The following is a 72,089-nucleotide window of genomic DNA, read 5'->3' as shown; positions in this document are numbered from 1 at the left end:
CCTTCTCTCCACAGATGCTGCCAGACCTGTTGAGTTTCACCAGCACTTTCTGCTTTTATGAAGCCATGAATGGCCCTGTTTTGTTGTCAATGATGTTCTCTGATGTATTATTAAAGCCAAAGAGTACCAGAAAAGACATTCTTCGCTTCATTGCTTTGGTTGGAGGGGCATTTTTGGGTTCTTGTGCAATATGGAATCCCTTCAAGTCTCCAACGCATAATGTACATTTTGTTTCAATATACTTTCCTCTCTCTCCTTCTTCGAAGGATTTGGCTGCTGCAGAGCGTTCTCGCCGTCATGCTGAGCAGGAGAAGGAGGAGCTTGCTGAGGAGTTGGCAGGGAATGTCTCCGGAAAGTATGCAACATGAAGATCCTCACTCTTTTTCTTCTTGCTAAAGTGATATTTTCTCATGACCCTGTTAACCAATCTTCCACCTTCAGGGATCTGTGGACAAGCATCCCAGGGTCCCTAAGTTTCTTTGAGCTTCCAAGCGTTCATTGAGTACTCCCTTGACTTGTTACTTCTTGCAAAGTGCATCACGTCACCTTTATCAGGGCTCAATTCCATCCATCACTGATCTGCCTTGTAACAAGGTCAGCCAGGGTGGACCTCATAGAATATGAGCTCCCTGATTGGACCACATTAACAGCCCAATTAGGGAGTTCTGGCTGACAGATAAGAACAGGAGTGTCAGAGGTTTTGCTCACTATGAGAGCTGGCTCTGACGGAGCTGGATCCATGTCATGGACTCTCCACGTGTAAATAAAGGGTCTCTTAGTGAGCCTCTTACCAGCCTCTGCGGGACAAAAACAAAGTTGCTGGAAAAGCTCAGCAGGTCTGACAACATCTGTGAAGGAGAAAACAGAGTTAATGTTTCGGATCTGGTGACCCTTCCTCAGAACCCGGTTCTGAGGAAGGGTCACCGGACCCGAAACATTAACTCTATTTTCTCCTTCACAGATGCTGTCAGACCTGCTGAGCTGTTCCAGCCTCTGTGGAGTTATTTCAATACACATCTGACCAATCCATCTACATCCTCCTGTAAGCTAACATCTACCTCCTGACTGTCAACCACCCAGCCAATCTCTGTGTGATCTGCAAATTAACTTACCATCCTCCGATACGTTTTTCTGATGCATCGCATCAAATCAAAAGCACTTTCTGGAGTGCAATCCTGGACGAGAAGATTGTCAATATCTGAACCTGCAAGTTAATGGCTTTCCCTGTGTGTCCTGAAATATAAAAATTAGTTGCACTGAGCAAGGGTGTAGACCACACTGTGTGCTTTCTGTAGGTGCAGTTTGTGACCCTGTATGATCAGGGAAACACTAATCCGGCTGCATTATTAAAACATTGCAGGTCTGCACTTCTGGATGAGAAACGGCGTCTGGAGACTAGAATATCACAGATGGAGGAAGAGCTGGAAGAGGAGCAGGGCAACATGGAAACACTGAATGATCGTCTCAGGAAAGTTGTACAGCAGGTAAGAAACTCAAACCCACATTCACCTCGCTGAGCCTTACAACTGCTGGCTATGATCCCATAAAGCAGTTACATGTACTGTGCATAATCTGGGTGATGTCAAAGATTTCAAGGATCAGTTACTCGAGCGTAAAATTAATTTACACACTGTAGATAGCTACTCACAAACTAAATAGTGCAAACATCACACAGAAATGTCTGGCAACAAGTTAGATAGAAATGAAATGGCAGTGTCCTTCTCGGAGTGGTAGGACTGGTACATGGTAAGACACACCATTGTGATCGATCTGTGTTCACAAGACAACAGCCCAGTCTGTGCAGAGACAGTAGGAACTGCCAATGCTGGAGTCTGAGACAACACAGTGTGGACTTGGATGAACACAGCAAGTCAGGCAGCATCAGAGGAGCAGGAAAGCTGATGTTTCCGGCCTAGTCCCTTTTCTGAAGGGTCAAGACCCAAAACGTCAGCCGCCTTGCTTTTCTGATGCTGCATGGCCTGTTGTGTTCATCCAGCTCTACACCTTGTTATCTCTGAATACAGAACTACATTTGTTTAAAAACACAGTCTTCCCAGTTTCCTAGCCAGCAATAATACATACCAACAACTAAAGTCACCTTTCTTCCACTGTTTCCTGCAACATGCAGGTAAGAACATAAGAACTAGGAGCAGGAGTAGGCCGTTTGGCCCTTCAAGCCCGCTCTGCCATTCAATAAGATCATGGCTGATCTTTTCGTGGACTCAGATCCACTTACCCACGTTCTCACTGTATCCCTTAATTCCTTTATTGTTCAAAAAAAATCTACCTTAGCTTTAAAAACATTTACTGAAGTAGCGTCAACTACCATAGGTCACCATAGGCCCGGAGGACCATCGGGCTAGTCCCTCATTAGAGAGAGGCGGCTGGTGGTGATTTAATCTGAGGGTTACCATGCCTCAGGCAAGGGGAGAGGTTGAGAAGGAGATTCCCACATGGTAATCTATAACAATCCTATTAATGAGTCACAAGGCAGCAAACTTCCCCTGGATATGAGAGGTTGGAAGTAGGTGAGTAATCTCCTGATGTGACATGAAAATGAAAGACTGTGCGAAGATTGTATCTATTCTCCAATTAGTTCGTTCAAGCACCAATCATTCTAGTAGAAGATTGTATCTATTCTCCAATTAGTTCGTTCAAACACCAATTATTCTAGTAGAAGCCAAAGGAGGTGACAGCCGAGTGGGTGTTTTCAATGGACTCTTCATCCAGAGAACCAGGTTCTGGATTTATTTTCTATTCATTTGTGGGATGTGGGCGTCACTGTCTGGACCAGCATTTCTTGCCCATCTCTAGCTGCCCTTGAGAAGGTGGGGGTGAGCTGCCTTCTTGAACTGGTGCAGTCCACCTGCTGCAGGTTGACCCACAATGCCATTCGGGAGGGAATTCCAGGATTTTGACCCAGCAACAGCGAAGGAACTTTTTTTTAAAATTCATTCAGGGGATGAGGGCATCGCTGACCAGGCAGCATTTATTGCCCATCCCTAACTGCCTAAAGGGCAGTTCACAATCAACCACATTGCTATGGATCTCGAGTCACATGTAGGCCAGACTAGGTAAGGATGGCAGCTTCCTTGCCCAAAGGACACTAGTGAACCAGATGGGTTTTTCCTAATAATCGGCAATGGATTCATGGTCATCACTAGACTCTTAATTCCAGATATTTATTGACTTCAAATTCCACCATCTGCAGTGGTAGGATTCAAATTGGCACCACATCCACAAGCAACCACTCCCTCCACCACCGATGCTCAGTAGCAGCAGTGTGTACCATCTACAATGTGCACTGCAGAAATTCACCAAAGATTCTCAGGCAGCACCTTCCAAACCCACGACCACTTCCATCTAGAAGGGCAAGGGCAGCAAATACATGGGAACAACACCCCCTGCAAGTTCCCCTCCAAACCACTCACCATCCTGACTTGGAAATATATCACCAAATAGGGGAGGCAATGGTCTAGAAGTATAATCACTGGGCTGTTAATCCAGAAACCCACGTAACGATCCTGGCACCTCGGTTTGATAATAAAATCAATAAAAGTCTGGACTAAGAGTCTAATGATGACCAATATTAATTGTTGGGGCAAACACACTAATGTCCTTTAGGGAAGGAAACTGCCATCCTTACCTGGTCTGACCTATATGTGACTCCAGACGCACAACAATGTTGTTGACTCTTAAATGACCTCTGGGCAATTAGGGAAGAGAAATATGAGTTAATGTTTCAGGTCTCGAGACGTTTCCTCAGAACTGATGGTAGCTAGGGAAATATCAGTTTATATGCAGAAGATAGGGTGGGAGGAGGGGCTCAAGTGTAAACAATAGGTAGGGTTGGAGCCCAAAGAAAGAGAAAAACAGTTGGACAGTCCAACCAACATTTTCCCATCTACCATCAGTCCTGAAGAAGAGTTGCCAGACCCAAAGTATTAACTCTGATTTCTCTTTGTGGATGCTGCCAAACCTTCTAAGCTTTTCCAGCAACTTTTGATTGCCTTCCTGAGTTACAGCATCTGCAGTTCTTTCGGTTTTTATTGTGGACAACTACGGATGGGCAATAAATGCTGGTCTAGCTAGTGATCCTCTCACCTTATGAATGAATGTTTCAAAATAGCAAGACAATTACTCACTGTCTAGTGCTGAGACCATACATTTACAGTTGGATTCCCAGAGCTCATGTCTTATGGATTAAATTTTGGATGTAAAACCTCAGCACATTGTCTGCTAAATTCTCCTTTAAAATAAATGCTTGCACCAATTGGGGAAACACCAAAACTCATATTGCAATTCCAGCTGCTGGCTAACATCAGCAAGTTTCTCAGGCAGTTGTGGAGTAAATTTGGGAAAATTCAAAGAACCCCAAGCCAATTGAGACGAGCCTCCGGTTTGCCTGAGGTTTGTAAATTCTGACAACAGTTCTTTCTGGTTGTTAGTCAGAGCAGCTTTCGAACGAGTTGGCTGCTGAGCGCAGTGCAAACCAGAAGAACGAGAGTGCTCGCCAGCAACTTGAGAGGCAGAACAAGGAGCTGAAGGCCAAGCTGCAAGAAATGGAAGGGACCGTCAAGTCCAAGTTCAAATCGACCATAACCACCCTGGAGTCAAAGATTGCCCAGTTGGAAGAACAACTGGAGGCTGAAGTAAAGTAAGAGCAAATCCAGAATAATCATCCCTTCCCTTGCTCAGTTGTCTTTACATACTTGCAGGTGCTGAACTACCTTTTGTGTATTTTGTAGCAATGACCAGAAATGATGAATCCAAAATGATCTAACATGTTGATGCTGTGGCTTTAAGATAGCTCAGATGGCTCTTAGATTGTCACGACAAGCATTAAGGCTTTCATAGCAAAGGACCGTCAGTACAAATATCCATCAGGTCATTAACATATTGGGTTCACTCTCTCTCAATGAGAGTATCCTCTGGGACTAAGACAACTTTGCAGTTTGCGATGATTGTGGTGTAGTGGTAGTTTCCTTGCCTCTGGGGCAAGGAGGTCTGGGTTCAAGTCCCATCTCTGACTAGGTTGATTAGAAACCCACATTGTGTTTATTGGTTACCATTTGGGGAGGTGATAGCCTAGTGGTACTATCGCTGAAATATTAATCTAGAGACCCAGATAATGACCTGGGGACCTGGTTTGAAACCTGCCACAGCAGATGGTGGAATTTGAATGTAATTTTAAAACATGATGACTGTGAATCCATTGACAATTGTTGGAAAAATATCCGTCTTGTTCACTAATGACCTTTAGGGAAGGAAACTGCCATCCTTACCTGGTCTGGCCTACGTGTAACTCCAGACCCACAGCAATGTGGTTGGCCCTTAACTGAGCTCTAGGCAATTAGGGATGGGCAATAAATATTGCCCTGCCAGTAATACCTTCATCCTGTGAGTGAATGAAAGGATATTATGAGACACAGTAACCTGTTCTTCCTCTCACCCATCCCTTCCTCCCACCCCAAGCCGCACCCCCATCTACCTACTAACCTCATCCCACCTCCTTGACCTGTCTGTCTTCCCTGGACTGACCTATCCCCTCCCTACCTCCCCACCTATACTCTCCTCTCCACCTAGCTTCTTTTCTCTCCATCTTCGGTCCGCCTCCCCCTCTCTCCCTATTTATTCCAGAACCCTCACCCCATCCCCCTCTCTGATGAAGGGTCTAGGCCCGAAACATCAGCTTTTGTGCTCCTGAGATGCTGCTTGGCCTGCTGTGTTCATCCAGCCTCACGTTTTATTATCTTGGATTCTCCAGCATGTGCAGTTCCCATTATCTCTGATACTATTTTAAGATCACTTAGGTGTTTCTGGTTCATAAGCACTTATCTGCAAACTACTTGCAAAGAAAGATTACAACTGCAACACAGCATTCTAGGTGGACTATAAATATCAAGTCCAGTAGTTCACTGAGCAGCTCTGATTTGGCAACTGTGTGAATTTTCACAAACTGTTTTGGCTTTGGTTTTATGGTTTGTGTGTTAAAGCCATTATGGGATTAAGTCTGCTTCTCTGTGTATTTTTCCCACAGATCTCTATCTCTACAGATTGCCCACATGAATAGCCTGTTTTAATAAGACTTTAAATTGGTATTAGGACTAAACAGCGGGTTATGTTTTGGAATCCTGATGTAATTAATGTGGATACAGTTCTGTCAAAAACCAGACAGATTGATCCACTGAAACTGGTACAGGACTAATCACTGCAATTTATCACTAGGATGATGTTTAAATGATCAGTTTGATGTGTTACTTTTTAGGGAAAAACAAGCGACCACCAAGGCAACTCGACGTACAGAGAAGAAACTGAAAGAGATCCTGTTGCAGTTGGAAGATGAGAGAAGACATGGAGAGCAGTATAAAGAACAGGTAGACCTTTGAACTCTGTGTGTGTGAGAGAGAGAGAGAGAGAGAGAAGACTTGCACATATACCACCCAGTCCCTGGCCTTTGAATACCCTCTATACAGGCAGAACAGTGTCTTTCTTGTGAAGAGACTGAAGATTGATATCAGAACTGTCGATTAGCAAATTTGCAAATGATCAAACATGTTTCATTTGTATTGAAGTTAGGAACATTTCCAAAGATGGAAGCACTGTTAGAGTGAGCCATTTCATTAACTATATTTCCTGATCTTTCTTGTATAAAACTCAACAATATTAGATATTGCCAGCTATTGAGCCAGTGAAGGTCCATTAGGAAGATCCCTGGTATGGAGGGGTTGTCTTATGAGCAAAGACCAAACAGGTGGGACTGTACTCACTGGGGTTTAGAAGAATGAGAGGTGATCTCATTAAAACATATGGGATTCTTAAGGGACAAAAATAGAAATTGCTGGAAAAGCTCAGCAGGTCTGGCAGCATCTGTGGAGAGAAAATTGAGTTCACGTTTCAGGTCCAGTGACCCTCCTTCAGAACTGATTGTAGCTAGAAAAATGTTGCTTTTATGCAGAAGATAGGATGGGGGGATGGGCAAGGAGAAAATGATGTGTGGAGATACAGCCTACAGACAGAGATGTTGGCCACGGAACACCCAGTCTAAGGGCCCAAATGTAGTGCTTTACCTGCACTTCACTCAGTCTAGTCGACTGCATTTGCTGCTCACAACGTGGTCCCCTCTACATCGGAGAAATCCGCTTCACAAACACCTACATTTTATTTGCAAAAAAGATTGAGCTTCCTGTTGCCTGCCACTTTAACACACCACCCTGTTCCCTGGCCAACTTCTCTATCTCAGGAGCAAAAACAGAAGTTGCTGGAAAAGCTCAGCAGGTCTGGCAGCATCTGTGAAGTAAAAAAATCAGAGTTAACATTTCGGATTCAGTGACCCTTCCTCAGAACTTGCTGCAGTGCTCCAGCGCAGCTCAGTGCAAGCTGGAAGAACACCTCATTTTCAACTTGGACTCAATATCGAGTTCAATAATTTTAGGGCTTGAGGCACCTTCTCCAGTGTCCTTACCCTAACCCCTATACAACACTTTGTTATCACATAGTCTGCTTTCACACAATACACATTGTTAGCAGCTAACAGTCTCCATTAGCAATCATTCATTCTCCCAGACTGGTCGTTATCCAATCCTTTGTCTGTCCAACTATTCTTCTCTCTCTTTGGGCTCTATCCCTGTCGATCATACCTCAGTGAGCATCACAGATATTAAATACATAGAACACATGGAGCTCATAGGGTCATATGGTATAGTACAGGACCTTTCGACTTGATCCTGTCCTGTCAAAGTTGCTGAATTTGTATGATTGATACATATTAAACTAAATCTAGACTTGTCCAATCTACTATAGGTAAATTCTTAATGACGGGACGAGTCTTAATTTCTGCAAAGAGCCCCTCTGAAACTGAAAGTGAACCTATAAAAATGTGGACTATCATTCTTATAGATTTTAGTTATTATTGAATATTTTAAGAAAACAAAAAACTCATAATACTTTTCCTTACTTAATCTTTCTGCCGTTTTTTCCCCTTAATCCCTTAATGTTTCCTTCTCTGTATTTCCCTTTCTGTACCGAGAGAGTCATACAGCTGGAACAAATCCTTCGGTCCAACCAGTCCATGCTGACCATATCCTCAAACTACACCACTCCCACTTACCTGTGTTTGGCCCATATCCCTCTAAACCTTTCCTTTTCATGCCCTTATCCAAACGTCTTTTAAACATTGTAACTATACCTGCATCCACCACTTCCTCTGACCCTTCATTCCACACATGAACCACTCTCTAAAATGGTTGCACCTCGTGTCCTTACTAAAACTTTCTCCTCTCACTTTTAAAAATAAGCCCACTAGTTTTGAACTCCATCACTCAACTTATAATTTTATAAATCTCAATAACGTCACCGCTCAACCCCCTGTGCTCCAGTGAAAAATGTCCCAGCCTATCCAGCCTCTCCTTATAACTCAAACCCTCCATTCCTGGTAATATCCCTCAATTTCACATTAGGTTCAATATTCCAACCAACACTTCCTGGTTCAGGCTCTCCACTGCTCATTAATGATTCTGATTGTTTTAAAGAGGAATGCAGTTGCCTGACCTTGTAGAGATCTCCTGTGGAGGATGAGGTACCATTTTTGGCTTTCCAGTTTACAGCAAATCTGAGTGCAGCACTCCCAAGGACAGTCAGTGGAGAAATTATGCAAGTGTAACAAATGACCGGTAACTGCTCACATGCCTCAGAGTCAAATCTAGCCCATACATATCTCCAATAAAGAGGCCACCCTTCACCTGCTGTAATTTAGCTACCTACATAGACTATAGAACATTACAGCACAGTACAGGCCCTTCAGCCCTCGATGTTGTACCAACCTGTCATACCGAACTCAAGCCCATCTAACCTACACTATTCCATGTACCTGTCCTGAAAGGAATTATCACAACTTTTAAGTGGTATTTAGATAATCACTTGAAGTGCCATAACATACAAGGCTACAGACTAAGTGCTGCAAAATGGGAATAGACAGGTCCTTGATGACCAGCACAAATATGATGGGCCAAAGGGCCTCTTACTATGCTGTAAAACTCTATGACTCTCCTCTAAATAATGTTTTCCCAAGAATATGTGTCACTGCGTGAGTGCAGTGATTGGAACCAGGTGGATCTTATTGATTCTGTGATTCTTGATTGGGACTGTTAAGGAGGGCCAATCAGGGAGTCCTGGCTGACAGATATAAACAGGAGTGTTAGTGAGCCTCCTTATTTCTAGGGACTGATTCCAAGCTAACTAGCCACAGTCAGTGTACTATGCATGTATAAGTAAAGGGTGACTTGGTGATGGGATACCAGCCTCAGTGCAGTTATTTCAGTGAGAAAGATATGTGTTTGCAACGTTGCCACAGTGATGTGTAAAATATACTAATACACAAGTTATTTTTGACACCGAAGGCTGAGAAAAGTAATTCGCGAATGAAGCAACTGAAGAGGCAGCTGGAAGAGGCTGAGGAGGAATCTCAGAGGATCAATGCTGCCCGGCGCAAACTCCAGCGAGAGCTGGAAGAGGCCACGGAGATGAATGAAGCCATGAGCCGTGAATGTAACACACTGAAGAACAAACTCAGGTAAATGCAACAGCCCAGCCAATCTCCCAAAGAGAGAACTGAGTTGTTAGGGTCTTGGCCTACTAGCCTCTCCACAGTACAGGAATTTCCCCATGTTGCTTGCTTGCTGAGACTTTACGTTTGATGGGATGTGGGCGTTACTGGCTGGGACGGGGCTTCTGGCTCATCCCTAACCTCCCTGAAAGTCAATGGCTTGCTGAGGCCAATATCAGGGCACAATTAAGAATTGAACCCATTGCTATGATTTTCTCCACTTGCTTTTGGTGGGAACAGAGAAACAGAAAGCAATTTACCAGTCCCCGTTATCATCCGTGCTGCAAATGCCAGGATTAGGCTAAGGACAGATCAGGAGAAAAAGGACATGTTGTTCTTAGTGTGTCCATAATGCCAGCAAGGCCTCAGTAAATGCCCCATCCTATTTGCCCCTGTATGAGGTAATGGTGAGCCTTACCACTTATCCAATTGAGCAGCCTATCAGGACACTTCAGGGGTCATTAGGATCAACTGACAGTGTAGACCCAAGTTACACATAGACCCAGTAAATGGATAAATCCCATTCCCAGGGACATCGGTGACCTGGTTAACTTTTTATGACAATACATTGGCTTTAATGGCCTGTTTATTGGCTTTTACATTTTTTAATGCAATATTACTTCTCAACCTTAACAGATGTGTTGAACTGGATTTTATAACTAGCTTCTCTGTATTTGAACCCTCTGGATCTTTCATATTAGTTACAGATCCATCACATTTGCAGACATTCAAAAATTGCTGGCCTGAAGAAAACCTCAAAGCCCAGTGTAATACAGGCATAAACTCTACATGATCTCATTACATATAAAAGACATTTGGACTGGGTCATGAATGGGAAAGGTTTGGGGGATATGGGCCAAACACAGGCAATTGGGACTAGTTCAGTTTAGAGGAAACCTGGTCAGCATAAACAAGTTAGACCATACTGTATGACTCCTAACACTTCAGACTGAGTTCATTAAATATCACTTTGTATATTACCAACAGCTGTTCCCAAGAATGTTACCTAACATGGAATAGATTTTCCAATAGTTTTTTCCCCCCTTAGATTGAATGCTATCTGCAAGATTTCACTTCGTAAGAGTCAGAGTGTTCTGTTTGTAGACCTCTGCTCAACATATGCTCGCTCTGATTATTCTTTGTATTGAGAGTCATTTATAATAGGAATGATTTGTAACTGTGAGGGAAATCTTGTCTTTATTACAGAAGTGCACATGAACCTGCTCAGTGACTGCCCAGGTACCAATCCTCAGCTACGCAACTTTTAGTATTGCTCAAACTTACAGCTCTCTTCCTCCTTAAGTACTGACACAAGGTTTCTGAAAACTCTGAAGGCTGAAGACAAATATCAGAATTAAAACAAAACAAACAAGTGATGTAAAGACAGAAGAGCCACAGGATGTGATTTATATGCAACTTAGTAGATAGTGAGGGCTCAGGGAGATATAAATCTTATCTCATGGCTCTTCATCCTACATTCTCTTTATACCACATGTTTAATAAAACAGGAAACCAATTGTAACAATTCATGGACAGACGGTACTGAATTTCAAATTGTTCCTGGTATGTTCACTCCTAACTATATTTTCTCCAACTCTGTGAAATACATTCCATGGAAATAATATTACATGTGGTATAAGTAAATGGAACAGAAGTTCTAATAGATACAGAATAAAGAGCTTAACACTTAATATTGCTGTGCACATGCAGCAGAATGTGCAATTTCTGTATGTACCCAAGGCTGTCACTAACAATTTGTGCTTCATAGGACAAGACCCTGACACTGCCGAATCCGCAAAAAGATTTGTGAATCTTATTGTAGCCTTGATTGTTTTTCCCCTTACCCCTCCCTCCCTCAGACTCACCCACATTTTGCTCACAGCTCACCTGCAGTGGAGAGTTGGGAGCATGCACAGCTGTAGGCAAAGTGAGAATTCTGAAGTGAAGATCACTCAGTGGACCATTTCAACTCCTTTATTTTATCACATGTAGGATTTGGAGAAAGTACCCACAAGTCAAACAATCTCCTCACCATCCTGTAGCACTATAGGCCACAAATCATTGTACAGTTGTAAGATCTCTTACTACATCAGTAGTCACTAAGGCATTTCTAAAAGCAAAACTCTGCGGCAGTTAAGGGGTCGACCCAGTCTGCTTTATTAATTCCAAGCTACAGAGCTGTTTTACTTTCAGAAGCCCTTTGAGGATGGTATGAATAATCAATTTAGCAGTTTCCACCAGATTACTTTTTTTAAAAAAAATATATTTTTCATTCTGCATAAATTCAATAAAAATGAGACATTGATTAAAAAGCTGACAGAGATTGATATTTTACAATTTATTCTTGTCACTTGGTCCTCAAGGGGTTAATGAAACGGACGTACAACATGAAGCATGGCTATGGCATGTTCACAAAATATATTGTTAACTGAGGGTACACAGTGGCTACAAACAAACTTATGGAGTTTGCTTAAACTGAATAACTGAGAATTTTGATATTACCGGTATATGTTATGCCCGTTTTAAGCTTATCAACTGTTCACAATAGATCATCAGAGCCATGAAGTAATTATTGCCCAGTTTATTTTCACACTGAAGCACAATTGAGGCACATTCACTGATGCTGTTTTATCTAACTCCACTTATTTGTAAAATTAAATTGCTTGAATAGACATATAGACGATGCATTTATTAGATTTTAAAAATGCCCAGAAATAACCCTACCTAGCCGTTGGTACCACAGGCATGTGTAGTCTCAAAGCACATCTGTTTGCATGTTTTGAAGCCATGATAGAAATTTGTCATAGGGTAATCACTGCAGTCTTCCCACATTTTGGCTGACAATCAGACTGGTCATGGTTCCCACATTGGCAAAGACTAGAGATGTCAATCACAAGTAGAATGTCTATCTCACCCACAATCTGTGTGTTGGACATGTAACAAAAAAAAGTAGTAGCTAGTTTCATGGAGAGATCACTAAGATTGACATTGTTGCTATCAGGGCCTAACTTCTAAACTACGATCCCTCATTACAAAAACAAAGTTGCTGGAAAAGCTCAGCAGGTCTGGCAGCATCTGTGAAGGAGAAAACAGAGTTACCGTTTCGGGTCCAGTTACCCTTCCTCAGAACTCAAACTCACAACGAAGTTCTGAGGAAGGGTCACCAGAGCCGAAACGTTAACTGTTTTTCCCTTCACAGATGCTGCCAGACCTGCTGAGCTTTTCCAGCAACTTCTGTTTTTGTTCTTGATTTACAGCATCTGCAGTTCTTTTGGTTTTTGTCCTTCAGTACAAGGTTTCTTTAATTATAAAATGCTGCATCATTTAAAGACAATTCGCACAAATGTCACAGTCTATCTACCTAAATTTTACAATCGTCCACAAGCACCTTTTTTAGTTTTGGAAGGTAGTTAATCTGAAATCATTCCTTTCTCACCTTTTCTCGTAGTTGAGAATCTCAAGTAGTTGGGAGACCTACATCCATCTAGCGCAGCATTGGCTGTTGATGAATTGCGCACTCCTTTATATTAAAAGTCGGTAGAGAGTTGTTTGCAGGGGTCATCAAGTTTTGACTGTTGCTGCTTGCTAACATGCTGCGTCCCTTGGTGTAGACGGGGAAACGAGCCGGTGTTGAGTGGAACACGGAGATCTGGTGGCCGACGCGGAGTAATCGATAACACCTCACTGGAAAACTCTGATGAAGATGCTGGAGGAAGAGATGCAGACTTCAATGGTACAAAACCTAACGAGTAACGACAGAATAACTACGGTATAGATAAGGGGGGGGGGAAGTGATTTGAAAAACATTCAAAAAAAAGTCACACTCTTACGTTACTAACAGGGCACTTTTTCCCATTTATAAGGTTACTTGTTCACAATTTTTAAAAAAAATTACTTTCACGTGCATGTGGGCTAAAGCTATTTTATTTTTTACTAAATATTTTACATGTATCAGTTTCAAAAAATATATGCTAGCATTTAAAATATATTGTAAAAATGAAATGTTAAAATATGTAATCCTTATGTGCACTGCCTGGATGGGTTAGGATTTTAAAATGGTATTTTGTTGCAAAACCATAAATGAATTAGCACCAAAAATATAAAAGTTCACTCTTCCCTTCCCGAAAGGATTTGGTCCTATTCAGTAGGACAATGTAATCAGAGATGTGTGGTGCCCTTTGTGTTTTCATAGGAAGAGCCAAGAAGATTACTGTACCATTTACAACACATTCACGATACACCAGATAACTGCAACACCAGTCACATCATTCCATACAATTGCTTTATTCAGCCACATGAACTACTGGATTTGAAAATAAACTATTGTTTGCAGTAACATATACATAACATGCTAAAAACTTAGTCTGCAAAGAGTTTCTGAAATTGTTTATGATCCACTATCACAAATAAAGGAATTTGTATCACAATTTCGAGCCTTATTTTTAATTTTTGCAAATGTACATCTGTATCTCCAAGTTGTCTTCAGATAACTGTCATCTGCACAGAGTAATGAGTCAGAATGGAAGTTCATAGGAACTTGGTATCTCAACTCAAGCAGTTCTTGAGACAGAAGAAAGCACACTGCCTACATGAAGTCCTGGGTTGGATTCAGCCAAGTTCAACCTAATCAAGTGCTTTTCCTTTCTGTCAACTGAGAAGCATCAATCCAGCCAATCTCACTCAGAATGAGAGAGAGCAAAAGACAAAAATATGCTGGCAATCACAGTGGGTCAGTCAGCATCTGGGAGGGGGGGGTAAGCTAATGTTTCGAGTCTAGATGGGATTGCCAGCATTCAGGCCCAGAATCATGGACATTGCCATTGCACCACAAGAGCTCCACAGAAATATTTGTAATCAACTGTAGCCATGTTACAATGTACCTCAGGCGGAGGTGGGATTTGAATTTCTCGACCAGAGCAAAAATACTACCACAAGATCCCATTCCACAGCTACAGAACTGGACAGAATGCCACAAGGCACCACGACTTGCTGCTGCAGGTAATTTCAGACATCCGTACATAGATATGTGAAAAATAAATACAGCAAGGATCGGATAGTTGGCCAGATGGCTTACATTACAGAGTGAAAACAACAGTCTGGGTTCAACTCCTGGTCTAGCTGAGGTTACCACAAAGGACTGTCCTTCTCGACTTCTCCCCTTGTCTCCGGCAAGGTGACTCTCAGATTAAGCCATCACTAATGAGAGAGCAGGCCCATGGTCCGCTAGGACAATGCTAACTTCACATCCTTTTACATGAATATAATTACAGGTTTATTGCAGTTGCAACATTTTGGCTGTTACTTTATGGACCTTATTGCTCCAACAATTGCAAAACAACAGGAGAGACAAATGCTGTTCTCCCAGTCTGAGTATTTAAAAGTGATTGCGTTTTAAAACAGCAGAGGAAGAGGCCATTCAGCCCATCATATCCACATGGCCAGCCAACATCCAACATTCCAGCACTCTTCACGTTGCCTTCAATGCCGTGGCATTTCAAATGTTCATGTGAATAATTCTTAAATGTTTTAAGAGTTTCTGCTTCAACCACACTTTCAAAGAGTGAAGTCCAGATACTTTAAATCTTCTGGGTGAAAATATTCTTCCATAAAGTCACTCTAAAACTCCTGCTCCTCACATTCAAACTGTATCCCCTGGTTAGTTACCCCCTAAATAAGGAGAAACATTTTGCCCTGTCACTCCTTTATTTATTCATGGGATGTCGCTAGCAAGGCAGCATTTATTGCCCAGAGGGCAGTTCAGAGTCAACCACATTGCTGTGGGTCTGGAGTCACATGAAGGCCAGATCAGGTGAGGATGGCAGCTTCCTCCTTCAAAGGGTATTAGTGAACCAGATGGATTTTTCCCCAATAATCAATGATGGATTCATGGTTGTCATTAGGTTCTTAATTCCAGATATTTATTGAATTCAAATTCCACCATCTGCCGTGGCAAGATTCAAACCTGGATCCCCAGAACATTTCCTGGGTCTCTGAATTAACAGTCTAGTGAACATGCCATTAGGCCATCACCTCCCCTCTTTGCCCCTCAGAACTTTGTACATCTCAATCAGGCCTTCATATCAGAGCTGATGAAGTCACCAAGATGCAAAACGTGAGCTTGCTTTCGCTCCACAGATGCTGCCTGACCCGTTGTGATTTCCAGCAGTTTTTTGTTTTCGACATTATTCAAACACAATTTTAAGATTATGGCAGTGTTTATGGATAATAAGGAAAGAACAAGATAGAACAGAAACAGGAGCTTAGATTTGCTTCATTTCCAACTCCATGAATAAATGAGGTGGAGAATAAACTCTCCACTGACTAGTTGGGACATTAAAAAAAATGTCAGAAACCCTGCAATGTGACCAAACAGTGAAAACTTTAGTACAATGTTGTCCTTTAAAGGAATATAGTTACCCAAACTGAAAAATGTGGAGAGAGACAATAAGAACTGCAGACGCTGGAGAATCTGAGATTTTAAAACAAATGTAGAGGTGGATGAACACAGCAGGCCAAAAGTGTGGAGTATATTGTGTAGTCTATGTAAAGAAATACAACCACAAGCATTCTGCAGGAGAAGGATTTACATTGGACTTTGGAACACTGCTAAATGGATACTTTTTATACCTAAAGTAATAAGAAGCAAAGCCGTATCAAAAAGGCACTCCTTCACTCGTTTCAAACCCAAAGCTATCAGGCAATAGCTGACGGGTGGAATGTTGTAGGGGATTTGATTAATACAGGATATGACAGGAAATTTGACAGAGTTTGGTGAGAAATTATGAGGCCCATCACAACTTCAGGAGAAACTCACTGTATCTTATCTTCTTTCCACTGCTACCACTTTGTGTTGGGGGTGTGCCTGCTACCCTGGCAGCTGCCATGACCCTACGCCCTGGGGCACTCCAACGTACCTGGTGTGGGCGAGGGTTGTACCAGGCTGGTTACGGGGAGATGAGGGCTACCCACTGTGCAGGACACCATTGCATCCTATCTGACGTGGGGCACTGATACAGTGCTGCCCAGGATAGGAACAGGGCAGGAGGTGGGGGTGCTGAAAGGTATGGTTCCACTGCTCAGGGTAGAGCGACAGCCTCTCGACAATGGGGTGGGATGGAAGACACCATCCTGGTGAGCTGTGCTCTTCACTATCGTAGTAGGCAACATGAGAGACACTGAGAAACTGGGTGGGGAGTGGGAACGGTCTTCCGGAGAGAGGGCTGAGGGCACGGGGGAAGGGTGTGGGGACACTGAGGGGGCTGGTGAGGACACTAGGGACCAGGAAAGAGCTGAGCATATCAGGCACTACAGACCAGACAGGAGCTGAGTATCAAAAAGCTCTGGAGGAGGAGAGCTGGATGGGACAGATCTCTATGGAGAGTTAAATGGTCATTGGGGACAATGGTGCTCACAGGGAGGGGGTGAAGGTCAGTCTGTGGTCACTGCGTGCTCACTTACTGTGTTGTAGTGAAGAAAAGCTGGTGCTTGGGATGGTCTGATTTTCCTCCCTCTGTGAGATCTCCCCCCTGATGCACAGTGACAGGATTCAGGTCTCCAGCAGGGACCGGGGACAGAGCCGAGCCGAGCCGAGCAAAGCAAAAATGTTCTGAAGAAGAGCCGTATCAGACTCAAAACATTAATTCTGTTTCTCTCTCCATGGAGTTTCTCCAGCAATTTCTGTTTAATTTCAGATTTTCAGCTTTGGTGGTATTTTATTTTAATTCAACATTAAGACAGGATGCAGCTGTGGGCACGTAGACCACAGTTGAACAGTGACCGAAGTGAGAGTATGTCAGTAATGCCAGCTCTGAGCCATGGACAGTGCAGCTTCACAGCTACATGCCAGCAGATTACCACTGGGGGGCAGCGCAGGTTACCAACACTCATGCGGATGCATAGAGGCCTTTGAAAGATGAGGCAAGCAGAAGGGATGCTGGCCTTTTTGTCAAGATTCACAAACACAGTTGTTGGATAGGGCTTGAATCAGGTGAGGAAGGGGGAAACGGTAGGCAGTTACTGAGGCAAGTTTGATTAGGCAAGGTAAGAGATCTTGCTAAGAGAAGCCCTCCATAAAACTTGACAAAACCAATACTCAGCCAACAACAATGTTTCAGGTCATAAGTAGCATTTCGAAGTTGCCAATCTTCTTTATGGAAAGCATCAGACGGTTTGAAGAGGAGGACACTCCTTCTGACCAATACCCTGTTTGCCTCTGTGATATGGGGAGATTTGGGTGAATTGAAGTTCATGGAGGATGGCAGAGTTCCAGAGGGATACGGGGTGACCATGTAGCCTAGCACATCTGAACTGGCTTGCCAAGTACTTTAACAAATGGGAATCATCTGCCTTTCTCCTGCAAACCTACACATTGTTTAAATTTAAACATTCAACTAATGCGTTAAACTCCTGTCTGAGCGAATGCCTCCAAAATTTCACATTTCCACCAAGAGGCCGCTGCATCCTAAATTAACATTTTGATCTCTGTGTGTCCATATGTCTGTGAGTCACCTCTACCCACTTCCAATGTCTGCTCTACTCTGGTTTTAAATTATTCCACAGCTTCAACTGCCAGGATAGGGGATCATAGTCAGAGATTGACAGGCCCTTCAGCCCATCAAGTCTGCACTGGCCATTAAATATAAACCCTCCAAAACTATTCCAACCCTAATTTTGCAGCAGGTGCTATAGGATGGCAGGCCTTGCCATCACAAGTGCACACCTTTTCCATCTCCCTTTCTCTAAAGAGGTTACTGATCAAAGGTAGCTTATGTCACTGCACATCGATCTTGCTTGGTAACACTTCCTGGGCAGTGCGACTCCCCTGATAAACACAGTAGGACATCTTATCCAAACACAGCATGCTGTTGCTGCTTACATCACTGACAACAGCCACTCTTAATGCCAGTCACACGCAGGAAGTAGTGGAGGAGCACGTGTGAAAAGACAAGGCATTAGTCATTAAATGTAAAGTATAACAGCAGATAGCAGAGTATAAACCCAAACTAACAAATGATCTCTGTAACTGATCATAACTCAAATTGTCATAGTGGCTACTGGTAAAACTGGCCAAACTCAGATTTCCCTCTGTACCAAACAGTAACGTAGCAGCTCATCGATCACTCAAACACAACCAGCAGTAAAATGGGTTTAATATCCCAATATTCCACTAGTATAGCATTTGGTCAGTCACCACAGTCAATGATCTCCCAACACCCAAGTCTTTGGTCTCTGCTCATATGAAGCTCAAAACAAAGGTAGGAACCAGGAAGACTGTGGGTCAGGGAGAGAATGAGATAGGGTGGGGTAGGTAGCAGGAAGTGAGGTTGTAGATTTGCTCGCTGAGCTGATGTGTTTGGTTGCAGATATTTCATCACCCTGCTCGGTAACATTGTCAGTGCGCCTCCAGTGAAGCATCAGTGTTCTATCCCACTTGTTATATTGGTATTACAAACCACTGAAAAACAGAACCAGAAGAAGTGAATCCAACCAGCCCAGCAAAATAGAGACATGCAAATAACAAGCAGGACAGAACACCTACACTTCACTGGAAGCACACCGATAATGTTACCTAGCAGGGTGACAAAACATTTGCAATCAAACGCACCAACTTGACAAGCAAGTCTACAACCACATCCACAACATGAGCGACAAATCTTCTCAAAAACTTGAGGGGGCAATGCAATGGGGGTGAGAGAATACCTTGGGGGGGGGGGTAAATCCAGACCTGGAGGAATCAATCAATTTCAAAAAAAAAAGGAGCTTCTCATTGATGATAAAAAAAAGAGGAAAATTTTATTGGAAGCATTGGATCGCTACCCCTGAAAGCATTGGAAACCAGGTCATTTGGAATTAATTCACAAGGGGGAGCTGCACAAGATTTGTAATCTACAAGCAAGTCAGATTTCACAGGGGAAAAAGTAAAGTACAGGGAAATCAGAAACAGCTCAACAACCATAGCATTATATAGAGATGTCCAGCATGGAAACAGACCCTTCAGTTCAACTTGACCATGCCTAGCAGATATCTTAAAATTAATCTTGTCCTCTTCACCAGCATTTGGCCCATATCACTAAAATCTTTCCTATTCACGTACACGTCCATATGCCTTTTAATGTTCTAATTGTACCAGCCTCCACCACTTCCTCTAGTAGCTCATTAAAAAGGAACTGAGAAGTAACTTTTTTCACATAGCGGGTGGTGCGTGTTGGTAAAAAATCTTTCCCCCGTTCACTTTAAACTTAATATCCTCTTGTTTTGGACTCCTTCACCCTCAGAAAAAGACCTTGGCTTTTCATCCTCTTCATGCCCCTCATGATTTTATAAGCCTCTATAAAAAGGTCATCCCTCAGCCTTAGCCACTCCAGGGAAAATAGCCAGAGCCTAGTCAGCCTCTCCCTATAAAGCTCAAAGGCTCCAATCCTGGCAACATCCTTGTAAGTCTTTTCTAAACCCTTTCAAGTTTCACAACATCCATCCTGTAGCAGGGAGACCAGAACCGTACGCATTATTCCAAAAGTGCCCGAACCAATGTCCTCTACAGCCACAGCATGACCCCCCCCCCCCAACTCCTCTACTCAATGCGCTGGCTAATAAAGGCAAGCGTACCAAACACCACCTTCACTGTAACCATTTCACATCTCCCAACCTGAAATGTCAACATTGCTGCTCCTCTGATGCTGCCTGACCTGCTGTGTTCCTCTAGTTCCACATGGTGTTATCTTGGACTACAGCAGCTGCAGCTCTTGCTATCTCTGACTTTCTTCACTATCCTATCTACCTGCGACTCCACTTTCAAGGAGCTGCGAGCCTGTACTCCAAGGCTCTTTGTTCAGCAACACGCCCCAGGAACTTACCATAAAGTCCTGCCCTGACCTGCATTTATCCAAATTAAACTCCACCTGGCAATCCTTGAACTATCTGATCAAGGTCCCATTGTACTCAGATAAAACTCTCTGCTATCCACTTTACCGGTTTTGGTGTCAATTGCAAACTTACTAACCATACCGCCTATATTGACATCCAAATCATTTACATAAAATGACAAACAACTTGATCTGATTGAATGGCAGAGCAGGTTTAAGGGGTCTAATGTCTATTCCTGTTTAAAAAATTGAACTCAATCCAAGGCTAAAGCTCAAACATAAATATTCCAATAGATCTCAACAAATTCTCAAACTGATGAGTATTAAAAATTCAGTTAGGCTACTATAAGAGAAAAATAATGACCATAATTTAGCTCACCTGGGAACCTTTCCTGGCTAAAAGATGTGAAGGCAATAGATATAGACTAGAACACAAGATTAAGTTAGAGAAAATAAGGGATGGGGAAAAAAAAGGAGAAATTAAAAAGAAACAAAGCTCAACAGAATTAACAACATTGGATAAATAGATCAGAGAGAGGAGAGTTGTAGCCTCCCAGGGCCTGAGAGAATACATCATAGAATCCTGAAGTAGTGATGGAGGAAACTGAGGTGCCAGAGATTCTGTATCTCTTTGAAAGATCATGGAGGGGAGGAAGGATTCAGAGTTTGGTAACTAGATTTTTTTTTGAAAAAAGGCAGAGACAATCACTGTACAAGGTTTTAAAGGATAACAAAGCATGACATTGTGCCTACGGGCTTTTCAAAAGCTCTTTACTAATCTATGATAGATTTATACACAAGATTAAAAAGGGTGGCAAGCTGAGATAATTGATGAAAAGGGAGGAAAAATATGGGCGTTTCTTCTACCACCCACTCCAATGCTCAGAGCGGAATTATGGGTGCACTCCAGGATCCAGTTCCTAGACAGATCTCAAAAATCACTCCCAAATCCAAGTCATGGATCTGCACTTTGAAATCAAAAATGCTTTTGATATTGGAGGATGGCAAGTTGGTGGCATGATTTTTTTTGGGAGGGGTGTGGGGGTACGTGGTGAAGGGGGAATGGAGTGTACTGCAGTCAGTCAAAAGGACAACTGCTACAAATTACAAGCAGACAGTTACAAACAAACATTCAGAATGAATGAAGACTGTTGTAGAGCGGGGGGGAAAAAGGTCACTGAGCTAGTAAACCAGAGGACAAGACACAGGCGAGAGTTCAATTCTTATGATTTGAAATTTTTTTCACTACTTCCATTAGTAAAGTCTAGAATTGAAACTACCATTGATCATACAAAATGCCATTTGGCTCACTGATGCCCTTAGATTATAAATGCCATCTTATCCACTGTAGCTCCAGACCAATGGGGTTGACTTTTAACTGCCCTCTTTGAGATGGCCAAGGAAGTCACTCATTTCAGGGGCAATCAGGAACAAGCAAAAATCGATAGCGTCACCCATATCTCATGAAATGATACAAAATGTCAAAGGTTTAGAAGAGCCACCAAGGAATTAAATGCCTTGATGCAAATTCACTTCTGGGGCAGGTAATAGATGTAGAACTTACAACAGCATTCAGCCACTAGATTGGCGAATGAAGCAAAAAGGAGTCCTGTGGATTATAGTGCACTGGCTGATAATGGATCGGGTTCAGTACGATGGCGTTCCACGAAGTGTCCACTTACACAAGAGCTTCACTCCATCCTGAGCCACGCAACTCAATTAGTCCAAGATGCACAAATCCCACACAGTGAAACACCATGTGTCCTGCTTCAACTGTCTTTTGAGGCTCAGAATGATCAGTGTTTACAGTTCAGTCCTAGAGCATACATCTACATTAAGTGCCAGCTCAGTGGAAAAAAAAGATCAATTCAAAGCACAATGCTAGATTTAAAACAAAAAAAAACTTTAAAACAAAATCTTTGAATGATGCAGACAAAGTGTGGAGCTGGAGGAACACAGCGGGCCAGGCAGCATTAGATGAACAGGAAAGTTGATGTTTTGGGTCAGGACCTTTCCTGAAGAAACCATCAACTTTCCTGCTTCTCTGATGCTGCCTGGCCCGCTGTGCTCCCCCAGCTCCACACTTTGTTATCTCTGCATCTAGCAGCTGTAGTTCTTGCTATCTCTTTCAATTATGCAGTCTGTTGTCTACTCCTGCTATTTCCTATTGACCTACGGAAAATGTTTTCATTTGCATCTTGTAAAAGGTAATAATAACCCTCTGGCTGGATATGCATTTCTTGCCAATATTCTCCCAACTGCTTTTCTAAAAATCATCGATTAATGTTTGATGTGGCTCCAACATATCCAACGAAGGTAAAATTAGGTGATGAGAAAAGTTACAATATAGCCTGATTCTATCCAACCACCATTAAAATTCTAGAAAGTGACTTTTATTCACCTACAGGATGTGGGTGTTGCTGGCTGGGCCAGCATTTATTTTATGTGGCACGGTGGTTCAGTGATTAGCACTGCTGCTTCACAGCACCAAAGGACCCAGGCTCAATTCCACCCTCAGGCGACTGTGTGTGGAGTTTGCACATTCTCCCCGTCTGAGCGTGTTTCTGCCAGGTTTCCTCCCACAGTCCAAAGATGTGGAGGTTAGGTGGCTTGGTCTGTAATGTCCATGCCAAATTGCCTGTAGGGTCCAGTGGTGTGCGAATTAGGTGGATTACACATGGAAAATGTAGGGTTACATGGAAAAGGTATGGGGACAGGTCTGGGTGGGATGTTGCTCGAAGAGGCAGTGTGGATTTGTTGGGCCGAATGGTCAGTTTCCATACTGTAGAGATTCTACGGCGTCTCTAAATGCCCTCATAGACATGAGCTGCGTTCTTGAACTGCTGCAGTCCATGCCTCTCAATGCCATTAATCACACAATCCCAGGATTGTGACACAGCAAGTCAGTCAAATGGCATTCTATTTCCAAGTCAGGATGGTGAGTAACTTGGAAGAGAACTTGCAGGGGGTGAGGGTCCCATGTATCTGCTGCCCTCATCCTTCTAGACGGAAGTGGTCATGGGTTTGGAACATGCTGCTTTCGGAGTCTTGGTGAACTTATACTAAGGACACAGAACTCAGATTTGTAACAGCCCCCAGCACGAGGCCAATAAGTCAAAAAGGTGAGAGTTTGGATGAGACCAGAAAGTGAATCTGAAACGTTCTAACCTTTTAGGTTTAGTGGCTTCACCCACATGAATAAGAGAAATGAAATGTCCAAGTGGCACTGAGAGGTGAACATTAGATCATAGTTATAAATTGTTGCAGAAGAAACCCACATATACATTTTGTTAAAACTAGAATGATACAAAAAAAAAATCACAAAATAGTGAGTGATCATTTTATTTCAGTTGACAAACACAGATTACAGACAGATTATAATCCTGGATATGGCAACATTTTATAGAAGCAAACATTGACCCAAACCTGGGATAGTATACAGTAAGTTAATTCCTACCCACAATTTCACAAAAGTAATAAAAATGTGGCACCCAAGACAGGGTTAAAATGGGTAAATCACAGACTACCACTAAAAGGCATGAAAACATTTGTACTTTCCCTTCTTTATCTCCTAGCAACCATATTCACTTTTGCCTCCTGTTGCCAAGTCAAATCCAGAGCATGTCTACACCATTGTGTATTGCAAAAAAAATCTTTTACCACTAAACCACCATTATAACTAGTCTGCAACATGTCACCTTGTGACGATTTCATTTTTATCGATGTCAAATAAGACAAATCACAAGATCTGGTCTGGAAAATGGAAATGTTGTAGGATGTTGGGATTAAGGCACCATGCAGCAGTGCGGAGGAGTCAAAACATAGACACCAGGCAGAAAATAAGAACTGGAAATGCTCCATTCTCCAACATGGAGATCGATTATTAAAGTGTAAAACAAAACAACAGAGACAAAATATTAGCACATTCTGCATGGAGTCAAAATAAAATTCACAAAAAAAAGGTACCAAAAATTTTGTCACTTGCTCAAAAGGAAGCACAGTCCAATCTCAAAGTCCCTACCAGAGACTGTGTCTGGGCCTTTCTGAAACTGGGTGGTCCTATACAAATATACAAACAGCACAGTTCAAGGAACAGAACCTCCTGGTGGATTTCCTCTAATATGCAGTTCAGGATTATAATAAAGTTCATTGTGATCCTAAATGCACCCTTTTGCTTTGGTTAGTTAACTTTTCTGACCAGAAAATATCACCCTCTTTCTGTGAGGCAGTGGCTTTATCCTAGTAATGGATGTATACAGACCTCCCCAGGGTCACATCCTTAATTTGAGCTGAGAAATAATGTGCATCAGCTATTTGTTCACTGGTGCTAAAATTAAACAGTGAAGTGGTTCTTTCACTACCTAGAGAATAAAACAGACAAATTCATGTCCATCAGCAGCTAGTTAGATTACTCTTCCTCGAGATTAAATCCAGAGATTAACCAGTTTTTCAGTAATCAGGCATAGATTGACCACAGAATCCAAATAGGCTCTGCCATAATTAAAAGGCACTAACGATCATTAAGGCACTATTCAGTCATTTTTCTTTATCTGCTTAACAGTTCTACAAAAAGTCATTCTCAGCTCAAATATACCAATTCTAAAAGAACTTCATAACTATCCTGCGCGACAGATTAAATGGATACTCAAACTGTTCTTACCAGCTCTAAACCTCACCCACTCCAACTGACTGAAGTCAACTGACCTGCTGTACTTTCTTGTGCACTCTATTTTAAAAAAAAGAAACAAGATGAGTTTCTCTTGGCAACCACATGAAAATTCTTCAGTAAGTTCTACTTTGTTAATTCTTGAACCAATATCTCCAGATATAAGTAGTAACATATACAGAAACAGAACACTACACTGGTAGCGTCAGAGCAGAGTTAAGTTATACTTCACTCATGAAAGTGTCCTTGAAATAGTCATCATGGTATTTCAATTGGGAGCTAGACCTAGTAACATGCCAATCACTTTAATATCTTTCTATTGCAAAGGGTTTTTTTGTGAAACAAAAAAGTCCTCTTGTTCAGCTTATATAGTAACGGGATTGCATTTAAATGTTGTAACATTTCTACACACGAGTACACAACAGTTTTTACATAAAGCAGAATTAAGGACAGGAATAATTTCGGAAACAGATAGGCATTTAAAAGCAAATGGAACAAACTTAGACTTTAAGATCTAACAATGGATGAACATGTAACAGAACAAATATTTACAAAGGTGAAAACAGAAATATTGACTTATGCTTCCAAAGGCATGCAGGAAATAATTCAAATTGTTATAGAAACATGTGGACTATAGACATGTTGACTACACCACATATACAGAAATAAAAGAAGTTGCATGTGAAATATGCAACTTCACAAATTAATCAGTGTAATTTTAACCTTGGTCAAAAAAGGGCCCCAGAACAATACAGAACAGGTGCATTATTGTATCCAAACATTTTTGATACACAAGTTGTACAATGTTTGGGAAAAGTAATTTGGTTAAGTGCTACACACCATCAAGGTTACCAATTCAAGGCTGACATAAATTAAACAATAAAATGTGACAGAGCTTTCAGTAGCTACAAATTGATACGGAGCTACCTATACTTTATCCCACTATCTTTCAATGTCCCAGTGGTTACAATGGTGGATTAAATATATCAAACTTAATTTCAAATCAAAATTTAAAAAAACCACACACCAAGAGGCCAAACCTCAAGCTACCGATTACTGAAAAGCCAAGTAAGTGAGCTCTAATTGGACAAAGTTCAATTTTCAAGAAATCAATTTCTTAAAATGGCTATTTTCCACAATGAGCCAGTTTCCCTGTGACTCTGCTAAAATTGTAATCACTGAAATGCAGCTCAAAACTCTTAAGTGCGCAAAACTGAGACCAAAACTCCATTGTTAATTGCCAATTTCCAAAGATCCAACTGTAAGTCCCTCCACTTAATGAGCTCTCCATCCCACTTCTCTAGTGGAATGGTGCTTCTATATAGTTTAAAATTTGGGCCAAGCACCTTCAATATGAAAGAAAAATCTACTTTTGGCTTTCATTAGAAAAACTAATCTTCACCTTGCACTAGCAAAAAAAAACATTAGAAAAAAAACAAACTTTTCATTTCACTAACATGTCTATTGAATGTGAGAGCTTGGTTTGGAAAAAATTCATTTAAAAAAATTTTCTAAAACAAATTACCATGGTTCAAAGCAAGATTTTGACTACACCCTGAGGTGATGCAGTTGCTTGTGAATAGACCTTCGATGCAAGTGTCCCAAACTCCAGCCTTTTGGCTAACCTGGAAATACAATGAAAATCAAAAAAATATTTGGAATATAGAGAGAGTGTGTCATTTGAGACAGGACATATACCGCTTGCCCATATTTTATGCTTGAGGGGAACAGACGACCTTGGACCTACAGTTCCCAAAACTGTCCGCCAGAGAAGATTTCCTCGCCTTATGTTGGGATCTGTTGATTGAGAGATTAATCGCCATAATTAGTCAACAACTCCAATCTAGTTCGCCATGCAACCACGAGGACAGATGGTGGTAAAGCTGGGCCGATCTTTACCTCTTTCAGCCTAATAATTCCTATGCTGCATTAGTGACTTGAACACGAGACAAACAGAACTGCGGGTGTTTTTTTTGTGTTTACAACACCACAAATTGCTAGAAAAGCTCAGCAGGTCTGGCAGCATCTGGGGAGAGAAAGCAGAGTTAACATTTCAGGTCCAGTGACCCTTTCTCAGCAGGAAGGTCCACTGGACCGGAAACATTAACTCTACTTTCTCTCCACAGATGCTGCTAGACCTGCTGAGATTTTCCAGTAACTTCTGTTTTTGTTCCCAACAATATCCATCGCCATGCTCAGACTCTCAGGAAGACTACCTACTCACCATCACCATCACCCTGCCAGGTCAAGCCATCATCCCATTTGCAAATAGTTCCCAAACCAATTGTTCTTTTAATTTCATTAATAGTTGAGAAGCATCATCGGCTAGACAGGCACTTATGGATCTTCCGAACGTGTGGGGAGGTACTGGTGGTGAGCTGTCTCCCTGAACCCCTGCAGCCCACGTACTGCATGAACACCCCCAACACTAATAGGGAGGGACTCCCAGGATTTTGACCCGGCAACAGTGGTGATATTTCCAAGTCTGAATAGTGGGTGGTGCTCCCATGTATCAGCTGCCCTTGTCCTTCCAGGAGATTAAGAGAGAGGAGGATCAGGGATTTGAACAGTGCTCGAGGGAGACTTAGCAAATTGGTGCAGCACATCATGCAGATAGTACACAGTGCAGATATTGTGCAGCAGATGAAAGGATTAAGTGTCCAAGGTACGAGATAGGGTGGGCTGATTTGTCCAGGGTGGTGTTGGAGAGGCACCTATCCAGGCAAGTGGAGATTATTCCATCAAGCCCCACCCCTCCCCACCAAATGGAGTCTTGTAGATCATGGCCAACCTTTGGGAAGTCAGAAGGTGATTGCATGATTCCTACTCACTGACCTGTTTCTCATAACTCAGTTAATTATTAGGGCAATGGCAACCCATAGGATGTCAATTGTGGGTGATTCAGAAATACTGTGTATTATCTGCCACTTAAATCAACTTCAGTTTCAACATTGCCCAGATGCTACTTTCTGCAGGTACAAGTGATATCCCAAAAAAACCCATCCTATTCAAATTCAAGATTTCCTGATCATTTGTTTTCTCTCTCTTTCAAAGGTTGCCTAACCAGTTCCACCTTCTTATTTCGCTTCTATTCCCATTTCAATGGGTCAGACATTAAAAACTCAATGTGTCAGTTAATTGTGTTCCCTTACGCCAGTCTAAATAACCTGCACGTTATTCAGAGCTCTACTGAAAATTCCTATACTTTGCCTGGCCCGATTCAGCCATTTTCTTCCCTTCAGTGCATACTGACTCTAGGTTTTCATGTCTTAAAAAATATTTCCTTATCCCTCCATGCACCTTTTCATTGCTAATTCCTCTTGTACTCTTCTAATCTTGATGATTGAATCCTGAACAAATACTGTTAAGAGGTATCTGGGATCCAATCTCTGGGTTTACTTCAAAACATGATGCAAAACTTAGACCTGACCAATCTTTGGCAAACTCCTTGTTTGCCATTCATCTTTTCTTTACACCTCTGAAGAGATTGTAATGCAAATTGGTTTTGTTTTGATGAATTACGCATCATATAAATGCCTTTGTAAGCATGGGCTGGGGTACTGATTTGATCAAACTACAGAACAATATAGTCAGCTATTTATAGAAGTACGGAAGTTATTAGTCGCATTTCAAATTTGTTAAATCATTTTACTAACCCTTTGTCATATTGGGGTAAATTGGCATTGGATACTCTGTTATCATTGTTGTCTTTTATTGCACAGTTGCCATTCTGAGTGGATGACAAAGTTGCACGATTTGGAGATTGATCCCAAACAAAATTCCTACAAGATGCAAGTTTGGACTCCAGAGCCTGTAAAAATACAAAGTGCAAAATTTATTAATGTTTACCTCAATGGTTCAACATTACAAACACAATCTTAGAAAATCAAGCATTGGCTTGAAATCAGTTTCCAACAATTGTAGCTAACAACACTCAAGCTAATTGTACAAACATTAATTAGAAGGTGGTCATTCTTCCTCAAGTCTGCTCTACCCTTTCACAAATTCATGGCTAATTCAATACCACTCCTGCTCACCACTCAACTCTGACTCTCTTGTCAATTAAGAATCTGACTCCCAATTAAAATTATTCAATGACCCCCAACCTCCACAGCCTGGAGACAATGTCTCCCAGACCAAACAATCCTGGAGGAAAAAATTCACAACTTCACCTGAAGTTGGAAATAGATTTTAAAAAAGCTGTTCTAGTTTCTTACTTAAGGGAAAACAACCCCTCACTATCCACTCTGCCAACTCCCTTCAGGATCATGTGTTTTTCAAAACGAACATCTTATTTCTCAAAACTCCAGTGGACACAGGTCTAACCTCTCCAACCTTTTCACAGAAAAGGTGAGCCTTCTGAACTAATGTTACGTCCTTTCAATTGCTGCAAATATCCTGATTTTCATATTCCAATTCCCTTGTAATAAACTATAGAACATTCCAGCTTCCTTCCTGCTGCACCTACATACTAACTTTGTGATTGGTCTATAATGACATTTAGTTTTTCCCCTTTATTCATTCATGGAAACGTGGGTGCCGCTAGATAGACCAACATTTATTGTAAATCCATAGTTGGCCAGTGGGCAGTTAAGAATCAGCCACAGTTTTGTATCTGGAGTCACACAGAACAAGAATGAATGGCAGAATTCCCTCCCTAAAGGACATTAGGGAACTAGATAAAAATAATCTGAGATAAACTATAGTTTTTTTTTATTCCAGATTTTTATTGAATTCAAAATTTCACCATCTGTCATAGATGGGACTTGACCATAGACCCCAGAACAACAGCCTGGGATTCTGGTTTACCAATCCAGCAACACTACCAGTACACCACTACCTCAGTTTTACAATCTCTCCATTTGAGGAACTACAGCTTCCCTATTCTTTCTGCCACATTCATTTTTTTTTCTAGGCTGTACTCCAGCTGCCAATTTTTGCCCACTCACTTCATCTAATCCCTTTGTAACCTACATCACTACTTTTCAATTTGTGTATCAAATTGAGCAGCTATAAATCTGGTTCCTTTATCGGAGTCATTTATAAAGATTGTGAATAGCCGAGGCCCCAGTACAAATCGAGATCTCTCATTGATTACAGCTTACCACTCTGAAAATTACCTATCTTCCCTGCGTTCTAGTCAACCAACCAATCTCTTATCCACGATAAGAGTGTGGAGCTGGATGAACACAGCAGGCCAAGCGGCATCTCAGGAGCACAAGAGCTGACATTTCGGGCCTAGACCCTTCAGAGGGGGGAATGGGGAGAGGGAACTGGAATAAATTGGGGGGGGGGGGGGGGGGGGGGGAGAGGTGGACCAAAGATGGAGAGAAAACAAGATAGGTGGAGAGGAGAGTATAGGTGAGGAGGTAGGGAGGGGAGGGGATAGGACCTGTCCATCTTCCCTGGACTGACAAAGGAGGCGGGATGAGGTGGTAGGTAGGAAATGGAGGTGCGGCTTGAGGTGGGAGGAAGGGATGGGAGAGAGGAAGAACTGGTTAGGGAAGCAGAGACAGGCTGGGCTGGTTTTGGGATGCAGTGGGGGGGGGGGGGGGGGAAGAGAGAGAGCAGAGATTTTGAAGCTTGTGAAGTCCCCCTCCCATTCCTCAGACGACATGTCCATCGTGGGCCTCCTGCAGTGCCACAATGATGCCACCCGAAGGTTGCAAGAACAGCAACTCCTATTCCGCTTGGGAACCCTGCGGCCCAATGGTATCAATGTGGATTTCACAAGCTTCAAAACCTCCCCTTCCCCCACTGCATCCCAAAACCAGCCCAGCCTGTCTCTGCTTCCCTAACCTGTTCTTCCTCTCACCCATCCCTTCCTCCCTCCCACCTCAAGCCGCACCTCCATTTCCTACCTACCACCTCATCCCGCCTCCTTGACCTGTCCGTCTTCCCTGGACTGACCTATCCCCTCCATACCTATACTCTCCTCTCCACTTATCTTCTTTTCTCTCTATCTATCTTCGGTCCACCTCCCCCTCTCTCCCTATTTATTCCAGTTCCCTCTCCCCATCCCCCTCTCCGATGAAGGGTCTAGGCCCGAAACGTCAGCTTTTGTGCTCCTGAGATGCTGCTTGTCCTGCTGTGTTCATCCAGCTCCACACTGTTATCTTGGATTCTCCAGCATCTGCAGTTCCCATTATCACTCTTATCCACGATAATATCCTTTCCCTACTCCACTCCGAATTCTTTGAAGGTTTTAGCAAAGGTGCAGTGCTCTGGTTGAGGGTGAGGTTTTGACTTGCTTGCCCTTTTCAGACGTTTCTCCACCATGCTCGGTAACATCGGTGAGGCCTTCATTGAAGCATTGCTGTTCCATTCCGCTTGGAATTTATACTGTCTGGTCTGTTATGATGATTAGTGTCATTTCCAGTTTTGTTCTGTATAGGTTTGTATATGGGGTCCAATTCTGTGTGTTTGCTAATTGAAGCATGGGTGGCGAATTAGTTCTGATTTTGATTCCTAGTGGCCGTAGTAGTTTACAAAATACTGTCGCAATGACTGCCACAAACATTACATCAGACAGACAGGAAGGAAACTAGCCATCAGAATACACTAACGTTAGCTAGCAGCAAAACAACATAACAAACTTTCCTTAATGTCAATACACTAGGACAAAGACAGACATCAGTTTAACCAGGATGACATAACCATCACAGCCCAAGCCAAAAACAGACACACACGGGATTTCCTAGAGGCATGGCTCTCAACCCATAATGCAAATCAAACACAGAACTGGACCTCATATACAAACCCATAAAGAATAAAACTGGGAAGGACATTACTCACCATAACAGACCATACAGTATAAATTCCAAGCAGAGTAAAAATACATTATTTCATCAGAGGCCTCACTGATGTTACCTAGCATGGCAATGAAATGTCTGACTGAAAACAAGCCACGTCAACAAGCAAGTCAACAATCTGAATTCTTATTTTGTGTAATTATCTTTGATGTGGCACCTTGCCAAAATGCCTTTTTGAAAGCCAAGTAAATCATGTCTACAAGACGCTCTTTATCCACGTTCCTTAATCCGCAAGCTCCAGTCAAATAATTTTCCTCTGACGCACCATGTTGACTTTGCCTAATTGCATCAAGATTTTCCAAAATTCTCGGCTACAACCCTGTGAATAGTACATCCAGTCATGCTTTAGACTTAAACACTGGAAATTATGCAACAGCACAAAGCTGTCTACTTACCCACTAAACACGGCACAGAAAGAGTCACTGCTTTCAAGAGCAGGTGTTTTTTTTGTTACAGATAGGACCAGTCATTCCTGGCAAACAAGCTTACAGAAAAAGGCTGAGTGTGCAATCTTATTTCTTTCGAAGTTCCTGTGTTGATATATTAAAGGTATTTTTGTGTTTCTGTCATATATCTTTCCCCTTTATTTTCTGCACATGATTTAAATCTAAATTTATATGCCTGGTAACAATTCAGATTCTTTGATCCAACTGGTTGAAGAACCATGCTACTGCGAGTATGGTGTAATTTCCCTAGGGAGAGCGCAGTGCCAGTTCAGACATCCACAGCAACAAGTTACTGCTAAATAAATAGGCTGTGCCAAGTCTTTGGCTAGCCGTCAGCATCATGAGGCGACAGAATTGCCCCTTCACTCATCACATAATCTGGGCCACAGAATCCAATATGCTAATGTCTCATGACACGTCATCTTGTCAAATACAACTACAGGTTGTTCAGTACCAAGAGAGAAATTTTCCAAGTTCCACATTTCACAAAAAAGTGATTCAGTTTCTTAGTCATATCGCTCCAAAAAGGTGTCATAATTTTAACTGTGGCTTACCTTTTTTTTTAAAAAGCAGCCTAATGTGGGGCAGTTTAAAGCTCAATTGATCAGGACAGCCACCGCACATTAGCGCATCTAAAAACCTCAGTGAAAACAGTCAAGTCCAGTGAATATGTACAGATAAGTACATCACTATCCATTCATAGCAAATAGCAATAAGAATTAAAATGAGTAGCAGCCTACATTGAAAGTCTTATGGGGAGAACTGAATAAAATGTATTATTTCTTTTAAAAAAAAAGTGTTTGCGGTACTGAGGACAAACACATCGATATCAATCTTCAACAGGCCCATGTCCAAGGAGACCAAATGCAAAGCTCCAAGAACATATAATCACACTATTTGCTTAAACTCAACAAATAATGAGTGCCATTCACTTTCCCAGGGTAATGCCTTGGTTTCAAATGTAAAGCCTGAAGGTTAACAACCATTGTTAACTGCTGTTTTCTCCATAGCTAAGCCCTTACCAGAGTCCACCTTGCCAACCAGTGCTTGGTTCACGTGAGGTACTTTTTCAAATTTTGCAAAATAAAGTGTTCTGTTGAGTGCAAGATGAGAACCAAAACTATTCTGTTTACTGCAATCCTATCTGCACAGGTCAGTGTGTATACTGGCATTCCTACAATGTCAAACTGTAAGACCGGCCATATCAGTAATCTCAAATAGGGCCCGAGCCATTTGGTCGATAGGCAAATTTAACACAGAAATCAGGTACATTAAAGCCATCCTGCAGGATAACAGCAACCCCAATAAGATCATTTCTTTATGTATATCATGCAAGCCCATAAAAAGCCCTGAAAAGTGGTCCCCTTGGATTCCAAAGACTATTCTACTTCAGGTAGTCTCCCTGAAGCTTTGAGCAACCTGAAGTTAACCGTCTCCCTCTCTGCTACGATAGATAAAGCAACATGAGCGGCAAATACCACAAACAGATTTCTGCAATCAAGCCAAAAAGGCATTCTGCATGTCACAAGTGGGATGTTTGAATTGCAGAGCTGGTGCAATGGCAGGTACGTACACCGTTGTGACAGTCTTTGCATGTCAGACAGCAGATCCTTTAGGGTTCAGTGATAATGGGAACTGCTTTTGGTACAAGCAAGTTACTGACTGTACACAACCTGCATACACTTACAAGGCTTGTGTCTGTGCAAAGTTGGATGCAGTTTCATAATTGGACAACAATTGCTGGACAATGCTGTGTGCATGACAAACGACTCCAACAATCAATTTATCACAGTCATTTGACTTGCAGTCCATTATACTCTCTCACACTGGGAGCTTTGTATTTTTTAATATACAGGTCCTAGTTCTTTGTAGCCAGAAAGGAAAGGTACGTAAGCTACACCTGTTTTAGTCGCACTAATCCGCTGGTTCATGTTTCAGGGCAATGTCGTGAGCAGAGTCAATCTGGCTGGTTAAAAATTTAAAACAAGCTCTGGTAGTTGACTGTCAATCATCTTTAGGTGCTGCATTATCCTTACCAATGCCTCTAACCGATCAATCAGCACATGACTCAAAATAGAAACGTTGGTTTCTCACTTAAATTTTTTTTTTAAAAATGAACCTCAGGATCATTTGCAGGATGTAAAGCTTTGCTGAAGTGCATTTTTTTTTCAGCAACACAAATTATCTAATGTAAAGTTGAACGTCATGTCCACACATTAACACCCTGCTCACATCTGTCCATACAGAAAAGTTAAAGGTGCTAGCATTTGCAAACCAAGCTTTTGGCTTTCCTTTGATATACTTTTGTTATGGTTTGATCTGACCAATGTCCTTGGGGCAGCCAAAAGGATTATGCTACATATGCTTGGCAACAAGCAAGGCAGAGGCTCACAGCCTGAGTTCCAAAAACTTGACAAATTTAGGTGGTGGACTTTGCACTGTCAAGGCACTGAAAGAATCCAGAGATCAGGCAATAGTGAAAACCTGACTTAATATTGCTGCTGTTATTGTGTGGCTGAAGAAAACCTGTAGGAAGGATAAAGAAGGGTTCCAAATTTTGGAGACAGGACGTACATCTGAACAGTTGGGATCAGTGTCCTTAAATTAAGTTAAAACATCATCTTGAGAACAGAAGGCACACGAGATAATTGGGAGGTATGGATAGTAGAGAAACAAACTGCACTGCAATCCTAAAGCATTCAGAAATGGGAGAAAATACAACGCAAGCTGTGCATGCACTCCAATACACAAAGTATTGTCACAAGGGGTTATAAATGGAATGTCAATAACCAAGCTGTGTATCAGACATGGGACAGTTGAGAATTTAACCTCACGCACAACACGCTGCCTTAGGGAAGGGTGGGGCAGTATTGAACAGATAGACGGTTATATCACTGGAGAAAAATTACTTCAGGGATGAAGACAGAAGCAGTGTGGTTGAAATTAGGAGATCAAATACACCCAAGTGAATACAAAAAGACAAATATTGGTAAAGACAGAAGTTCCTACATAAAATGGGGGCCCAGGGGTGAGGTGGTGGACATCACAAAAGGGAGACAGAACGTTCTTAAAAAAAAAAAACAGTATATTTTCAATTGGTTATTGAAGCAGGAGTGTGGCATCTTTTTTCAATGTGGAGTGCGCTTAGGGAAACTAAAAGGGGTCACATCAGATCTGGAGCGTGTACAAAAAAGATTGCAAGGAATAAGTGGAGAGGCAATTGACTTTGGAAGAGGGGCTATGCTCGGGAAATTGGCAAGACGACAAGTAGTACTTCAGTTACAGACTTAACACATTCTTGCAATGGAAGGGAAGGGCAAAGCCACAGTTCCCGGTGACGAAAAAGCTTCAGATTATGATTACATTTAAAAAGGCTTTTGATAATGTCAGATTAATAACTTTGTACAGAACTAAACTGTATTATTTTCTTCTATACATCAGTATTCAGGAACAAGAATACATTTAGTGGAGGTACCAATTGAGTATTTAGCATTTGTTTTGACAATGTTGGATGCTGTTGTTTTATAAAAGGAGGAGAAGGTACTAAATAGGTTTGATAGGCTAAAAGTGACAATGGGCCTTACGAGGTCAGTAGATTCAAAGTGGAAAAGCAGTCACCCATTCCAGTGGGGATATTTCTAATTTATGCCCCCAGAGAAGTGGGTGGGTTGAGCAGAAACTCTGCTCACTATCTTCCAATTCTCAGGACTGCAGAATTCAAAAGAATGGAGAGATGAATCCATCAACTGCTCAGTGCTGGGAAAACTCGAAATTAACATTAGACCAAAGTAATTATCACCCGATACCCAACGTGAGCAAATTAATGTCAAGATATTTGTTAAAAAAGGGAAATTTTGTTTGACAGTTCTTTATGATGGAATAGTGGTGAGAGCATTGGATGCTCATATGGACTTACAAAAAGGCACTTAATAAAAAAACACATTAAACTAGACAGTATAATTGAATTCCCATTTGACTAGGAAGGGCAATGGTAATGAAATTCACAAACATTAAAAAAGGTAAAGTCGCCACCATCCCAGGAGGAAAAGCAGACTGGTACTGGAATTAAAACTGATCAGAGCTGCTGGAAATATGTAAAGATTGATTAGAAGAGTTGATCTAATTGTCAAATGAAGAGTCATTTTCAAAAATAGGAATATTTACTGTCATCCAAGCACTTTAGCAGAGGAGACGACAATTAATTTGCATACAAAGACCTTAATTTCAATCACACTAGTGAATACACAAAGCAAGTCAAAGATTTAATTCTGCTCCAAGCAATATCATGATCCTAACATAATGGAAGTTTTACAGTTAAGCTACTTCCAGAGAAAAACAAAAAGAAATGCATATTAAATTATCTGGGTTTATGGTCCCATTGCCTCAATTCCAAAGTAAAGAGACAAATGTTACTGGTATTTGCACATTAAAACATGGTACCTGTGACATTCTGGAGATGAAAACTCCTTAAAAAAAAAGGAGTACGGGAAGATGTCAAGTGGGACAGGAAAATGGTTTTGAGATGGTGGCAGTGCATGATACTGCCACTGGGGTGGGGGCTGTGTAATTTCCATAATTAGTTAGCATGCCTGGAACTCGAGAATGAACAGGGAATTTTAACCTCTGACACAGGCGGGGATTTCCTTGAAGACTTCCACATGTAGCATAATTGTCGAAGAGAAGTTCAAACTCCTCAGGCCATTGGTGTGTGGGTCTGTGAAGAGAAGAGATCCCGCAGCACATGTTTTGGGATACATTATTTCAATCTAAACAAACTGTGCCAATAAGGACGGACACTTAGTCTTGCTCTAGGATCTCTTGGCATTCTTGTTGCTTCTTAATCCTAATTGCATAGGCCATTAGGGTATGTTAGGTCACCATTTAAGAAAGGAACAGCTAGTGACAAGACTCTTGTGGCACAGTGGTAGTGTCCCACCTCTGGGTCAGAGGACCTAGGTTCAAGTATCATCTGCACAGGTGGCGTGCAAAAACATCTCCAAAAATGGTGGATCAGAAAATGTCTAGCAACCAATGATGACTGAAGCAGTGAAATAAGCCAATTAAGAGAAACTAGCAATAAGTTTTTGGCAAGTGGCAGAATATTTGCAGAAAAACAATATTAGCAAGTTGTCACAGAACACTGACGTACGAAAATTGTGACACGATAATAATTTATTACATTTTTAAAATGCTGTACACCACCTCTATAAGTTTACAACATACCCAAAAAATGCTGTGTACACAACTTCCATAAATTTACAAGCAACCCACAAAAGAAAAACCACAGAAAAGCAACGACTCAAAGCTGGATATAAAAACATTGAAGTGGCAAGTGACCAGTCCAGCGTATCACAAAATGCATAGTGAAGTCTTGGAGCTGTTGTATGGTTGATATTTATCTTGAAAAATAATAGTAATTACTATTTGAATTTCAGGTACGTGTATAATAGCAGGATAAAGCAAATCCTTCAGAGCCAACATAAAATATCAAAATATTAAGCAAGGATATTGCAATGTATTAAGCTATCTTGTTTGATTATCAAAACCACAACTGTTTAATGTGACATTCTCATCTTCATGAGTCCATCAGTATTTAGTATCTGGATTAGGCAGTGAAATAAACCTAAATTAAATATACACTGCAATTTTTCAAGAGTCTACATTCAGATAAAGCAAGATCCCCCAATCTGAATTCATCAGTTCCAGTGATTATCCACTTCCTTTGAGAACACAATTGTACCCTTAGAAATTGCAGTGCCAAAAAGTGTGGGTGGGAGGATAAAGAAAAACAAAATCAGTGGGTTTTGCTTCAAGATGGCACTTGGCTTGCCATGCTGAGGTCTTTTCTGCCAATAGAAATGCCAACATCATTTGTGGACATGATACAAAGTGAAACAGAAACTGCATTCTTCGGGAAAATGAAGCATTGCACGTAGCATTTGGGCTGTTTGTTATCTGTAGGAAACCAATAGTTAAGACCATGAGTTTCAGCCAAATTCGATTAATAAAAGTTGCTGCATAAAAATGGCTGGAAAATCTTCAATAGAAACAAAATTGCATGAAGAGTGACAACAGGAAAAAAAAACAGAAAAAGAAGTGGATATACGTACACAAATATTTCTTTTCTCTAGTTTAAAAGAAATGCCCCAAAGAACAACTCCAATGAAATTGTATAACAATCTGGGCAGATTGTCAGAGCCTGACATTAAATAACCCACAAACAACTCGACAGCAATTTCAGTCAATGCCTAGAAATTAAGAAATGCCGCCTGAATTTCACATCGATCAAACACACTATAGATACAAAAGCAAAGCATCAACTGATTCGTTAATACCAAGTTCACTGAATTGGGGCAGCCAATTCTCAAGCAGCAAAGAGAGGAAAAAGGTTCCTGGTTTCAGCTAGATTAAGACAAGCTTTCTTTATCATTTGCCATATTATAAAAAGGAGAAATAAGTGATAAACAAGTCATAGACCTTTCAACAATAAAAGCACCGCAGGAAAATGCTGAATTCAGGTGATAAGATTGTGATGTGAAACTAGCAGACACTTGATAATTTTTTTTAAGACCTACAAGAATAGGCTAAAAGCAGTGCTTTCCTCTGGTCAGTTCCCAAGTGAATACAAAATTAGCAAATTACTTGCTCACATACCTCAGTGCTTCATATTTCAGGAATAATTCAAACAGTAACAAGAGTCTGATTTTATTCAGTAAGAGAAGCTAGCTATTCTGCAAAGGGCTCATTTCTGTACAATTCAATGCAAAAGCTTATTGAGGCCAGGAATGAGAGTGAGGGGGCTTAGAAACCCACAGAATGCTGCACTTAAAAATGCTGCAATCCTTACCCCAACTTTCCTAAGCAAGTCTCCCACTATGTTAAGTGCAGATATCCTGGCTGATGGAGTCAGAGGGCTGCCAGTGTAACCATCTAGAAACGAAAAAATTCAATATAAATAATTCCACTTAAGACTAGTTAACATTTGTGTCCAAGTAAAAGAAAACAGTCAAAAAAAAAAGGGTCATGGAACAACACAACACCCTTGGAAACAAGCCAATATTGTTCACTTTGATGTAGGCCATTTGACCAACAAAGCTTATCTTTACATCAAACTCCACATTTCCCCATTAAAGCAGAGAACTGCTGTAGAGAAACCACGCCAAGGACTATTCAGTCAGAATCAAGTCAGGTGACACTGGCTAAAGATGTTTGCATATCATCTTCACTGGTAGAGTTCTTGTGGTGCAGTGGTAGTGTCTCTAACTTTGAGCCAGGAGAACTAGCTTCAGGTCCCACCAGCTCAGAAGGGTGTGCAAAAATATCTCTGACTGCTTGATTTTTCACTACAGCCGACAGACCAGACAGCAGAATGGCTACAGTCTGAAACTAGGCAATAACTAAACACACAAGCAATACAAAAAGATTCTTATATTACTTTTGGCAAATTATATTCCTCCCAGAATTGGTTTTTTTTTGCTTTACAAGCCAGGTAGAACTTTTTTGTCGCCCCCGCCCTCAGAAAAAATCCTAAATGGATCATTTTAGACGCAGATAAAATTGCTCTGTCTATGAAATGGAGTTTAAAAGCTCACTCTGTCCTGCACCTTACTGTTACTGATTGCCCTGCGATTATGTTTGTTTTAAAAACCTCGGTCCCTAAGGATCCCGCTGTATATTGTGGTTTTCTCAGAATTCATCTGTACAACATGTTTAACAGAATCAAAAAGCAATCTTAGCCCCTGCTCACAATTGCTAATTCTGTTGCCTCAAATCAAATAATGGCTGACTATCAGGGTCACTCAGTGCTACAATAATATGTACAAATTGGTCTTTTCAACAGGAGCCTACTCAAGTTTGCCATTCTGTTGGTCAAATCAAGGCCAGTTCTGTTGTCAATGTGAGGGATTTGCACACTGAGAAATGAAATGCTTTCTAATGTAGGGTACGTGGATTCAGCATTTAGCACAGATAGTTTCAGTGTAAAGATAATTCTACTTAGCCCATTATGCATTATCTTCAAGCTGCCAAGTATTTCCCCACCTCCATCATATGGCTCCTTTCACAGCACCCACTCACAGCCCAATTACATAGAACATTACAGCACAGTACAGGCCCTTTGGCCCTCGATGTTGTGCTGACCTGTCATACCGATCTGAAGCCCATCTAACCTACACTATTCCATGTATGTCCATATGCTTATCCAATGACAACTTAAATGTACTTAAAGTTGGCAAATTTACACTCAGCTTGCACTTCTCTGAGCAATTGCAAATTGGTACCAGATTTATGGCACTTTATAACACAGGCCCATGGTTATGGCGCTTTGTTCTAGAGGTATGATTCGCACTTAGGACCTTATACTGTGTAGACATGCAAGAGGTCCTGGGCCCAAATCCTGGACATGCCCAGATGTCTTTAAAAACAAAAGGGCCATTGTGTGGGGCAGTTGTGTCCCTATCCCTGGATAGAGGCGCCTAGGTTCAAATTCCACCTGCTCCACAGGCATGTTATAACATCTCTAAACAGGTTGATTAGAAAAATTAGTATACTAGAGGGTCAAGCACTCTGGTGGCACAGTGGGAATCTCTCTATTTCTGAGGCAGGAGGCCTCAGTTCAAGTCCTATCTGGTCCAGAGTTGTGTAATTACATGACCATCAGATTCAATTTAAAAAATTTTTAATACAGACTTATTCCTGCAGAAGATGGGATGCCCTTCAGAGGACTAGTGCAGACTTGATGGGCCTAAATGGCCTGTAGGAATTCTGTGAAACCAGGTAGGATTGGAATTCCGCTGCCAAATTCAGGTTTGAGAAGCCAGTGTCTGCCCACTGCGCCAAGTAGTTCACTAAACGAGTTTTATAAGCCCCACCCCACCAATAAAATCCTCAAAATCAGATTTGCTTGCCTCAAATTAATTTACTCCCATTTCTAGAGTCAGTCATGATTCTGTAGACTGATTTTATATGAGGTTTGACACGAGGCACATCGCCACATCACTTCAAAATATCATTTTAAACACTGTCCAATGACATGGACAACTACCTTTTGTAAACATGGCAGGCGTGGGGAACCCACTGGTGGGTCCCTTACAGATCAGCGGGGTCAAAGGCATTGTTGCAGATGTTTGGGCTGTTGCATTTTCAAATTCTGAAGGTGTGCTTGTGGGTTTCCTGATTGAATCTGGCTTCTGCTGTACGGCCAATTCTTGTCTCAGATCTGGAAGCAAACATTAAAAAGTTTTTTTGGTTCTAAAGACAAAAAAAAAGCAAACTTTTGCTAACATTTAACTGTACATCGACAGCAGTTTTTCCTCAAAAGTAACGCTCACCTCTTGCTTCATCTTTCAGTCTCTGTACAGAGACCAAAAGATTTTCTTTCTCATCGAGCTCACTCTCCAGGAAGGCATTCCTCTCAATTGCCTGGTTCAGTCGTTGCTCAAAATCCTCCAGAGACATAATAGTTGCTCTGTATGAGAAACCAAAATCACAGTAAAATCAAAAAAAGGCAGTCAGATACACATCACTGCAAGCACAAAGATTTTTATTTAAACCACACTCAACAACATTCTAAAGTAGAAATGTTGTTTTGTTATTGATCTCCAATGACAAGTGGTCTCACGAGAAGTTCTGGAATTATTTTTTCAAAAATGCTTTGAAAATGCCAATTGTCATGTTAATATTTGCAAAAGGTTTATATTCTTAATTTTATAATTCAAAAGCTGCAAAATTGTATGCATGTGTGGCTGTGGCTATTACTGTCTGACCCATTGCCATTACTCACCACTAAATGTAAACCATAAGACACAGGAGCAGAAATTAGGCCATTCGGCCCATCAGGTCTGCTCCACCATTCAATCACGGCTGATAAGTTTCTCGACCCCACTGTCCCCGAAATGTTTGATCTCCTTGAAAATCAAAAACGCCTGTCTTAAAACATACAGAATGAATTGGCCCCTACAGCCCTCTATGGCAAGAATTCTGCAGATTCACCACGCTCTGCTTGAAGAAGTTTCTCCTTATCTCTGTTCTAAAGGGTCTTCCCTTTACTCCAAGGCTGTGCCCTTGGGTCCTAAGCTCTCCTACCAATGAAAGCATTTTCCCATCATCCACTCTGTCCAGGTTGTTCACTGTTCTGTAAGTTTCAATGAGATCCACCCTCCACCATTCCTTCTAAACTGCATGCAGTATAGACCCAGAGTCCTCAAATGTTCCTCATTTAAACTAATTTAAAATTCAAGTGTATCCTGGAAATTTGAAAACAATCTTAAGTTTCACAAAAGTAACAGACAAAATTTCATGACTGAAATATAGCCAGTTTGCAACAGCCCACCATTGCTCGGTGCATAAAAACTTTATTATTAGATAGGGATCTTAACCAGCCAACATCAGAACCAGAAATCAACTGAGTTACACATTCCACAATTCAAAAGGTTTTTGGCTTTTCATTCATAAGACTGTCAAAAGCAAGTTAGCTTCCAGGTCTTTATTTTACAGCAACCATTAATGCTGGTGCTTATTTTGTAGGACGATTCTTCAGGATGGCATGGTACTCAGCAGTTAGCACCAGGGTTTGATTCCAGCCTTGGGCGGCTGTGTGTATGGAGTTTGCATATTTTCCCAGTGTCTGTGCGGGTTTCTGCCAAATGCTCCAGTTTCCTCCCACAGTCTGAAGATGTGCAGGTTAGGTGGATAGGCCATAAATTGTCCAGGTGTATGTAAATTAGGTGGATTACATATGGGAAATGCAGATGCGGGGGGTGGGAGGGGGGGGGGGGTGTGAAGGGTCTGGGTGAGATATTCTTCAGAGGGGCCGTGTGGATTTGTTGTGCCAAGTGGCCTGTTTCCACACTGTAGGGATTCTATGTAGAGGTAACAGGGGCATGGACTATTAAACCATATATACAAGAGATAGTTTTATCCTTGTTTAGCAGAACGTGATGACTGAAGCACCACTCCAGGCATAGCCATCAACTTGTGCATCCTTCCAACATACACCAATAGCAGGCAGAGAGAGTGTGGGAACAAAGTTGGAACCTCCACTAGCACCATTCATAGTTACAGGATACAACATAGATGTCACTGCAACTCTCTGTCTCGAAGTGAAACTGTCCACCATCACTAGGTGTATTTAACACAGTTTGTTTATAAAAATTTGTTATTCTGTGACCACAAACTGATCTCCTTTGCTTTTAGGGGCAGAGGAGGAGTAGGCCATTCAACCCACCACTCTAAACAATCACAGTACAAACTGCTTCACACAAAAAGTCCAAATTTAAGTTTAACCATTACTCAATATAGCTCAGTCCAAAATCACCTTCAAACATTTACTCCATTAAAAGTTTTGATCACTCACTCACTTCTCAATCACATTGTAGCCACAGTTGGCAAAATATTTAATCTAGATCAGAACATTAAATCAATTCTAATTCCAATTCTTTCCTCATTTGTCAGAGCAAAAATCAAGTACAGCCTGTTCCCTTGTCAGTTTTAAACAGACTATTCCAGGAAGCTGTGCTGAGTAAATTAGAATAATCATGCCTTCACCACTTGAGCTATGGTTCTGTAAATATCACCCAACATAGCTCTGTTATGTTAGATTTCCTTCATCCTCACCAACCCCCATACAATTATCAGCACTAGCAAGAGACCGGAAGAACAATTCGAGCCAAAGTCTTGTATCGCTTCCTGTCCCTTAGCTCTACCCAGAATGTTTCCACTGTCTAAGTATCTTTGTTCTTCCTACAGCTGTATATCATATCAATAGCTATCCATGCCATTCACAGTCCTCTGTGAAGTGATAGGGCTTGGAATGCTTAGCTGCCAATCTTGCCCAAATTGTGATGACCAAGTGTCTTCAGGGTACACTGCAACTTTGGAGTAAATCTAGAGCCTCGAATCATTTATCATCAACCTACATTTGTGTGTGTACCATGGAATGGGCATTGTACATTATATAAAGTGATATTTACATATAAATAAAGCAAAAACTTGATACATTACATGCAACACAAGGACAGTATGGGGAAACTGGAACCAAGGTAGAGATCAGTCATGATCTAATAAACTAGGAGAAGAGGTTTCAAGAGGCTGATTAGCCTGCTCTTATGCAACATGACCTGCTGCATATGTTACACAATTGCTTGCTGATGCTCACTGCCTTGTATTGTATTGTATTACTTTGAAATTTCAGTGATACATTACCTTTTAGCTCGTTCCAAGTCATCATTTGCTTGTTCTAATTCTCGTATGTATTTCTGCAGCTGGTCTTTAATTGCAGTGGTCTCAGCGAGCTCATCCTGCAGCATAGTAATCCGTTTATAATTCTCTGAATGGTGCTCCTCTAACTTCTCCTGAAAATTCAATGCCAGAATCAGAGAGTTAGGAACTGAAATGAAGACAAGTTTCACAGTACAGACAGAGCTGATCTACTTTCAGCCCAAATCTTCAATTTCTACCAACATCCCTTTGCCCCAAGGCACAAAGGATGCTGCAGGAAAACATCAACTTCACCATCCAACCAAAGGATCAGATTTCAGACAACTGCTACCTTCCATGGGGCCACACTCACTGCAACAATCTCTGTGAGAAAGACAGCAATTTAAAAATTATGTAGCAACATACTCAAATCCACTGAATTTGAGACAGTTGTAAATTTTACAGACAGACAAAATTGGCAAGGGTGCTCTGATGGCATAAATGGTGGCGCCTCCATTTGGGTGCAAGTCCCACCCGGTCTAGAAGTAGGTTATAACATCTCTGAACTGGCCGATTAAAATTAAATTGACAAAACAGACAAGAAAAGAGCAGTTTGTTTGATCAAGCCTGCCCCACAGTGATGGCTGGAGCAGGAGGAGGACTTTGCCTCAAACCTCATGATTTACCCGTCAGTTTATCAAGTACAGAGAACGAACTATAGAAAGATTGTTTTCCTTCAATGAAGATGTGAATTAATTTTATCCTTGTTTGCAAAATTCCTCTTTGGTATTTAATCCTATTACAATTGTTGGAAAGGGTGCAAAAAGGTTTACAAGGATGTTACCGAGACGGGGTGGGTGGGGGGGGGGGGGGGGGGGGTGTTGGAGTTAAAAAGGAAAGGCTGGGACCTTTGCTTTAAAACAGGAGCACTGGAGATCAAGGCATGATTTTACAGATTTATAAAAAAATCATGGCAAGCAGAGATAAGGTGAATAGTAAAAAAGGTATTTTCCCTTGAATAGTGGAGTTCAAAACTAGACGGCATAGATTTAAAGTGAGGAGAAAGATTTTAAAAAAAAGGGACTGGAGGGCAGGCTTTTTCCTCAAAGAAGTTGGTTTGTATATAGAATGCACTGCCAGAAGTGGTAGAGGCAGGCACAGTTAAAAGACTAGTTCAGTTTGGGAATCTGTGTTAGAATGGATGAATTGGGCCAAAAGTGTCTGTTCCATGCTGTATGACCTAACGACATTTTAACAGTCCTGTCTCAGGCAGTATTTAGGAAAAGACCAAAACGCACTGAAGAGAGAGTACTCAAACCATTGCTGTAAGTTCAAATCAATGCTCACCAATAATTCTGAAAGCCAAATCCTTCAATCAGCCATTCCAACTCACAGGCAACCAAAAACCCATTTATAATTAGTTAGTTTATTTTCCCTAAAGCATGGAACAAGTCTTAGACAACTGTTGTGAACAAGAAAGTGGCAAATAGAATCCAACCCAGAGAGGCATGAGAAGATGCATTTGGGGAGGTTCAACAAGTCAAATACATACACAATAATTGGGAGGATACTGAAGAGATATAGATAAAGTGAGGGACTTGGATTGCTAAAACATTGCTATTACATTCCTTGATTAACTGAGACATTGAATACAAGAGCAGGGAAGTTATATTTGAGCTGTGTAACAGATCAGTTCGGTCACAACAGTGCAGTTTCATAGCATCCCTACAGTGTAGAAATATACCCTTCAGCCCAACAAGACCACACCGACCCTCAGAGCATCCAAACCCAGACCTATCCCCCTATAACTCACTTAACGTATACATCCCTGAATATCATGAGCAAGTTAGCATCATCAATCCACCTAGCCTGCACATCTTTGGACCGTGGGGAGGACACCTGGGCACCAGAGGAAACCCACGCAGACACAAGGAGAATGTGCAAACTCCACACAGATGACAGTCACCCAAGAGTGGAATCAAACCTGGGTTCCTGGTGCTGAGGCAGCAGTGCTAACCACCAAGTCATTGTGCTGCCTGATCGTCCTAATTCAAAGGATGCAAAGGCACCTAAAAAAGGTACAAAGACCATTTAAAATGACATTGCCCGCACTGGAAAATTGCGGCTTACCCAAGGAAAGATTGAATAGTCAAGGCTGTTTTCTGGGAACAGAGGAAGAAGAGGGGAGATTTGATTCAGGTGCATGAGATTGAGGGGGGCCTAAAGACAGTGATTTGGGAAGGACAATTTCATTATCACAGGGGTCAGTAACTAAAGAGGGAGTAGATTAAAAATAAATGATAGTATGATCGAAGGGGGAGGTAAGGAAACACTTTCACCCACCAGGTGCAGGGTCGTGAAATAACCACCCGAATTTTTTTTTTGTAAAAAGGACAAATTAGAGAAAGCCTCAAGTGGTCATCTACATCAGCCTGTAGACTCCAGGAATACAGTGTGTTGGAAAATGAGACAAGGCTGAGTAGCTCTTCCTGAAAAAGTGAACTCCAGAGGCAAGGAAGGAGTGGCAGCTTTCAACATCAAGGCTGCAGATGACAGAGTGTGGCATCCGGGAGTCGATGGGTGTCATACCTAGCATAAAAGGCTGGAGGCCAACAATCCAAGGACATCACTGCAAGAGTTCCACAGGGCAGTGTCCTTAACCCAAACATCATCAGCTGCTTCAATGGTTCTTCTTTTGTGATCCAGTCAGAAGCAGGATATTCACTGATGTCCAGCTTTATTTGCAACTCCTTAAATTCCGAAGCAACCCTTGTCCAAATGCAACAAAACCTGGGACAATATTCCAGGCTCAGGCTGACAAGTGGCAAACAACATCATAGCACACAACTGCCAGACAATGACCATTTCCAACAAAGAGAGAAAGTAACCATCACCTTTTGACAGTCAACAGTATTACCATCAAACGAACATCCACTATCAACATCTCGGAAAATGCATTGAGCACAAGTTGCTAGACCAGATCAAAGGCTGGGAATTCTGTGCTAACTCATTTCTCGTCTTCCATCATTTACAAAAGGTAACTTTTTTTTAAAATTCAGGATGCTATTGGCTAGGCTAGCATTTAGTATCCATCCCAGGGGCAGTTCAGAGTCAACCACATTGCTGTGGGTCTGGAGTCACATAATCCAAACCAGGTAAAGATGGCAGTTTCCTTCCTTGAAAGGATGTTAGTGAACCAGATGGACATTTCCAGCAATCGATAATGGATTCATGGTCGTCATTAGGCTCTTAATACCAGACTTTTTTTCTTAATTCCACCATCTTCCATGGCAGGATTTGAAACCAGGTCCCTAGAGCATGATGAGTCTCTGGGTTAACAGTCCAGTGATAATACCACTCGGCCACCATCTCCCTGGGAGGCATCTTCCAGAATCTGATAACATACCTCTTCACTTGCCTGATGAGTCCAACTCCAAGTTCAAGCTCATTGCTGTTCAAAGACATTTCTTGCTGAAAGTAATTAATTGAAGCATAAAATTCCTTTCCTACAACAACGCCCAACTCCCACCCAATCCTCAGCAGACGGATGAGACAGATGGAAGTGAAAGCTTCCCAAGCCTTCACCCAGAGGATACCAATTACCAGTATGGTTAGGCAAGAGGATATTACTATATTCAGAATAGACTTTCTAAAGAAATTAAATTCCTCAAAGCACCCTGAAAAAGATAACTTGGTGAGAGTAGTTACTGAAAGTAGACATCTCAAGCTAGCTTTCAAACCACGTATCACCTGCCAAGAAAAACTGTGCAAATAGTTCAAACACACCATCACATCCAAGTCTCTTTCTTTCAAAAAGCTTCCAATTTCACATGACATCCCACCACCAGCGCCATTCCCACTAGAGCAGATCTTCCAGATTCACTTCTGTAACCAATTCCAAATTAACACACAGCAAACCAGGTCAAGGCCACTGACACCAGCGTGATCTTGTGGCTTCCTGTTGCAGCTTCCAATTAATACTACAGCTGAACTCAAACATTGAGAGGATCAGAAAAACAAAGTATAAGTTACATTTTCAACCCCATTGTTGGATGTGTTTATGTTTCAAAACACTAAACTCAAAATCCCAGTGAAAATAGACACCAAAGAGGGCCTCACCTTGTCAGACATCAGACGACAGACTTTGCAGAAAACTTCAGGATGCAACAGATACATGAGAACATCGCCCCCAGTTCGGCCCCTCCAAGACACTCACCATCCTGACTTGGAAATCTATCATAGCTCCCTTAGTGTCACTGGATCAAAATCCTGGGATTCCTTCCCCAACAGCATTCTGGGCACACGAACCACAATGATTTAACAAGGCAGCTCACCAATACCTATGGGGCAACTCAGGGAGGACAAAGTATGACTGTCTGTACAGCATTCAGATCTTGTGAAAGAATTAAAAATATTCAATCCTCTTTGTACATAGAAAAAATAATGTGTACCCAGTAATCTTATATTTATATCAGATCATGCATGAAATATTAGGTCCGTTATGGACTACTAATAGTTACTTTGAAATTGAGTGGTGTTCAAATATTCTGTAGTGGATACACTGGGGTAGGAATGGAAGTAATGATATGCTGTCCTTACTGAAGGAATAGTTCATGAGATATGTTTAAATTCCTATATTCCTTCTACATATGCAATTTTGAATTTCTTTTCCACTTGACAAAATCCCTTGTTCACTTCCCAATATTTCCAATGGGAGTTAGTTACCAAAGTGTCCCATCATCTACAGAAGATTTACCACATGTTCCAGGTACTCTCAGTACGCTGCCTGGGTACCAACTGCTGGTAACTTGAAGTCAGGGTGAAGTGCTGCCACCAGTCCTCCAAATGCTAGCCTAAGAGTAATTGTAGCGGAAAGTAGGCCACAATTAAGTCTCAGCAGAGGGAGGTTCCTGCCTTAGGATAACAATATGCAGTTTATTACATCACAGTTACTGGTTTGTTGTTACATTAAGTCAGAGGTGAATTGGTTATTAATAACCAGACAGGTAGAGAACATGCATGTTCCCCCATTTGGGCACAATGCCAGAGTACAATTTATCCAACAGCCCAGAACATTGTCACAACCTGCCCTAGTCTCCATCATAAAATGACCATTGTGACCCATCTCAAATCAACCTCTTCATAGCATAACCCCCAAAAGAGAACTCAGTTTAGTCTTCAATTAGCTGTGAATAGGGTGCTAGACTGAGGCCTCAAATTATCCTTATCCCTCTCAATATTAATCCTGCACTGAGAAGAGTCTCTAAGAAAACTGTTAGCAGCTGCTTCCCCGCTCAATTCTTGAGACGTTCACCGATTTGCCATTTTACAAACAGCTTTTCCACAAAGTCAGTGAGATTATTACAGACTGGAATGAGGACAGTTTGGTAGCTTTGTTGCACTTTTGCACTAATGGACTACAATGCCTTGCCTTGTACAACATTCATGCATTTTCCCTTCATACCTTCCAAACAATTCTGCTCCCAAACCATTATTATTTTGGGTTTATAAATTGTTCTTTATTCCAGTGGCTGAGACAGATACATATTATAACATTGGAAAGAGACAGTGTGGAGCTGGAGTAACACAGCAGGTCAGGCAGCATCAGTGGGGAGGAGCACAGCAGGCCAGCAGCTTCATCTGGTACCCAATTAGCTTTAACCACAGCACCTTCAGCTCAATTATCAGACACCATACTAACATTCTACCTGCAGTGTTTAAACATCAATAATTGGTAAAACATTCTTATTCCAACAGTATAATAAAATGTGAGGCTGGATGAACACAGCAGGCCAAGCAGCATCTCAGGAGCACAAAAGCTGACGTTTCGGGCCCAGACCCTTCATCAGAGAGGGGGATGGGGAGAGGGAACTGGAATAAATAGGGAGAGAGGGGGAGGCAGACCGAAGATAGAGAGAAAAGAAGATAGGTGGAGAGGAGAGTATAGGTGGGGAGGTAGGGAGGGGATAGGTCAGTCCAGGGAAGACGGACAGGTCAAGGAGGTGGGATGAGGTTAGTAGGTAGCTGGGGGTGCGGCTTGGGGTGGGAGGAAGGGATGGGTGAGAGGAAGAACCGGTTAGGGAGGCAGAGACAGGTTGGACTGGTTTTGGGATGCAGTGGGTGGGGGAGGGGGAAGAGCTGGGCTGGTTGTGTGATGCAGTGGGGGGAGGGGACGAACTAGGCTGGTTTAGGGATGCAGTAGGGGAAGGGGAGATTTTGAAACTGGTGAAGTCCACATTGATACCATTAGGCTGCAGGGTTCCCAGGCGGAATATGAGTTGCTGTTCCTGCAACCTTCGGGTGGCATCATTGTGGCACTGCAGGAGGCCCATGATGGACATGTCATCTAGAGAATGGGAGGGGGAGTGGAAATGGTTTGCGACTGGGAGGTGCAGTTGTTTGTTGCGAACTGAGCGGAGGTGTTCTGCAAAGCGGTCCCCAAGCCTCCGCTTGGTTTCCCCAATGTAGAGGTAGCCGCACCGGGTACAGTGGATGCAGTATACCACATTGGCAGATGTGCAGGTGAACCTCTGCTTAATGTGGAATGTCATCTTGGGGCCTGGGATAGGGGTGAGGGAGGAGGTGTGGGGACAAGTGTAGCAATTCCTGCGGTTGCAGGGGAAGGTGCCGGGTGTGGTGGGGTTGGAGGGCAGTGTGGAGCGAACAAGGGAGTCACGGAGAGAGTAGTCTCTCCGGAAAGCAGACAGGGGAGGGGATGGAAAAATGTCTTGGGTGGTGGGGTCGGATTGTAAATGGCGGAAGTGTCGGAGGATGATGCGTTGTATCCGGAGGTTGGTAGGGTGGTGTGAGAGAACGAGGGGGATCCTCTTGGGGCGGTTGTGGCGGGGACGGGGCGTGAGGGATGTGTTGCAGGAAATACGGGAGACGCGGTCAAGGGCGTTCTCGATCACTGTGGGGGGAAAGTTGCGGTCCTTAAAGAACTTGGACATCTGGGATGTGCGGGAGTGGAATGTCTTATCGTGGGAGCAGATGCGGCGGGGGCGGAGGAATTGGGAATAGGGGATGGAATTCCAACAGTGGTGCTCTCAGATATTATTCTATAATCACAAATATTAAAAGGACAAATCTTGTATTTTCCACATCCTCTTTTTCCCCATCCTATCCCGGAAAGTAAATGATCTGTGCATGATTGTTACAGGAACATAGACGGATGTACAACTAAAATACTTTATGCTGGCAAAAGATGTGAAGCTGAAGACAAATTTTACACAGGAGAAGCCCATGAGCACTCTCACCCCTCGTTCACCTCCAACTTCCTGAACACACCAAAGCCAGAAACCTGTCAATTTAAAATACAGACTTCAACAGTTAACCAAAATATCGAGACAGCAATTCACCCAATATCTACAGAATTATAATACATCCCAGTTGTTTATTTTTTTAAAAAAAACTGACATCTAGTTTTAAGGATTGCATCCATTTATTTGAAGCTTGCTGCCAACAGCAAGATTCTAAGGGGCGGTTTGTGCGTGCGTGTGCGTGGAGAAGAGGGAGGGAGGGGACAGTGACTTGCACTCTTGATGAATTAAAATTTCAGTGTTTCATGGGAAAGCGATATCATTGGACGGGTGGTTTTCAAGCCCAGCCTTCAACAGCAGTGCCTCTGAAGTAAATACCACGCAGCACAAAGTCAAACATTGACATGCTGAGAAACTGAAATGTTCCTGACAACCTTTACAGAAACAAACTCATTTTAATACAGCTGGCTCATATGGAATTTTCCCAGGCAGTGGAAATTTGCAGCACAAAGGTAAATAGCTGCAAACCGTATTGTTTTATGGTCATTATGTCAGCTATAAGATCATCATACAATACACAAACAATATACAAACAAGGCAATCTCTATGCTAGGACTGCAAGTAACCAGTAAAGAACCACTTCAAAAAAAAGAGGCCTTGAGTTTAAAATTTTTTTTTCAGGGAGTTGGGAGTAAAACAATGTGTTCGGGACAACGGGGAACTGCTGCTGTTTGTTTCATAACAAACAGAATCCAGTACATAAACTTTTATAAAAGAATGGCAAATTGAATCCAAAATAATCTCAATTCTATCCATTCTAGATCATTTTTGTTTTTCCCCCAATGACCAAAATTATATAATTCAGCAGTGAATATTCTTTAAAATTTAGTTTGTCATATCAGATGATGCACTTGTGAAAACCTCTATGTCCTGCTTTAGAAAAGGATACTCTTGAAGCTGATTAATTAACCAAAATTTTTATTTTTAAATTAGACACAAAGTACAGCAAACCAATAAGGCTGAGGATAAATCAAAGCAAAATAAATAAGTAAATAAATACTAGTTTTCCATCAAATATCGTAGAATCTAACCAGAATAGTTGCTTCACTATAGCCTCTTTTCTCTTTTGTGCTGTTTGGTGACACACGCACGCACACAGCCAAAATGCAACAGGAAAAGAAAAACATTTATTAGGCAATACTTGGAGCAATTTTTTTTTAAACTAATGCTGCTCCACTACTATTATCACACAAACTACTACTTGCAGTGCATCATGGAGATAAATATTGTTCAAAGTAACCTCCCTAGTCACCAGATATTAGCCAAGGGGCATTCTAAAATGTGATGGAATGTGCTCTTCACAGTTCAATTAAAAACATTAAAGTATCAAATATCCTAGTTGCAATACAGTTAGTTAAAGCATTATACAGCTTCCAGATGTCTTAAGCAATTTCTATATGTTGCAGCTCTCGCAAAGAATTTGTTCAATTTCAACAAAAAAAATTGTTCCCACTTGGAAATTGAGACCCCCCACCACACCCCTCCCAACCGAAAGCACAAACATGCTTCCAGCTGACAGCACAGCAGCAGATTCAAACAATGGATTCCCTGTTTCCTCGGACATTTGTTTGTACTCAGTCTTCAGAAAGAAAGCAAGTCTCCGTGTCCTGCTTTAGAAAAGGATACTCTTTAAACTGATTAATTAATTAGTCAAAAGTTCACAAGTTCAGCACAAAGTACTTTTCCGAGATAGAATTTGCACTAATGCACACTTCAGAGAGGGTCTACAAATTAAAACTGGAAACTAAGCAAGTTCACCAGGAAAACAGATCCATTTAAAATTCTGAGTGAATGCTTAGAACGGTCAGAAAAGTCAGTCAACATTCATGTTATAATTTAATATTCAAATTTATAAGTGATTCGAAAAACTTCAACCCATCTAGAGTGACAAAATCATTCACAAATAGTTACCATTACCAACCTCACATTGTGCCAATAGAACCACTGCCACAAAATAAACCTACTGCACATCTATACCAGTATGAATGGGCAGCTAGCCTATTTAAAATGGGTAAAATCCTACCGGGTTAAGTTAAACACATTACTGACACTATGACCTCTTACCCTGGCTAGACATACTAGCCATGTGCAGTGATTAGAAGATACAACCGGAGGATAGCGGTGGCGGCGGCGGGGGGGGGGGGGGGGGGGGGGGGGGGGGGTAGAAGAGGGGAGGAAATATGAGCATTCAACATCTTCAATTGTCTGCAAATTTTCCACTGACATAAGGGGTCCACTGCCTGGGTAATGCCCCAATACAAAAATGGAATATTGGACAAAAGGGTCACCAAACCTTCCATAAGCATATAAAAAAAGGTTCTCCCCATCCACAGTTTATAAACACTTTTGAGGAAAATAGTTTAAAAATAAATAAAATAGCCAATTCAATGTACTTCTAGTTTGTAATATTTAGGCTCACTTTATCAGTAGAGATATGTTGCCCATTAATGTAGGCACAGTAAATCATCATCCACTACTTGCACCATAAAAAAAAGTGTAAAATAAGCCATTCAACAATTACTTGGACATTGTTTACCAAAATATCAGACCAAGCTGCATCCAAATAAGGCAGTAGCATTGTAGTAATATCAGTGGATTACTAATCCACAGACCCAGGCAGGTGCCCCCGAGAAATAGTTTCAAACCCTTGAGCTTGGGGAATTTAAGCTTAATTAACAAAACATAGAAAATAAAAGCTGGTCTTGGTAATTATAACATGAAACTACCTATCGGGTTCATTAACATCCTTTAGGAGAAAGAAATCTGCCCATCTTAACTGGTCTGATCTACATATGAATCCAGATTTATAATGTGTCTCACTCTGAACTGACCCAGCTAGCCATCCAGTTCAACAGCAGCTGGGAATGGACAAATGCTAGCTTCGCCACAGGCATGATATCCTATGAAAGGATTAATAAAAAACAGACACCAAGCCTCCAATACAAAAGAACCCTCCCTTCCTGTTACAAGAATTGTAACAACATAGCAGCTACTTCAACAACATACTGCAACGTACATTTCCCATTAACGTACCTTAAACAAGTCAAGTTCCACGCGGAGACGATTGTTGTCTGACAACAAGTCTCGATTTCTGCTTTCAGCATGCTCCAGCTGTGTTTCCAGCTCTGCTTCTAATTCACGGCTTCCTTCCTGGAACTCGATTAGCTCTTCCCGAGTATTCTGTGCACTAAGGGTGGGATCAACAAAATAACTACATCATGGTCTTTAACATTTTGATTTTTCCCAACATCTTGAGCAAAACTAGGGTCTGTAAATACAAGATAAGCACTAGCAAATCTAATGAAGAATTGAGAGATGGTAGGAACTGCAGATGCTGGAGAATCTGAGATAACAAGGTGCAGAGTTGGATGAACACAGCAGGCCAAGCAGCATTGGAGGATCGGCAAAGCTGATGTTTCCGGCCTGAACCCTTCTTCAGAAAGAAGGGTCTTTTGTGAAGAAGAGTCCAGGCCCAAAACGTCAGCTTTCCTGCTCGGCCTGCTGTGTTCATCCAACTCTGCACCTTGTTATCTCAGATTCTCCAGCATCTGCAGTTCCCGCTATCTTTAATAAAGAATTAAGCCATTTTACCCAGAGACACTGCAATACGAAAACCAAAGATATTTTACAGTGATAATAAAATGTGAGGCTGGATGAACACAGCAGGCCAAGCAGCATCTCAGGAGCACAAAAGCTGACGTTTCGGGCCTAGACCCCTCTGATGAAGGGTCTAGGCCCGAAACGTCAGCTTTTGTGCTCCTGAGATGCTGCTTGGCCTGCTGTGTTCATCCAGCCTCACATTTTATTATCTTGGAATCTCCAGCATCTGCAGTTCCCATTATCTCTGATAATATTTTACAGTGATCTCCTTTTCAAAGGAATTAATGAGAGAGAGAGAGAGAGAGAGAGAGAGAGAGAGAGAGAGAGAGAGAGAGAGAGAATGGAATGAAGACAGTTGGATGAAGGCAGGTGGCAGCAGTTTAATCTAGAGAGTTTATGCACCAGCACACACCATTTAAATTGAATGGTCTGTTTACACACTGAAAGATTGTCAAAATATTTCAATTGCAAAGTCAGTATTTAACCATTTAGAAAACAAGTTAAAGCGTCAGTTAGTTGCAAGAGACAGACGGTGAAGGGCATTATATTTGTGTAAAAAGTGATCATAACTCTTACAGATGGACATCAGCTTTTAGCTTTACACATTCAAAATGTTCTATTTGTAAATATTCACAATAACCAAACTGAGTCCCACATTTTCTAATTAGTATATCCTTGTTCGGTACTTACCAGTGTTGGTATTTTAAAGCAAGATCTTTCCAATAAGCAATTTCATCCTCAACGGATTCAAAAGCCATCGTTTCCAAATCATCCATTGCAATAGGTCCAAATTTGCTGTCTACATTCAAACAGAAAGCAATATATATCACACACTATTCAAGATATCTGCCCGAAAAATACAAGCAGTCATGCAAAAGTTAAAATTTTCTCATTCTCAGGACAGCCTACTACAGAGTCAGTCCTTCCCACATCCATGCGACATACAGCTATTATATAGCTGGCATTAAATACCAGGGATAGTCTCAAACAACTCTAACATGTTGGAGCGTGTTTCCTTTCCTTTTAAACTTGAAGGTCTAAGACTGAGACAACAGCTTTAGTAATTTGATCACTACTAAGTTCCCTAAAAAATAAAGCCCTCTTTTGTCACACTCTCGTTGTGAACATAAAGGCATAAGGCAGTGAAGGATCAAATGATAGCTTTGCTGGTATGACTTAGGTAACGCATAAAGTCATTTCCATAAATCAAGAAAATGCCAGAGTATGATTAAAAAACTGCTTTCTTTCAAAGCAAATAAAATACATTTCTAGCTATTGTACCAGACCACTTTGTGTGAACAAACGCACACAATGTGAATAAGACTTTCTGACGGAGCCTGTGGCACTGGTAAATTCATCACTCTCCCTGTTACAAAAGTCATAAAAAGGGCCTTTAAAACTTTTTAGGATAGGTACAAAATTGTTATGAAAGTGGTAGGCAAAGCACAAGGCCAGCTCAGCAGAGGTGCATGTGCGTGTGGAAAAACAAACAGCCCTTTAGAAACCTCAATATCTCCTAGCTCAGGCTTCCTTGTTGATATTCAACAGGATGGCACCTTGGGCCTTATTTAATACGCACCTAATAAAGGCCAATAACGTTCGGTACAAGGCAAACTAAATGTGATCTCAAGCTAAAGTAGTGGGCAAAGGGAAGGTGGCCCTCCCACCTCCCTGCAGGCATTGGTCAGAGCTACTCACTAAAGGTGACAAATGGAAGGCAACCAACCAGTCCCCAGAAATAAAGAACATTAACACTCATACGGAGACAAGAGTTGGAAGGGGGGGGGGGGGGGGTTCTCATCAGGAACTGCCTTCTCCAGATAATCAGAAAGATTGGGGTAAGAGTTTCCTAACTCTTTAGCTACTGAGTCTAATGGTCCTACCACAGCTACAGACCAAAAACTATGCGGCATCCATTCATTGGCCACCCAGGATCAGTTAGCCACACTCACCTGTTACAGGTTGTATGCCACTATCTATTTAACTTTTGCATCAGATCTACACTAGTTTCTAATATATCAAAAGCTTGTTTTCAAATAAATCTGTTGGACTTTAACCTAGTTAATAAAATGTGAGGCTGGATGAACACAGCAGGCTCAGCAGCATCTCAGGAGCACAAAAGCTTTTGTGCTCCTGAGATGCTGCTTGGCCTGCTGGGTTCATCCAGCCTCACATTTTTATTATCTTGGATTCTCCAGCATCTGCAGGTCCCATTATCCCTGGACTTTAACCTAGTGTTGTGCGATTTCTGACTTTATGTATGTTTAGGTTTAACATTTTACTTAACTACACTACTTTACAAAGATAATAAAACTGATGGTTGTAAGGAAAAAGAACCATCCTCCAAATGCAATTCTGCCTTTCAGAGCAACTTAAAAATCAATTTGCATCACAAATAAACAGGGTGCGTATGGCAGTGTTTAGCATGCTCGCCTTCATTGCTCAGAACTTTGAGTAATGAGTTGGGGCATCATGTCGAGTTTGTACAGTACATGGTGAGACTTATTCTGGAGTAGTGTGTCCAGTTCTAGTCTCGCTGTGATAGGAAAGATATTATTAAGCTGGAGAGGACTCAAAAGAGATTTATCAGCATGTTGCCAGGAATGGAGGGTGAGAGTTATAAGGAGAGGGTGGATAGGCTGGGACATTTTTCCACTGGAGCAGAGGTCAAGACATGACCCGATAGAAACTTCCAAGGTCAAAAGATAAGGTGAATGGCAGGTGTCTTTTCCCTGGGGTGAGGGATTTCAAGACTAGATGAGAAGAGAAAGATTTTAAAAAGACTGAGGGGTAACACTAGTTCATGTGTGGAACGAACTTCTAAAGGAAGCGGAAGATGCGGGTACAGTTACAATGTTCAAAAGTCATTTGGATATGTACATGAATAAGAAAGATTTGGAGGGATATGGGCCAAGCACAGGGAGGTGGGCCTAATTTAGTTTGGATCATGTTCAGCATGGACTGGTCGGACTCAAGGGTCTGTTTCCATGCTGTATGACCGTAAGGAAAAAAGAAACAAACACCCATTGCATTAAACATTAATAAGTAGGTAACACTGTGGGGCATTAATGTATTGGCACATTAATTGCTCTCCTTTAACACTTCAAAGTAGGAAAATGCCTTTCTTGTCTCCAAGTAAACATTATTTCACATAATATTGTTCTCTATTAAATACTTTTTTTGCTTTCTGTTTTGATTCTTATATGGTATCATTCTAAATATACTTCGGGCGAGTGTCTGAAATAATGCGGAAACCAGACAGTAAGCATCAACTGACAGGACATCAGAGTCAAGCCCAGCGCAAGATCTTACGTTAGCAAACATGAGCAACCGCTTTAACCAGGGCACACAAGTCAAAGTGGCACAGTGAGAACAACATATCACAGGCCAGGAATTAAATCGAGCACATTACATCCTGGATGTGAGTTTGCTCACTGAGCTGCAAGGTTCGTTTTTCAGACGTTTCGTCACCATACTAGGTAACATGATCAGTGAGCCTCCGACGAAGCGCTGGTATTATGTCCCGCTTTCTATTTATCTGGTTAGGTTTCCTTGGGTTGGTAATGTCATTTCCTGCATTAGTGATGTCATTTCCTGTTCTTTTTCTCAGGGGATGGTAGACAATCTACCATCCCCTGAGAAAAAGAACAGGAAATGACATCACTAATGCAGGAAATGACATTACCAACCCAAGGAAACCTAACCAGATAAATAGAAAGCGGGACATAATACCAGCGCTTCGTCGGAGGCTCACTGATCATGTTACCTAGTATGGTGACGAAACGTCTGAAAAACGAACCTTCCAGCTCAGCGAGCAAACTCACATCCAGAACCTCAACTTGAGCTACAAATCTTCTCAAAACTCGCTAACATTACGTCCTTTAGGCTCTACATTGCAACAAACCATCACTATACTAACTGTGCAAATCTTCAGGATACACATTAATTTAAAAAACTCTGAAAAAGACTCTCAGGCATGAATACATAAAAGATCTGAAGGAACTTGCACTCTTAAAAAGAAACTGCAATTTTGTTGAATGTTCCCAGATTTTAGAAAACTGACTGACTGATGACTAAAGAGATGACTAAACCCAAGACCTACTCACAAGGTCAGGCTGAGAATGACGTCAAAACAAGAGGGGATAAAACTATTTTTAAAATGTCACAATGGTGCAAAATCTCTTGACATTTTGAAAAAAAAATTAAGCAAAGCTGATAGGACAGTCTTAGATATGGAAAAATTCAAACATTTATACAGTGACTGAAAGATCCATTTGACTTCTATTCCATTAGAGAGGGACAAAAATAAAAGGAAACAAGTTAAAAGTCAGACCAAGGGAATAAAGGAACATATGACTCATGATATAATAGTCCCAAGATATGACTGAAATCTTGTTAAAGTCTAGGCTGCCAAGAATTCTTGGAAAAACTTGTGATGCGGATGAATAATATAAAAATAGAACATAGGATACAGGAAACCAGGCTGACTGCAAGACCAAGACAATAAAATGTGAGGCTGGATGAACACAGCAGGCCAAGCAGCATCTCAGGAGCACAAAAGCTGACGTTTCGGGCCTAGACCCTTCATCAGAGAGGGGGATGGGGAGAGTGAACTGGAATAAATAGGGAGAGAGGGGGAGGCGGACCGAAGATGGAGAGTAAAGAAGATAGGTGGAGAGGAGAGTATAGGTGGGGAGATGCTGCTTGGCCTGCTGTGTTCATCCAGCCTCACATTTTCTTGTCTTGGAATTCTCCAGCATCTGCAGTTCCCATTATCTCTGACTGCAAGACCAACTGGAGGAGAGAAGGGGAAAAAATAGCAGTGGGTACAAAATATGAATAGTCAATTTTTGAGCAAATTGACATTCATGAAGATCAGTGGATATTAGAAGAAGCGAGAGTCAACATGGATAAGGATTTCAGGAGCAGTGTACAATGTTACACAAGTATAAATAATCTAGGTTAAGATGCATTGATCTCAGTCTAACCAGGATTTTGTTGTTTGCTTCAGTTTACAAGTTGAGAAACCAATGCCTTTAATAGAGCTGATGGGAGATAATGGAAACTGCAGATGCTGGAGGATCCAAGATAACAAAGTGTGAAGCTGATGAACACAGCAGGCCAAGCAGCAGCTCAGGAGCACAAAAGCTGATGTTTTGAGCCTAGACCTGGCTCTGATGAAGGGTCTAGGCCCATAACGTCAGCTTTTGTGCTGATTTGCTGCTTGGCCTGCTGTGTTCTTCACACTTCGTTAACAGAGCTGATGGAGCAGGTTAAAACAAAATCCCAACATTTAGTCAAAAAGATTTCACTTTCATCACTTGCTGTTAAACAAAGCACTGGTTGAAAGATAGTCTTGGAGATGATAAGCACGCGCATGGAAGCTGCATCTTTGTGTAGACAACGGAGGAAGATCCAATGACTGTTGCTGAGGCAGGGTTGGGTCAGGGGAAAGAAGGTGAAGGAGAAGCAATTATCACGGTGCGCCGGTCACATTAATATGGGGACAGTTGTATCACCTTCTGTATCTGTTGTCCATTCAACACCAAAGATGTAGGTGTCAAACTAGATAAATGCTGTCAGAGACACCATTAAAAGTTTGGCAATGTTGTGAAAGCGTTGAGGAATATAATTTGGCCAAGTGGACAGACTGCATGCACTGATTGAGCACAGGAAATACCTTGCCTGATTGAGGCCTCTGTGACAGAGGACACAAGAGTGTGATGATTAAACTGATGGGATAAAATGCAAAAAATCAGATTAAAGGAAGCTTTTAAGTGGGGGTTTAAAATTACCATTTTGAATATAGAAACCAAAGGAAAATCTCCCTGATATTAATGTGATATTTTTGCAGAGATAAGGCTCAAACAGAACATCAAAATGGGTTTTAAAGTCAACTAACAAACACCACAATATTACAAGCCTACTCACTGAGCCAACCCAATTTCAGGACTGCATACCCATGCCATGTTTATTTTCACACTAATGTCTAGAAAGAGGAACTCAAGTTATCCTGAATCAACCTCTGCTAATCCTGCCAGGAATATACAGTTGAATCCACTCTAAACAGGTGGTGGCACTCTCTGCCAGTTTAGCAATCCAAAACAGCCTACTTATCCCCATACCTGTGACCCTGCCTGACAGTTTGTGGGGCCCAGTTCTAAAATTTTGTACTTGTCCTTTCTTCAGGAGTAGCTGGATTTTTTGGCACAACTTTATTTTAAACCAAAGGCATACAGTTTGAGCAACATTAAAAAGTAACTTTATTCATTCCATGTAATCAAGCAATTAAATTCTAAGAAGAAACCTGCACTGCAAGCTACAGATATTGATAAACAACCTTTTAAATTAGTCAAGTGAAACATTTTACCATATTTATTATGACAATGCATGCCTCCAAAACAAACTTTAAAAGCTTTATATTTTAAGGCATTTCTAAAGGGTCTCTCAAGATGTACAATTCCATTCCATTGAGGACCTCCAACCACTGGTATGATCATACAGAGAGGTCCATAAGCAACAGGAGATGGTGATGTGGTGGTAACGCAACTGATGGTCTGGAGAGAGGGTTCAAACTACCACACAACAGATAGTAACATTTTAATTAAAACAGAATGAGAAACCTAAAACTACTGGTGACCATCAAGCTACTGTTGTTAAAAAACATGCACCTGACTCATTGATTGTCTTCCCTAAAAGACAATCTGCTGTCCTTACTGGTCTGAAGTGACAGACTGATCAATCAACCAACAATGCAGCTGAAAAAAACCACTCCATTGTATCATATTGACATAAAGTCTAAAGAAAGGACCGAAATAGGACACACCACCCATCAATCTTGGCACCAGAAATAAGTGACAAACCCAGACCTGACTATCCTGCAAAAATCCTCCTTAGTAACAAATGGGGGCTTGTGTCAAGATCAGAGTGCTCCCACAGACTAGTTCAAAAGCCTGACTCAGTCATTTACTCAACACCATAGACAACATTCCAGACAACACCATGAGTATCTCCTGTGCAAATCAGCAGGTCAGACCAACCGAATAGTGGCAGCACAGGCACATACATTGGAAGGGGGTTGCCCTAGGAGTCCTCAACATTTGATTCCGGCCCCTATGAAATTGCACAGATTAAAGGTCAAATCTCCGGCTGACTACCACCTACTACAGCCATCACAGCTGATGAATCAGTGCTCCTCCATGTTGAACACTACTTGAAGAAAGCACTGAGGGTGACAAGGCTGCACAACATATTCTTCTGTTGGGGGTGGGGCAGTGGATTGTCCTTCAATATCTATCACTAGGTATGGCTCAGTAACATCACTATCCACTGAGCTAGCTAAGTCTTAAAAAGGACACAGTAGTTAGTCTGGTCATACAACAAGGGATGGGGGTCTCAACAAGAGAGAAAAAAAATTACTTGATGTCACCCTCACCAATCTACCCAAACAAATGCCAGCCCATGACAACACCAGTACAAGATACCACCAGTTAATTCTCATGAAGATGAAGTGCCATCCTCAGCGAAATGCACACCATCATGTTGTAGGGCAGTAACACCATGCTAAAAAAGATAGACTTCAAACTGACTGAGCAACTCCGGGCTGGTTATCCATGAGGCACTGTGGGCCAACAGCAGAAGAACTGCACTCCAGCACAATCTGCAACCCCCGGTCCAGCATTTCCCGCACCCTGTCATGACCATAATGCCAGGGGACACAATTTAGTTTAATGAAGAAAGGGAGACCCAGGCACACTTGGGGGGAAAAAAAAAAAATCAGCTGTCAACTCAAGCTTGCAGAAAAGAAATCAGACCTAAGATCTACAGAGCTGCAACACCCAGCCAGTGAACTAACTTCAGCTGCTTCAATGATCTTCCCTGCATCATGTCAGAAGTGTGCACTGATAACTGAACAACATTCCATACTGTTTGCAACTTCCCCGCTGTTATCCGACTTATAAACAGACTGCTCATTTATCACAGTTGATCTTTCTCTGCACTTCTCTGTAGCTGTAACACTATATTCTGCATTCTGTTCTATTACCTTGATGTACTTGTTTAAGTTATGATTTGTCTGCATAGCATGCAAAACAATTTTTTCACTGTGATAACAAGGTGCAGAGCTGAATGAACACAGCAGGCCAGGCAGCAAAGGAGCAGGAAGGCTGATGTTTTGGGCCTAGACCCTTCATCAGAAAATTTTCTGAAGAGTCTCTAAAGAAGGGTCTAGGACCGAAACGTCAGCCTTCCTGCTCTTCTGATGATGCTTGGCCTGCTGTGTTCATTCAGCTCTGCACCTTGTTATCTCAGATTCTCCAGTATCTGCAGTTCCTACTATCTCTGATATAATTTTTTTCACTGTACCTTGATACATGTGACAAGAATAATTCCAATCAGGCACTGAAGCGGACCGTTTCCATATGCAACAAGGCTTGGACATTACCTAGGCCTGTGGTAACTTTCTCCAATAACAGGGGGATTGAGTTTAACAGTCGTGAGATCTTGTTGCAGCTCTATAAAGCTTTGGTTAGACCGCACTTGGAATACTGCGTCCAGTTCTGGTCGCCCTATTATAGGAAAGATGTGGATGCTTTGGAGAGGGTTCAGAGAAGGTTTACCAGGATGCTGCCTGGACTGGAGGGCTTATCTTATGAAGAGAGGTTGACTGAGCTCGGACTTATTTCATTGGAGAAAAGGAGGAGGAGAGGGGACCTAATTGAGGTATACAAGATAATGAGAGGCATAGATAGAGTTGATAGCCAGAGACTATTTCCCAGGGCAGAAATGGCTAGCACGAGGGGTCATAGTTTTAAGCTGGTTGGAGGAAAGTATAGAGGGGATGTCAGAAGCGGGTTCTTTACACAGAGAGTTGTGAGAGCATGGAATGCGTTGCCAGCAGCAGTTATGGAAGCAAGGTCATTGGGGTCATTTAAGAGACTGCTGGACATGCATATGGTCACAGAAATTTGAGGGTGCATACATGAGGATCAATGGTCGGCACAACATTGTGGGCTGAAGGGCCTGTTCTGTGCTGTACTGTTCTATGTTCTATGTTCTAAGCTAGAATCTAAAAATCTCCCCTTCATATTCAGTGGCATTACCATCTCCAGGTTGCCCCACCATCAATACCCTGTGGATTACCATTGATCAGAACCAGTATTATGCATACTGGAACTGCAATAGCATCTCAGAGCCTGAGAATTGCACAGCAAGTAACTTACTTTCTAACTCCCCAAAACCTGTCCTCATCAATAGAGGAACAAGTCAAGGGTTTGATGGAAAACTCTCCACTTGCCCGGACTAGTACAGCACCAGGGACACTCGAGAAGCTCAACACCATCCAACCCACTGACTGGCACCCTTCAACATTACTCCCTCCATCAATAATGCACCTATAACAGTGGCCATCATGTACAATAGGCACTGTTGTAACTTGCCAAGCTGCCTTTGACTGCATCTTTGAAACCAGCTAACTCCCGTATGTAGAAAGACACAAGTAGCAGATCCTTGCAACGCCAGCATCTGCAAGTTCCCTCATTAAGTTTTACACCAGAATACTGTGTTGCTACGTTGGAATTTCTTCTTGTCATAGGGTCACAATCTTGCACCTGCTCTACTAACAGGAGTACCTACACCCAAGGATGGCAGTTGCTCAGCACTACAAGAGACAGGCAGTAATTTGCAGTCCAGCTAGCAACACCCACACCTTGTATTTTGAAAGCCATTCACATCAGCAGCCACCCACCATGTCCAAGCCAAGCCCGCTCTGACATTCACTATAGATCACAGCTGACTGACTTGCACCCTTAACCCCACTTCCCTCCCTGCCTCCTCTCACAATAATCTTTGCCTCGGTAGTCAATGGTCTATCAACCCAGCCTTGAATACCTTGATGCTCCCAACCAGTTGGCTCTCTGTAAAAAATTTCCAAACACTAACCACAGTCTTTTTGGGGGGGCGGGCAAGAGAGAGACAGAGAGACAGACAGAGAAATTCCTCTTGGGTCTTAAATATACAATGCTCGAATCATTATAGGACAAAATAGTCCCTTCAGTCCATCGAGTCAACACCGAATGAACTCCTCTAACTACGTTAGTGCCATTTTCCAGCACTAGGCCCACAGCCTTGAATGTTACGACCTTTCAAGTGCTCATACAAGTACTTCATAAAGTTCACGACATTACCATCTCAAATACCCTCCCAGGCAGTGCATTCAGAATGCCACCAACCTCTGGTAGAATGGGAGTTTCCTCTAATCTCCTTTAAACCTTCTGCCATTCAACTTAAAACTATGTCCCTTGTTACTGACCCATCAACTAAAAAGGAACAGCAGCTTCCTCTCCTATGCCCCTCAATTTTACACACCTCAGTCAAACGGCGACCCTTTAATTTTGTTTCTGTCCTACCCTTAGCTCTAGACTTTCCGACTAGCATTGCCCTTGACAGTGTGAGCGTTTGCCAGCGAGGGCTGTGGTGATTCGTTATGTTTGGATGTCCATTTCTCGGTATGAAAGCTGCCTTTTGTAAGATTGCTGCTGCTGCAGTAATGTGTGAACACAGCACTGGGACAGGATGGAAATCAGGGCTGACACGTGGCACATTGTGGGATTGGGTATCCGGACAGAGACAGGAAAGCGGGGAGACGGACTCTAGTCAGCGGGGAGGAGAGGCAGGCAGACAGACAGACGACTCCGTTGTGGGGTGGGGGAGCGAAAACAGACAAGTAGACCCCATCCTGGGGGTGGGAAAGAAGACTTTGAAAACAGACAGACCCCACCAGGGATGGGGTAACAAACACACCCTGGCGGGGGGGGGGGAGAGAAAGGAAAGGAGGTAGACAGATCCCACCCCTAGGGGTGGGGAACAGAGACAGATCCCACCCTGGGTAGAATGAAAAAAAAAGAGACAGATAGACCCTGCCTCAGGGACAGGGTGACAAACAGACCCCACCTGGGTCGGGGGTCGAGGGTGTAGACACAGGGACACAGACAAGCCCTCATCCAGAGATTGTGGGTAGGAGAGACAAACCCCCCACCCTAGCGATGGGGAGAAGCACAGACAGATCCCCACCCTGGGGTGGGGCGCGAGAGGGGCCCGACTCTGGGATGCGCCCTGACGCCGGCAGCTCCTGCTCCTTACCTTCCATCGGCCTGTACCCTTGGCCCGGTCCGTCAGTCAGCTCCTGTCCCCCACCCCGGCTGAGGGAGTGAGTCCGTGCCTAGGCCTCAGGCCCCTGTCTCTGGGAAGGAAGGAAGGAAGTCCGGGCTGTCCGCAGATACACACCCCCAGTCCCTCTCTCTGCAGCGGGGACAGTGTCCTCTCTCTGCCCCCGGCCCGCGCACACCCTCTACCGCCCGCCCGCCCTCTCTCTCTCTCTCTCTCTCACACACACACACACACACACCCCTTGTCTTTCTCTCCGTCTCTCCTTCTCCCTGTCCCTCTATTAAAAACTCTTTCTATCCCTGTTAATTCTCTCTCTCTCTCCCCCTGCACATGCAAGTGTCTCTCACTCTGTGTATAGGCACACTGCTACACTTTAGTCGGTGTTCTTCTCTCTATATCTATCACTTTATATACTCTTTTCCTTTTTTTTTCTCCTGTCTATCCCTGCATATTCTCTCTCTGCCTGGCCTTTTCCCACACTCTCAGCTTCTTCATGTTCCTCTCTCTCACTAAGTCGTGGGGGGGGGGGGGGGTGAGAGAGCCTCAGTCTCGAGCGGCTCTTTAAATCCAAACCATCACAGCCGGGAGATTCTCCGCTGCCATTGGTCAACGCCTCACAGGCGGCTCAGCGGATTGGCGAGACCGCAGCCAATCACAGCGCCAGAGGGCGTCAGGCTTTGTCTGAGCGGCTCGAACCCCGGATGGGGCGAGATCCTCTAAATTCCCCCTCGCTCCAGCAATGATTATACCCCCCCGGAATAAATAGACCCACCAGGGTAATTATATCCCCCAGGAAAGTAATATCCCCAAGGAATAAACATACTCCCCAGGGTAATTATATACCCGAGGATTAAATATACTCCCCAGGGTAATTATATACCCGAGGATTAAATATACCCCCAAGATAATTATATCCCAAATATATCCCACAAATAAACATACCCCAGTATATGAGTTCCTCAGGGTAGTGTCCTTGTCCCAAACATCTTTAGCTGGCTCATCAATGGTTTTCCCTCCATCGTAAGGTCAGAAGTGGAGATGTTCACGAATGATTACACAATGTTCAGCACCATTCATCACTCCTCAGATACTGAAGAGTTCACATCTAAATGCACAAGATCCAAACAATGCCTAGCCTTGGGCCAACAAGTGGCATGTAACATTTATGTCACACAAATGCAAGCCAATGACCATCTCTAGTAAGATACAATATAATCACCACCCCTTGATATTCAATGGTGTTACCATCACTGAATCCCCCACTATCAGCATCCTGGGATTTACTATTGACCAGAAACTCAACTAGACTTGGTACATAAACACAGTGGCTACAAAAGCAGGTCAAAAGCTAGGAATACTGCAGCAAGCAACGCACGTCCTGACTCACCAAAGCCTGTGGACCGTCTACAAGGCACAAGTCAAGAGTGTGGAATACTCCCCAAATGCCTGGGTGAATGCAATCCCAACAGCACTCAAGGAGCTTGACACCATTCAGAACAAAGAAGCCTTTGCTTGATTGGCACCACATTCACAATCATCCATTTTCTCCACCACCAGTACTCAGTCACAGCAGTGCATACTACCGACAAGAAGCACTGCAGAAATTCATCAAGGCTCCTCGGACAGCACCTTCCAAACCCATGATCACTTCCATCGAAAAGAACAAGGGCAGCAGATACATGGGGAACACTACCACCTGCAAGTTCCCCTCCAAGCCACTCACCATAGTGATTTAGCAGGATATGTTCCTTCAGTGTCGGTGGGTCCAAATCCTGGAATTCCCTCCCTAATGGCATTGTGGGTCTACCATGAGCAGATGGACTACAGTGGTTCAAGAAGGCGGCTCACTCCCACCCTCTCAAGGGTAACTAGGGACCAGTAATAAACGCTGACCAGCCAGTCATGCCCACATTCCCACAGACAAATAAAAAAATCTACAGAAATAAATTCACACATAATATACTCTTATATACCCCATAAATAAATACCCTAAATATATCTATAAATACGCCCTTGTATAAATATGTCCTAATATATCACCTTAAATACACATATACTTAATATATCCTAAAATAGCCCCATTGCCCCCTAAATTTCCCAATTTAGATACCAGAAATACATATCCCATTTGTATACCCACAAAAATAAATGAATTGACTCCAGAAATAACATATCCCTTAACATGTCCTTAAATAACACCCAGGAAAAGTCATAGTCCCTAATATACCACAAAAATAAATAAATACCTGCTAAATAAATACCCCTAACCGATTCTTTAAAAACCCAGAAAAATATATGCCAATATATCCCCAGAAATAAATACACCCATAATATTCTCCTGTGTACCTCTGTCTTAAATACACTCAATGACTTGATCTCCACAGCCCTATACAGCAATGAATTCCACAGATTCACCACCCTCTGGTTGAAGAAATTCCACCCATCTCAGTTCTAAAGGATAAACTACGCTCGGTTTGCACTAAACAACTTCACCTCCCAGTCGCGAACCATTTCAACTCCCCCTCCCATTCCCCAGACAACATGTCCATTCCTTGAAATACCCTCAAAATAAATACCCCCAATAGGCCCTCAAATATTTCCTTATATAACCCCAGAAATAAATATACCCCAATTTACCCTTAAATACTCCCAAAATAGATATACTCTCCAGAAATAAATTTACCCCCAGAAAGTACCCCTAATATACCCCAGAAATATAGAACCTGCAATTATACCCTTAAGTAACCCTGGAAACAAATATACCCCTTATATCCTTAAATAACTCTGGAAGTAAATATATCCCAAATATTCCTGTAAATACCCACATTACCCGCATAAAAACTCAAATATACCCCAACCCCTCAAAAATATACCCACTAAAAGTACTTCCCATATACCTGAAAATATCCTGATCACCATTAACTACCTCATTACCCCAATTACCTCCTAAACACCCCTAAAAATGTCCCAAAGTACGCATAAATATACCCCCAAAACAACCTTATTCCCAAATATAGATGTACCCCCTCAAAATCCTCACTTCCCTTAAATATCTTCCACCCACAAATGTACCCACATATAGCCCAATTATCACTCATTTCCATTCACTCCAATAAGCCATAGTCACCCCAATAATCCCAAATGTAATCTTCCAAATTACACCAAATACCCACATATCATCCCATTAAACCCAAATCAACCCCACCCAAATACCCCATTTATTCCCCAAAAGCCTCACACTCAACCCAATACCTCCGACCCCATGGTTGATAGGTTTCTCAAACCCCATTCTCCTGCCTTCTCACTGTAATCTTCGATACACTTACCAGTTAAGAAAAGCAAGGATGACATGCAAATTCGTGAAGCGTTCCATATTTTTAGCTTTTGTGCTCCTGAGATGCTGCTTGGCCTGCTGTGTTCATCCAGCTTCACACTTTATTATCTTGGATTCTCCAGCATCTGCAGTTCCCATTATCACAAGAAACTGTGTACCTCTGTCATAAATACACTCAATGGCTTGGTCTCCACAGCCCTATACAGCAATGAATTCCACAGGTTCACCAGCCTCTGGTCAAGAAATTGCCCCTCATTTCAGTTCTAAAAGGCAAAGTACACCCAGTTTGCACTAAACGACTGCACCTCCCAATTGCGACCCATTTCATCTCCCTCTCCCAATCCTCAGACAACATGTCCATCCTGGGCCTCCTGCAGTGCCACAACAATGCTATCAAAAGGTTGCAGGAACAGCACCACATATTTCTCTTGGGAACCCTGCAGCCCAATGGTATCAATGTGGACTTCACAAGCTTCAAAATCTCCCCTCCCCCTACCGCATCCCAGAACTGGCCCAGCTCGTCCCCACCTCCCTAACATGTCCTTCTTCCCACCTAAGATAACAAGGTGTAGAGCTGGACGAATACAGCAGGCCAAGCAGCATCAGAGGAGCAGGAAGGCTGACGTTTTGGGCCTCTTCCTCCCACCTATCCCCTCCTCCCACCTCAAGCCCCAAACCCATCTCCTACCTACTAACCTCATCCCACCCCCTTGACCTGTCTGTCCTCCCTGGACTGACCTATCTCCTCCCTACCTCCTCACCTTTACTGGCTCCACCCCCAGCTGTTTGACTTGTCTGTCTCTTCTCCACCTATCTTCTCCTCTATCCATCTTTTATCCATCTCCCCCCTCTCCCTATTTGTTTCAGAACCCCTTTCCCCTCCCCCATTTCTGAAGAAGAGTCTAGGCCCAAACGTCAGCCTTCCTGCTCCTCTGATCCTACTTGGCCTGCTGTGTTCATCCAGCTCTACACCTTGTTATCTCAGATTCTCCAGTATCTGCAGTTCCTACTATCTCAGTTCTAAAGGGTCATCCCTTCACTCTGAAGCTGTGTCTTTGAGTCCTGGGCTCTCCTCCTTGTGGAAACATCTTCTCTAAGTCCACTGTATCTAGGCCTCTCAGTAGTGTGTAAGTTTCAATCAGATTCCCCTTCATCCATCTAAACTTCTTCAAGTACAGATTCAGAGTCCTCAACCATCCTTATTTGACAAATCCTTCATTCCTGGGATCATCCTTAGATACAGGTCCCAAAGCTGGTCACAATATTCCAAATGCGGTCTCACCAGAGCCTTATACAGCCTCAGTAGTACATCTTTGCTCTTTTGTTTGTGGTTTCTTGAAATGAATGCTAACATTGCATTTGCCTTCCTGACTGCCAACTAAACATGTGTGTTAACCTTAAGTGAATCCTGAACCAGTTCTTTTCTGCTTCAGATTTCCAAAGCTATTTTCCATTTAGAAAACAGATTATGCTGCTCTTCTGCCTACCAAAGGACATAACCTCATACTTATCCACATTATATTCTATCTGCCATTTTCTGCGCCCACTCTCTTAGCCTGGCCAATACTTTCTGCAGCCTCACCACTTCCTCAACACTACCTGCTCATTCACCTATCTTTGTGTCATCAGCAAATTTAGCAACAATACCCTCAGTTCCTTCATCCAGATTGTTAATGTATAACGTGAATAGTTCTGGTCCCAACATGGACCCCTGCAAAACTCCACCAGTCACTGGCTGCCATCCTGAAAAAGACTCCTTCATCACCACTCTCTGCCTTTTGGCCAGTCAGCCAATTCTCTAACCATGCCAGAATCATGTCCCTAACACCATGGGCACTTATTTAGCAGCCTGCTATGTGGCATCTTGTCAAACGTCTTCTGGAAATCCAAACAGATCACGTCAACCAGCCTCCTTTGTCTAATCTGTTCATTACTGCCTCAAAGAATTCTAACAATTTATCAGGCATGACCTTCCCTTGACAAACTGTGCTGACTCAACCGTATTTTACCACACACTTCCAAATACTCCACAATCTCATCCTTAACAACAAACTCCAAACTTTTACCAATGACCAAGGTCAGGCT

At 42.2% G+C, this 72,089-nt stretch overlaps 2 protein-coding genes across 6 annotated transcripts in view; one reads left to right on the top strand and one right to left on the bottom strand.

The window, feature by feature from the left end:
* Positions 1–14,031, top strand: part of myh11b (myosin, heavy chain 11b, smooth muscle) — a 165,619-nt gene extending 151,588 nt beyond the window's left edge. For 2 of the 3 annotated variants that reach the window (XM_048552765.2, XM_048552764.2), the window contains 6 exons: positions 267–355; positions 1,361–1,484; positions 4,449–4,657; positions 6,269–6,377; positions 9,399–9,571; positions 13,216–14,031. In XM_048552765.2, coding sequence (XP_048408722.1) covers positions 267–355; positions 1,361–1,484; positions 4,449–4,657; positions 6,269–6,377; positions 9,399–9,571; positions 13,216–13,357 — 846 coding nt within the window. In that variant the 3' untranslated portion in view covers positions 13,358–14,031. Of the gene's footprint in view, positions 1–266; positions 356–1,360; positions 1,485–4,448; positions 4,658–6,268; positions 6,378–9,398; positions 9,572–10,810; positions 10,844–13,215 lie in introns of all 3 variants that reach the window. The other variant, XM_048552766.2, reaches the window with a different exon arrangement.
* A 9,761-nt stretch (positions 14,032–23,792) lies between these two features.
* Positions 23,793–67,187, bottom strand: nde1 (nudE neurodevelopment protein 1). Of its 3 annotated transcripts, none has more exons than XM_048552301.2 (9): positions 66,644–67,187; positions 56,195–56,303; positions 54,938–55,091; positions 44,592–44,740; positions 41,720–41,856; positions 41,434–41,607; positions 39,238–39,320; positions 28,789–28,943; positions 23,793–26,929 (listed from the first exon to the last, which is right to left on the bottom strand). In XM_048552301.2, exons 1-9 carry the CDS (start codon positions 66,648–66,650, stop codon positions 26,845–26,847), a joined length of 1,053 nt encoding a protein of 350 aa, XP_048408258.1. In that variant the 5' UTR covers positions 66,651–67,187; the 3' UTR covers positions 23,793–26,844. The 3 variants fall into 3 exon arrangements, with proteins under 3 accessions (XP_048408258.1, XP_048408257.1, XP_059510176.1); XM_048552300.2 differs by having other exon boundaries at positions 23,793–26,757; XM_059654193.1 differs by lacking the exon at positions 66,644–67,187 and adding an exon at positions 58,817–59,028 and having other exon boundaries at positions 23,793–26,757.
* Between the last annotated feature and the right edge of the window lie 4,902 nt (positions 67,188–72,089).

Source organism: Stegostoma tigrinum, chromosome 23, assembly GCF_030684315.1.
Source record: "Stegostoma tigrinum isolate sSteTig4 chromosome 23, sSteTig4.hap1, whole genome shotgun sequence".
Taxonomy (NCBI): Eukaryota; Metazoa; Chordata; class Chondrichthyes; order Orectolobiformes; family Stegostomatidae; genus Stegostoma; species Stegostoma tigrinum.
This window is presented reverse-complemented; position numbering and strand designations above follow the sequence as displayed.

What these genes read in the sequence shown, in the direction of transcription:
- nde1 (XM_048552300.2), bottom strand. An exon ending in ACTTGCTTAGGAAAGTTGGG is followed by an intron (nt 28,944 to 39,237) that starts GTAAGGATTGCA and finishes GTATTTTTACAG; the next exon opens with GCTCTGGAGTCCAAACTTGC. An exon ending in TTACCCCAATATGACAAAGG is followed by an intron (nt 26,758 to 28,788) that starts GTTAGTAAAATG and finishes TTGTATTTCCAG; the next exon opens with GTTAGCCAAAAGGCTGGAGT.